Genomic DNA, 72,089 nt, shown 5'->3' on the forward strand with positions numbered 1-72,089 from the left:
CCAGGAGGGGAGGGCAGTTGGGGGTGAGCAGGCTGGCAGTGGGGGGCAGTTGGGGGTAAGCAGGCCGGCAAGGGGGGGTAGTTGGAGGCGAGCAGGCCAGCAGGTGGGGGCAGTTGGGTGCGAGCAGGTTGGCAGGGAGGGGGCAGTTGGGGGCGAGCAGGCTGGCATGCCGAGTGGTTAGGGGCGATCAAGCAGGCAGGCAGGTGAGCCGTTAGGAGCCAGCAGTCCCGGATTATGAGAGGGATGTCCAGCAGTCAGACATCCCCCGAGGGGTCCCAGATTGGAGAGGGTGCAGGCCAGGCTGAGGGACCCCCCCCACCGCACAAATTTCGTGCACCAGGTCACTAGTATATATATATGTGTGTGTGTGTGTGTGTGTGTGTGTGTGTGTGTGTGTGTGTGTGTGTATATATGCCTAATATGCTAATTGTCCCTCCAACCATTTGACTGTTCGACCAGTCGCTATGACATGCACTGATGCACTGACCACCAGGGGGCAAATGCTCTGACCAGTAGGTTAGCTTGCTGCTGGGGTCCGGCCAATCAGGCAGTCCCTCCCGAGCCCTAATTGTGCTCCGGTGGGGTCTCTCAGCCTGGCCTGCACCCTCTCACAATCCGGGACCCCTCGGAGGATGTTCGCAGGCCAGGTCGAGGGACCCCGCCAGTGCACGAATCTGTGCATAGGGCCTCTAGTAAATATATAAAGAATAAACAAAGGAATGTTGAATGAAGTAATAAAGGCTTAAAGGATTGCCAATGGAAACATAATGACAGATAAGGGTGATGAAAGAGGGTGATTTTTAGTGGGGCCATAACTGAAACATGATTGGCCATGAGTTGATAATTATTGAAGTTGGGTACATGGGGATTCATTATAGTAATGTCTCTACTTTTGTATATGATTGAAATTTCCCAAGGAAAAATAATTTTTAAGAAATCCTTTTTTATCCCAAAAAGAAAAGCCACAGACTAGGAGGAAATATTTGCAATACATATATTGGATAAATGACTTATTATCTAGAATATTTAAAGAACTCCTATAATTCAATAAGAAAAAGACAGACAGCAACCCAGTAGAAAAATGGAAAAGATATTTGAACAAGAACTTAAAAAAAAAGCGGTAGTAATTCAAATGGCCAACAAACATATGATAAAAGTCTCAGCCTCATTAGTCATTGGAGAAAAGCAAATTAAAACTACAGAGAGATATCTATGCAACCACCAGAATTGCTAACATGAAAAAAACAAATCATAGCATCAGTCTTATTAAGACTGTGGAACAAGTAGGATTCATAATACTGTTGAAGAGGGTGTAAATTGGTACAACCACTTAGAAAACTGTCAACATCTACCAAAACTGAACTTAGGCATACTCAATAACCCAGAAATTCCACCCTCAATAGAAACGTGAATACATGTGAACCAAAGTCATATATAAGAACTAGAGGCCCAGTGCATGAAATTCATGCACGGGTAGAGTCCCTAGCGGCTGCCGCTGCTGGCTGGGGCCTCCCTTTGCATCTGCCTTGGCCTGGTGCCACCCGCCCACCTGCTCCACCATCCTCCCCCACTTTCGTCGGGGCCCAGTGGAGCCAGCAGGGCCTCCACTGCTGCCAGCTACCAGTGCCGCATCGCCGATGCCTGCCATGTTCTGCACTGTCCCCTGTTGGTCAGCGCATGTCTAACTCCCGGTTGGTTGAACTCCCACCCATAGGTACAATTTGCATATTAGCCTTTATTATATAGGATATTCATAGCATCATTATTTGTAATTGTCAAAAGCTGGAAAATTGTGGTATGCTCATACAATGTAAAAGTAATGAAAATGAACAGACTTCTACTATCTACAATAGAGATGAACCTCACAAACATAATTTTAAATAAAACAATATACAAAATACTACATGTTATATGATTCTAAGAGAATCATTTTAAAATAGGCAAAACTAATCTATTATTTTAGAAGTTATCAGAGAGGTTACCTTTGGAGAGGATGGTGAAAGTAGTGACTATAAAGGAATCATGGGAGATTTCTGGGATGTGGTAATTTTGTTTCCTTATTTGGGTGATGTGTTGACTTTGTGATAAATGAATAATATGCACACTTAAGATTTATATAGTTTTATGGATATATGTTGCCCTTGTAAAAACTTCAACTAAAGGGAAAAAAAGAATGTATTTTCCCTAAATGGCTGAAAGTGATTAAAAGACTAGATGGTGAAGGTACTATTTTTTTAAATATATTTTAATAATTTTTTTTACAGAGAGGAAAGGAGAGGGATAGAGAGCCAGAAACATCAATGAGAGAGAGAGACATTGATCAGCTGCCTCCTGCACACTCCCTATTGGGTATGTGCCCGCAACCAAGGTACATGCCCTTGACCAGAATCGAACCTGGGACCCCTGAGTCTGCAGGCCAACGCTCTATCCACTGAGCCAAACCGGTTAGAGCTGAAGGTACTATTTATTTGCTCCATCTTTTTCTTGCACTGTTTTTAATTGATTAGTACCTGTTATGAGGCATTGAAATCCTTTCCCACTTCCCACCTTTGGTTTGCCCTATAGGAATAATGATATATCAGGAAACACTAGTATGCATTCAGGCTATGAAATCATTCTCAGATAAATAAGCAACATAGTTAATACCACATTCTCCTTGGCTAAAAACTCCAAGCTGTTTAAACAAACTCTAGGTCTCTGATTACCAGATTCTAAATAAAACACATATATTTCCCCTAAATGAGTCAGTTAATTTTGCCTTAGAGTTAAAGGAATATAACTGAATGAATTATTGCAGTGGTTTTTAGCCCTTAGAAAACTTTGAAAACATAAAGGGTTCTTTCTACAATTTCTGTATAACCCTGTCTGGTGCACATTATGCTATAAACTCTCTTTTGTTTTGGTCATATTACCTCTCATCCTTTCCATAGCCATGAAGTCTGCCTTCATTCGGTGACAGCAGAGAATATGCTTGGCTGAGGCCGAAGAAAACTGCTCTCATGTCTTCTGTTCCCTGCTTTGGAGATAGATATACAGGATAATAGAATGAGTTTGGAGCTGAACTCATGAGGATGTAAATGTAATACCTTACAGTTCACAGGTTTCTCTCTGAATGAAACTCCTGGTTAAATATGTATCAGTGTGATGAGTAAATGTAAATATTTATTTATGTTTCAACTTAAGCTTTTTCAACAGGTAAACTCCTGATTCATTCTCTTTCCCAAAGGTGGTGACAGGGAGTGTCCAACTAAGTGTCCAAATCTCGGCTTTCAGCACCTGCTGTTGCTACATTGCCAGTTAACTGCATGCTTTTCTGTGGGTCCTGGCAGGCGGACTGTTCATAGACTTTTGCAAATGTAGCATGCGTAGCATGCTTTTTGTTAGGTGATGAGTGTGCCAATTGAGTCATTACAGGGAAACAACAATCTAAATTAAGATAGAAGATTGGAGAAAATGGCCTTTGCTTCCAACACTTAGATTCTATTATTTTAACCAGGAAAACTGTAAGAACTACATTCTTTTTTCTCTCTCATCAAACAAAATGAGGTGTTTTAAAGCAAAACAAAGCAATATACATCAAAATTGGTCACAGTCCACCACGTTCTATGCTAACAAATCATTTGAACTCTGCTGTTTTAAAAGCTCAAGATACTGCTGTGTTTGGCGTTTTAAGAGGTGTCTCCCATACCAGCCTCTGGCAAGAAAGCCAAGAGTCAGCTTGAGGTATTTTGTTCCAGAAACCTGTTGTTTTAGCAACATGGCTCAGGAATTCAGTAAAATGAAATGGAGAACATTTAAACAATAAAAACAGAAGCAGCCCTGAAAATATCAGAATTTCACTTTTGCTGTGTCTGAAACCCTGCTTTGTCTTTGCGACAGGACTTAAGAAAGCTCCAAATAAGTTACCCCTGTGGAAACATGTCAGCAGATTCTGCTTTACCAACAAATAGTCAATGGTCTCAAAGTACTTCACCAAATGAAGAGAGCAAGGGATTTTACTAACAGTTGTGACACTGACTGTGTGACACTGTGTATGAAAGTTATTTTTCTAATATACAACTGATGGCATGGTTTATGGCAAAGCAAAGACTGTTAGGCATTAACCTTTTATAAGGGAGACAAGGAACAAGGTTTCTGTGCCTCTAAATGGGTTTTCCAAGAAACAGAAACTTTTCACTTTGTTAAAATGTTTTAAAGTGAACAATTTTGAATATCATCAAATGAATTTTCTGACTTCTTTTGCAGATAGTGCTGGTAAAATGTTCTTGTGTGTGATGACACAGAGTTATTCCTGGCAAGTCAGTGATATCCTCTCAGGAAATTATTTGCCATTGCACTCCCTGGCCACACACTACTGTTTTTTGTTTTGGTCTTTTTCCCCCTCCTTAATACTTTTACCCCTTACTATCAAACTATTGTAACAATACCTTCTTTGCCTAGCCTGCCTTTAGCAGGATCCACCCCTATTCCATCGTCTCTTTACATGGAGCTTATATTCTACAGACTAGGAAGCTAGGTCACTAAGCCATTCAAATTCTATGTAAAGTAAGAATACATTTTCTCTGAGTAAGCATCTGCATGGCTCTTCATTCATTCTTAGATGCGTATAAAAATATTAGATGTCATCAATTAATGAATGGGGAAAGAAGACATAGTATCTATACTAGTATATATACAACAGCCTATTATTCAACTGTGAGAAAGAAGGAAATCTTGCCATTTGTGACAACATGCATGGACCTTGAGGGCATTATGCTAAGTAAAATAAGTCAGACAGCAAGACAAAACTGTATGATATCACTTCTATGTGGAATCAAAAGGCAAAAATGGGGAAATGGTCGAAGTATACAAACTTCCAGTTAGAAGGGGAATAAATTTGGGGGATGTAATGCACAGCATTGTGATTGTAGTTAACAGTATTGTATTATATACTTGAAAGTTGCTAATAGAGTAGATCTTAAATGTTCTTGGCACAGAAAAAGAAATGGTAATTATGTGATGTGATGGAGGAGTTAGCTAATGCTACAGTGCTAATCATATTGCAATATATAAATGTATCAACTTACATTGTGCACCTTCAACTTACATGATGCTATATTTCAATTATATCTCAATAAAGCTTAAAAAAACAAAAATAAACAACAAATAAGAAAACACTAGTACCTGAACTTTTACATCTTTTTGGGTGCCTTTCTATTTTTAAGCTTACTTTTGTTAATTAAGTCGTGTATGCTATAAATTCAGTTAGGTATCCTCTATGTCAATACTAAGAGTATATTTTAAAAGACTGTAAGTAAGAATATTCAAGCTCCAAAGGGCCTATTATCCCATCATACACATAAACCAAAAGGACTTGACAATAACAAGTATGCAATTTAGCACCAACATAAAAGGCAACGTAATTTTTACAGCAGGTATTTCCCTATAGCTGTCTTTTCCACAAACACAATCCCAAGCAAACATATGGTAGGAAGAGCCCTGAGCAAGACAGAATGTTATCCAGAGACTACAGAGGCTCCCACCAGCTTTGATTTGCTGAGATGATCTTCTAAAAAATATTTGAATACCTTTAGGCTGAGCATTCACATTGTTGCTCCCACCGCTCCTTACTCAAACTGTTTCCCTGGGCCCTGAAGACATTTAAACTTGAAAGCTGTGTCCTAGTCACATCTTCAACTATCTTGCTTGTCCTGAGTTCTTGTAAACGGACAATCAATGGGTTTGTGCTGCCTGTCACTACTTGAGCCAATTAAGCAGAGACAGGGTTGAATCCTTTATGAGCAGTTATTCCAGTACTGCGGGCAATATGGGAGAGCAGCAGGTCATCCACAAAAATGTGCTCTGCCCTCCACCACAAGCCAGCTGCTTATATTGGGTAGGACAAAGATTACCAGGTACATGGGGAAATAGACAAAAAGGGTATGCCAAAAGGGCAGTTTACAGGTAATGAGGCTGGAGATTTGTAATGGCCTGTGGGTATGCAAAGGCTGGGGGTCTTCAAAGGGCCAGCTATGGTTTCTGGCTCTGGTTTCTGCAACAAGGTTGTTAATCTTTCCATGATAATAGGCAGCTCCCTGTTGAGAAGGATGAGCTGTGTTTCCAGAGGAGATCCCAGCTAGAGCATGCCTTGGAGCAGTGGTTCTGAACCTTTCTAATGCCTCTACCCTTTTTATACAGTTCCTCATGTTGTGGTGACCCCCCAACCATAAAATTATTTTCGTTGCTACTTCATAACTGTAATTTTGCTACTGTTATGAATCGTAATGTAAATATCTGTGTTTTCCGATGGTCTTAGGCTCTACAGCAACGGTTCTCAACCTGTGGGTCGTGACCGCTATCAGGGTCGCCTAAGACCATCGGATAACACAGATATTTACATTACTATTCATAACAGTAGCAAAATTACAGTTATGAAGTAGCAACGAAAATAATTTTATGGTTGGGGGTCACCACAACATGAGGAACTGTATTAAAGGGTTGCGGCATTAGGAAGGTTGAGAACCACTGCCCTGGAATAACAAGCAAAATGTCCCAGTAAGTTTAAGATGTGGGCCATTAATAGATTTTGCAGGGCCTTGAAAGCCAGTGTTAAGGAGACTGGTTTATCTTCTAGTCTAGTAGTCTTCAAAAAGTGGTGTGCCCAGGGATGGAGGATAATCTTTAATTGCCTTTTAAAATGTCTATACTTGTGTGTATATTTCATAGTGGACAATAGTTGTATGTATATGACCATTAACTGAAATCAGGACCTTGAGAGGATGGAGGGTGCAGAGAGAGAATGAAAAGCTCTTACACTTACTAAGTACTTAAAAACATCCAGGATGAACTGTTTAGCAGACAGCTCTATATGAACTGGAGATTTTGCCCTGGCCAGTGTTTCTCAGTGGTTAGAGACTGCACACCAAAGGACCTTGGTTTCGATTCCCAAAGGCATGTACCTGGGTTGCAAATTCGCTCCCCACCCCTGGTTGGGGCACATGCAGGAGGCAACAAGTCGATGTCTTTCATATCAATGTTTCTCTCTCTCTCTCCTTCCCTCCCTTCCATGCTCTCTGAAAAGCAATGGAAAAAATATCATCAGGTAAGGATTAACAAAACAAACAAACAAAAAGATTAAAAAAATAATAAAACTGAAGATCTGGGGAAAGGCCTTTGCCTGGACGCATAGATTTGGGACATCCATTTGAATACACGAGAGAAAATAGAAGTGGACCAATTTCGGTGGAACTCTGGGAAACAGTAACATTTACAATAACACGATTACTTTTTTTCAAAAGTAAAATTAGAACACAAGGAGCAGTGTATCCCTTTTTTTCTTTTAAATTTGTTTTTATTGATTTGAGAGAGAGAAAAACAGATGTGAGAGAGAAACATCAACCGGCTGCCTCCTGCATGACCCTCACTGGGGATTGAGCCCCAAACCCGGCACATGCCCTGACGAGAATGGAACAGGCAACCTTTCAGTGCACAGGACGATGCTGAACCAACTGAGCCACACTCGCCAGCGCAGTGTTTGCCTTTTTTAAAATTTAAAGAAGTTCCCAAAGATTAATACAAAGTAACAATCTTTACTATTTCCATTAGTGTATGAAAATAAGGCTCAGTGCACCAGGAAGAAACATTTCAGCAGCAATCCAGGATGTTCATTTTTTCTTGCTGTTTTGGGGGGCAGTCAATAAAAGTTCACCATGAAACTTGAGCCTTTTGAAGAAATGGCGATTACAGGGCTGGGCGAGGGAAACTGCAAAATGAGCCTGAAACACCTTGCATCAAAAAGCAAGGAAATGCCAATAGGATACAAGAGTTGGCTTAGAGGGACTCTCACCAAATTTGGGATGATTTGAGCACAAGAATAATGAATTTTGACACATTGAATATAAAAAAAATCTGTGAGTCCACAGTAACATTCAAATGTGAAAGAAAGAAAAGTGGAAAATGGAAAGCTTCACACACACAAAAATGCCAGCTAAACTCCTGTTTAATAACTGATCCAGGTTAATAATCATCAATGGATATTAAAACACTGGATTAAAGGTTATTTTTAAATATGTTTTTATTGATTTTAGAGAGGAAGGGAAAGGGAGTGGGAGTGAGAAACATCAATGATGAGAGAGAATCATTGATCGGCTGCCTCCTGCATGCCCCCTCCCCCCCCCCCGCCCCCGATTGGGGATCAAGCCTGCAACCCGGGCATGTGCCTCTGACCGGAACCGAACCTGGGACCCTTCAGTCCGCAGGCCGACGCTCTATCCACTGAGCCCAACTGGCTAGCTAAAGGTTATTGACAAACAGCATATTCACATGGCCTCACAGATTCTTAAGATAAAGTGAGACAAACTGACATCACGTGCCTCCTGATGTCAAGCAAATGGGAAGTACACGTAATCTAGGCAAAATCTTTAATTTACATCTAATCATGAAGAAACACTAAAACAAATCCAGAATGCAGAACATTCTGTAAGCCAACTAGTCTGTATTCTTTAAAAATGTATTAGCTAAGACAAAAAAAAATTTAACAACTTTTAAAAGAGGAAGAGAAACTGCTCTGGAGGAAAGAATGAAATGGAAGGATACTAAACTCAAGGCATAAACCTTGCCCAGTTCACAATAAAACAAAAACACATAAAGATATAAAAAATACTTTGAGAGCAATTGGGGAATATAGATTATGTATTAGATATTAGATGTTAAATTTGTTAGGTATGGTAATGGTATGCTGGTTATGTTAAAAAAAATGCCTTTGCTCTTGGGAGATAGGTAGTGATATATTTAGCTATAAAGCACCATGAAGACTGAAATTTATTTTCAAAGGGATCAGAAAAAACAACCAAAGAAATAAAAAGATAAATATATACAGAGAGGACAGAAAGCAAATGTAATAGAATGTAAATGCTTGGCGAATTAGAGAAATGAATGCTTATTTTACTGTGTTTCCCAATGTCTCTATAGTTTTGAAATTTTTCAAAGTAAAAGCAGTAAAAAGTTATAAAGTAATCTATGTGAGGCTAATTACTATAGTTGATTTTACTTAGATTTGGTAAGTACTAATAAATGATTTAAAACTTATAAAAAAAAAGCCCACCATAAAATTCCTTCCCATTAAAGCTAATCAACCTAAAAGACTGACTAACATCACCTCTGGCCAGTGTTAGCACATAATTTCTGCCTTTATTTTCCCCACGAGTCAAGAATCATATTTGCCTTATCTGTGAAACTAACAAATCAATAAAATGCCTATAAAATTCAGACACCTTATAAAAAAACAATTTAACATTGGAAAAGCTATAATCTTTTGGTTTTAAAATAATTTATTTCATAGATCTGTTTTAATTTCATGTCTCAGAGCATACATTATTTAACCAAGAGATGCTGGACAGATATTGTAAAAAGGGAGGAAACATTTAGGATAAGAAACTGCCTCAATTTCATTAGGTTTTGATCCTACTTTATAAAGTCTTGCTAGGATAAATTTCTATCATACTTTTGTGCTTACAAAAAACATTAACTTCTCAATTGCCAATGTTGTAAATAAAAATCTTTACAATTAAGTATGCATTCAATTGACACACAGGCAACCAAATAATTGTCATCAACATTAGTATAATGTGTATTTCCTGTCACTGCACTAACATTAAACTAAACTTCAAACCACAAAAACATTGTGACTAACATTAAAAAGGCAAGCTGAAGATACTCAAAGCTTATAAAGGACAAATTGCACATGGTTAAGATGGGACATCATTTGACAGGGGCTGATGTTGTGCATATGGCTGCTTTTTTTTATAAGAAGGCCACCGGCAAACAGGGCAACAGTGTCGGCCCCCAGCCAACCACATTGCAATGCAATTCTGATGAAATACATGACCACAAGGCAATCCCATTAGCAAACATCCATTTTCAAAATTCTCTAGACAAACAACACATTCAGTACAGTGCAGCATATCAGCAGGCCAAGTTAACCAATCAGGTTCCATATCTTCATTAGTGTTATACGATCCATATGACCTCCCTTTCCTTTCATGTAGGCTGGTCTGACAATAATTATTGGCACATGAACAAGCCTCAGCACCACAGTGACTTACTCTTCCTAGAGAATTGTGAATTATGCTTTGTTTATCTTCAAATACTTCCTTCTCACTGTTAAAAGTGTCTATGCTCTCGACATCTGAGTCATTTTCAATATCGTGAGAACTTTCCGACAGTTCCTCTTCAGACAGGATTCCCAGACACTTAAATTGCCACATTGGTAAGTTTTTTATATAATCAGTTGGTATCAAAGGGTGAAGCCAAAGGTCAGGGAAAGCTAATCGCTCCAAGTATAAGTCAGGGTCTTCATCCCAATCAGATTCCACAGGGAAGTTCTGAAAAGAAGCAATCGGGTGGAAGAGGTAGCTGGTGTACCAGTCCCATAGACTTGATAACCACTCTAAGTTATTGGCATTGATGTCATCATTGTTGTTGCGTCGTCTCTTCTTCTCAAAGTAATCAATTAGTAAACCATGTCCAAGGTATGTACTGAGAAACAGGGCTGGGTGTGAAGAATAAAACATCCAGTCCGCCCTTACCCATGAAGCCAGTGTGGTTGTATTAGAATATCTCAACAATTTTAAGCTATATTCATAAAAGCTATCTAAGTAAGGGAGCTGTAAAAAGCCCAACACTGGTAGCCAGGAAATAATTAATAGAGAATTATATGTTCCTAAAGTGCTTATGAGAACCACAAATCTCTTTATGGTAGCTCCTTGTGTGATAAATAAGTCCATCCAAGCCATAAGGTTAACTAGAACCAAGCTCAAAACAAACAGATCGTTTACTTCAGGTTGTAATGAGCGCAAAAATGAATCCATGGCCTGAAGGGATATAAATTCACCTGTGTGATTTCCATATCTGTAAATTCCTTCAGGAGTTCTAAGTATGTATGATGGCATATTATATATACCAATATCTGTCATATAACTCCTGTTGTTCCAATTTTCCACATTAACAAAAATAAACTCAACTCTTCCAGTAAACTTTATACTTAGTGCAGAGAAGAAAGCTGGGGGTTGGTCAAGGTTTGCAAACAGGTATATTTTTACCCAATATTGATCACTTTTATTCCATTCTTCTTTTAAATGTTCAGCATTATAAATGGTTTTGATCCGAGAAGCTGCATGAGTAGTTATCCACTTAAAAATGTGTTCTACTTCAATCTTGCGTCCACTGTATTCTTTAAGCATGACTTTCCCTTTAGAAGTACTTGTTTGTGGAACAGACATAATGAGTGTGGATCGCACCCAACCTCTTCTCTTGCAGTATCTGTAAGAGAGTAAACTGTAAGTAAACAGCTGGGCTGCTCGATAAGCTTCCTCAGTATTGTGCAAACTATCTGTCTTCTCCTGACAAAGTTCTTTAGAACTTGAAAGATACTCTCTCCCCCAAACCAAATAAACTCTACAAAATCAAAAGTATTATCAGTATCTCACAGTTTGTACAAGAGTTTGAAAAGTAAGCTCTCTTTTTGTAGTTTTTATTTGTTTTATCTCTCTTTTTAAGAAAATGTAGCTTGAAAAGTAAGGAATCAGCAAATACTTCAGCATCTATTATGAACCTACTAACTGCATTAGTGTCAATAAGATCCAAAAGATAATAGAAAAATAATTCCTGCTCACCAGGAATTTAAAATCATATTAAGGAAACAAAACAAGTATAAAACTGTATATATTCCATTACTAAATATGTAAAGAAAACGTTCAGAAAAGGGAATATCATTGGAAGTTTGAACTGGTGAAGATTTTGTGAAAGGTTTGGGAACTAAAGTAGAACCAAGTAGGAACTAAAGTAGGTCTTGAAGATTCAGATGAGCAAAGAAGAGAGAAGGAAATCGATTATCCTAATATTTGAGTCCTTGACTTGAATGCAAGCTCTCTGAGGATAGGAGCCATGCTGTACCCATTTATTAAAACACCCACCACAATGCCTGATGCACACAGGCAGTTAAAAGTAATGTGCAAAAGCTCATCTAGAAAAGAGCAAGTCCCATATTGTTTCGTAGTCTCTCATCTCTTTAAAGAAGACCATAAAGAGGAGTGTTTAACACAAAGACAGTAAGTTTTCTGTTTAAGAAGAGATTCAGTCCAACTGTGACCCCATTTTATAACAGAGTAAGCACAAAAAAATTACCTAAAATTAAATTGTTTAGATTTACACATAGGGTCATGACTCCAATCCCTTTGGAAATGGACTGATTCTTACTATAATAATTGTGACATCCCTCTCCTCTAAAAAAACTAGATTACAAATGAAAGGGAATACTAAAAAATAAAAATGGCTCTTGTATTACAGTGGTGAGGTAATAAATGAAAGTTTTTTTTTTAAAGTTGTTTTTTTCTTTTTCAAAAACCTACCCTGTGGAATTTTATGTTATATAAATTTACTTCAATAAAGTTGGGGGGCGGTTTACCATGTAGATACATTTTTTTTAGTACAAACAACTGTCAGTTGATACATTTTGTTTGTTACAGATTTGTAATGGATGGTAATGAAGTAAAGACAGCATGTTCTGTCATAAAGACAAGGTTAGTGATGACTCTGGGAAATGATCTGGGTGACTCAGAATCATAGACCATAACTCAGCTTCTTGTTGAGTTGATTCACTTCCTTAACAAGATAAGATTCCATTAAAATCAATATTGCTTTAACTGAAATGTTTTAGAATTATATATCCTAAACAATAAAATGTTTTATACCTTAATAAGGTATTTTTCTAATGCAAAATAATAATTCATTGATATTAATTCTATTTTTACCCCCCAAATTAACAAGTTAAATGCATATATGGATAACTGCCTTATTTACATCTTAAATATCTTTAAATAGCTTTATTTTTTTTAATTGCATATGGTAGTTATGATGACACATTTCTTCTCTTGGTCATTCTTTTTATCTTTGAAACCACTTCAGAGAATATTTGGCTTCTGATTTGTGTTATAAATGGAATGACAGCCTTTCTGATAGAAAACTTTAGTCCGTAAAACAGATAGTTTTAGTGTATATTATTTTTCATGCAAGAAAACAAATGTACTATGTGCTTTCTTTTCAGTTCAGAGCTAAATGATAGTTTTAAGGTTCATCATTACAAATGGAATTTAAGAGTACCCAGGAAAAAATAATTCTGCATGTTATCATTACCTTTCAAATTAAATCATGTTTCCAGACTTGAAAAAAACTCTAATACTTACTTATCTAAACACTGTTCTAAAGAAATAAAATACACAAATCAAGTATATCATTAATTTAAATTATACTGCTAAATAGAAGTAAAGCCTAATGTACATATTATTTTTAATGAATATATTTATAAAACACCAGGCTACTAATATATATTTAAACACCATTCTAAAAAAATCTTATACACAAATAAAGTATAGCATATTAATTTAAACTTTACTGCTAGAAATAAAGGCAAATGTAAATATTATTTTAAAAGAATGTTATATTACCATTTATCTGTATAAAAACTTTTATTGCAATTAAAAAAAAGCTTTTTAAAGGTCTGAATAAATTCAGTAACAACATCATGAAAATATCCTCTAGTTTTTAAAGTAAAATTTTTGGGATCTCAGAGAATTTGAAGACTAAAAATGATAGGAAAAATGATAGGCTTATGAGTTTTGGTACTTTTCTGGTGTGGCATGCTATATTAAAAAAATTTTTGGTATTGTGTTTATATAATGCTATTTTTTCAGATGAAGTCATTAGTCATCTTGGCCTTCCTCCAATCTCTCCTTCACTGCTTATTCCATGGGCCTCCATCCCTGATATTCTCACTGTACACCGCTCTGTTTACCACTTAGCTTCCTGCAATTCCAATGTCCTCCCATTTGTTCAATACCCCTAATCTCTCTAACCCCACACTCACCCCCCACAAAATATATACTCGTTTCACTTTCTACTTTCTCAATAAAAGAGAGTATAGACCTGAAAGGTATAGCTATCTGAGTTAGATCCCTTGTTGGGGGAATGAGGGTAACTATGGCCAGGCAAGCTGGATACTCAAGTACAAAAATTAAAACTTCTGCCATGGAAGGAGTCAGACACTGCCCAGAAGTGGGGGTCCTGAACAGTCTCATGGGGGCGAAAAAGGTCAAGAAAGTACTGCTGTACAATGGGACTGGCACACTAGAGGAGGCTGTCCTGAGGCCACCCAGAGAAGAAACTACACACTACAGCCGGCTGCAAGTTTGATATGCTTGCAACACAGCCCTAGCCAGTTGGCTCAGTGGATAGAGTATCAGCCTGTGGACTGAAGGGTCCCGGGTTCAATTCTGGTCAAGGGCATGTACCTCGGTTGCAGGCTCCTCCCCAGCTGGGCCCTGTGGGAACGAGCACGAGGCAACCAACCAATGTGTTTCTCTCACATCAATATTTCTCTGTCTTTCCCTCTCTCTAAAAATCAATGGAAAAATATCTGCAAGTGAAGATTAAAGAAAAAATTAAAAGAACAAATATTAGAAAGAAAGAAAGGAAGGAAGGAAGAACGAACGAACACAGACGGTGTTTTGTTGTTTTTAAAAATATGAGATCAAAATGATGACTCAATTATTCAAAATATGATTAAAACACTTGCTGAATAACTCTATTCCCTGGCCAGTTCTTCTATATCTCCATAATCCTCAAAAGAAGAAACAACTAACTCTAAGTACAACTTCCAGAGCAAGCACAGTTCTTACTCTAGGTGGAAGACTTTCCAAAGAAAAGGAAAAGTGAACATGACAATATTGAAACTGATACAAGTAGCTGTGCATCAAAATCTTCATCTTTGTGCCCTGGCTGGTGTGGCTCAGTTGGTTGGACGTAGTCCTGTGCCCTGAAAGGTTGCCAGTTCGATTCCCGGTCAAGGTGTGTACTGAAGGCAACCAATCGATGTTTCTTTCTTTCTTTCTCTCAAAAAAAATTTTTTTTGAAAATGAAAATTTATTGAATAATTAAATAAATAGGTGAATTTAGATGAATTTAAGTTATAACCTGATGGCACTAGAAATGAAAATAAAATGCATTATAAAGAACAAATAATGGAAAAATAAAACATCAATAAAACATCTCTAATACTGGAGATGATGACAAAGAGAAAAACAAAAATGCCTGCAAAGATTCTTATCTGAGAAAATGGAAAAAACAAACAATAAAAGATAGAAAAGGAAAGGTAGAGGGCACATGGTTTATTAAAGAAAAAGAGGATGAATCTGAATTTGGATACTAGGTTTAGGGAACAGAATGTATTAGGGATAATGGTAGAGCAGATGAATGTGAGTATCAAAATGAAAACCAGAGATCAGAATTATGGAAGAAGATTTAGGTCAGTACAAAAATGTCACCAAAAGCTATAAATGTGAAGTCTCTCTGAGAAAGAAAAGTGAAACAAAAAGGACTGAAGACATACAATTAAGAGTGTTCCTCACTAGAAAGAACACAGAAGAAGCAAAAAGAGAGTAAGTAAATAACTGCCAGTTTATCAAAAACTATTAATCAAGCATCTGCGTACTAAATGAGAGAACTAGCTTTCATTTTAAAGAGGCTTCTAATAGCACTGTCTTTATTTTTAAAATTTCTGGTCAGAACTCAGATTCTAAGAACTGTCTAATCAACTTACCTGGGGTCACTAGAACAGTTGAAAGTGCCTGTCCGTATTCCAAATCTTGACACCTTTTTCACCATTTTCTCCCAGTGGATTTTACCCACTAAGGGACTTCTGTCATTTGCTATGACCTATTTCCCCCAAAAGAAAAACAGAATCGTTAATAACTTAAAATGGAGTCAAACCAACCATTTATAATATAACTTCACTTAAAAAAATTCTGTTCACAGTTCTTCTTTGCTGTACCATCATATCACAACTGCAATTCTTATAAAAGGAGCCACTGTCCAACTGGAAAAGACTTCAAATATTGAATACAGTACATTCAACTCCCACGTTCTGTGGTAGTTACACAGAAGGGGAGTCAAAGCCATATTAAAAGGCTAGCCACATCCCTTTCTCACCATGTGGCCTGTTCTCTAGAATTAAGTTACATAGGTTTAAGAAAATGGCCCTTGGAGTAATTTCTCTGCTCGGAAAATTTTAATCAATAATACAAATAAAGCTTACTTCAAAATGATCATATGCTCAATGAGTTCAAATTTTACTTTTTTAAAAGTACAATTATGCAGTCAAGAGTCAAACACATGTTTTATATTAAACTATGCTTTGACTAAAATCAATACTACTACTTCTATGTCCTTTCATAAAAATCACGAAAGGTTCTAACATATAGAATTACCATAATGAATTCTACATTTTTGAACTTCTACTTCAAATATGCAAGTTGCTTTCAAACACAATTAGCATTGGGAGAAGGAAATATTTTTTTTAAAAGAAAAACAAAAACACTAAATTAACCCAAGTAAATGAACCTTCAAATTATGTAATGACTCCTTTCTCTGTCTTTCTAATAGTTAACACCTTTTTCCTTTATTCCCTAATCTTCCTGCTTTGAATGAAGGCAGAATTTCAATAAAGATACCAGTAAAAACAAAAATTAAAAAGTGTGTGTGTGTGTGTGTGTGTGTGTGTGTGTGTGTGTGTGTGTATATATATATATATATATATACACACACACACAGCCCTGGGCAGGATGGTTCAGTTAGTTGGAGCATTATCCTGTACACCAAAAAAAAAAAAAAAAAAAAAAGAAAAAGAAAAAGAAAAAAAAAAAAAGATTATGGGTTTGATTCCTCATCAGGGCTCATATCTAGGTTGTGGGTTTGATCCCTAGTTAAGGAGCGTAGAGGAGGCAACTAATCAATGTTTCTCTCTTTCTCTCTAAAAATAAAAACATATCCTCAGATAAGGATTAAAAAAACAACAAGAAACAAAAACACAAACACAAATACAAACAAAAATAACTAAATAGAAACTGAAAGGAAAGCCAAAAACATCTTCATGAAAACATCTGTTTGATTTAAGCCCAGGGTGTATATATCCCAAGTGTTATTGTTTTTTCATGAATGCTGTATTACAAGAACTATTTAATTCAAAATTACAACACAATACTCGGAGGGCCTCTAATCTTTCTGGAAGGAAGGGCTATTTTCATGTTCACAAAGCCTCCAGGAAGTGAAATCCCAGGGGAGTGTGTGAAATGAGTGCCAACAGTCAACTCCCAGGAAGAGGAGGGAGACAGTACAGCTACCTCATCTGTGGCCCCTCTGCTGGAAGTCTAACAAATTTCAAGGAGAGAGTGCATGGTAGTGACAAATGACACTTTAAGTGCCAACAGTCCAATAAACCCTGCCATATACCACTGATATTATCATCCTATGCCTACAGAGACATACATACATACGGAACATTTTGTAACATAACTTTGATGCTTAATAAGTACACATACATAGTACTTTTTAGTGACAATAAATGGTCTTATTTAGGAAGGCATGAGTTATTATTCAAATGCTGAGATGGTTGAGGTAATCAGAAAAAGGGCAATTTGAAGACATGATCTTAGTAGATGAACCTTAGTTTCTGAGGAGGTTCACATCGGTTACAAGTAAGTGCCTAGCTTTCAAATTTTTCCACAGTCCAAAGGTGCTGTATAAATTTTACTTGAAGAATAAGGGAGATCAAGCAAGACAAGCATTTCTTTTCTTTTTTTCCCTACCATTCAAGAGTCAATGTAGTAGTTCTTTTTCCCGCCAAGTAATCAAAGAAATCATAAACTTATTTTTTTCAGATTACTCAGCGTTAAGAGATCACCATAATCCCTGTTCTGCCTTCTTTTTAAAAGAACTCCCTTTCACTCCCATTTTCTAATCAACCCTGCAAATAAACATTTTCAGGTCTGTCTTTAAAATGACATTGCATTAAGAGATTAATCAAGAGGTTGCTTGAATCAATATAAGGTTTGGCCCTAAGTCTAGGGGCATCTTCCAGTGAAGATCCTGATCACTGCACAGGTATCTTTCAGACTTATAAGAGCTCCAGGGCTAGGAAAGGAAGTAGGAATGATAGGGGATTGTTCCCAGGCACTCAGGTTACAATACAGACATAGAAGTGTATGAAGAGAGGTGGGAACACCATTGTGGCAAGTACATGACAATGTTTAACCCCAGGGCCTTATTTATTCAGCAAGCTGTTCCAACACATGCTTTTGAAGAGTTTAATGATCCCTGACTGAGAGAGGCACACAAAAATGAAAAATCCCCTGGGCATTCCATGAGAACATTTTATTTGACTCTATAGTTGTTTATGCAATTAGAAATTATTTTGTCCAATGTCCTAAACCAGTGATGGCGAACCTATGACACGCGTGTCAGCACTGACACACGTAGCCATTTCTGATGATACGCGGCCGCTAAGGCAGCCGCATGCCGAGGATAAACATTTGCGAAATAATGTTTTTTCCTCAAAGTGACACACTACCCGAGTTATGCTCAGTTTTTTGGCGAAGTTTGACACACCAAGCTCAAAAGGTTGCCCATCACTGTCCTAAACAGTTATATTATTCAATTAGAGGCTTAGCATAAATGAAATTTGGTGGAGGCTGAATTAAACAGCCATTAAAAATCTTAATATTTTCACAAAATAACTCATCTGGCTGAGTCACATGGCACAACAAAACACTTTAAGCCTATTACTTCTGTGTCACACCAGTAAGAGTTCCCAACGATTGCTTATAAAAAAAAGTATGCACGCCCCAGCCGTAGGCAGCTGCCTAGGTTGCCTTGTACCTAGGTAAGTGTTACACTGCTGGGAGAACAGCAGCCGGAAGCTGGCTGGCATCCTGGGCCTGGTTCCTACCAACTCTGTTGTTAACTATACCAGGATGCCCGCATAATTAAAAAAAAAAAAAGTATGCACAATAATTCTGAAAGGCACTTACACTGCTGGTCTTATTAAGGGGGGATCATATTTCTTGGCAGTTCAGAAAGGATGTTGCAGTCTCTGTAAGGAATATTTTCAGAGACCAGAAAAAACTAGGTAAAAGTACAGCCTGAATTCTACGTCTGGGACAGACTTGGCAACAGGCTAGAAGTGAAGCCATCTTTTCACCCCCTTCCCAAGTCTCCCTAACTGGCATCCCGACGCTTACTCACCATTGTATTTCCTGAAGCTAGTTTAGTGCAGCTAGCCTAACTCACTTGGTATTGATTAAATATTTATGTTGAACCCAACAATATCAGCTTTTAATGGTTTAGTAACTCATTCTTCTTTCTCTGATTATATAGGTTCTCTAAAGTTTCCAAGTTTATTACTTTTATAATGAAAGTGCCTACCCCAATAACTTGTCATCTGGAATGTTTTCTGGACAAACACTAGCATAAATAGTTCCTTGCTATGTAATTGAACATCAATGTCTTTAACCCTAGTCTGGCATAAAGACTTCCAATCCAGTGTATTTAAAAATATACTTTTTCCAGAAAAAGACTACTGCAATTTTCCTAGGTTCCTTCATTGTGTAATAGACTTCTTTAGGATCCTTTAAGATGCCAGCACCACAATGGACCACCAACTCAGCTGGAAAAGATAATCAATTATAGACTAAGATTTTTACTGCCCCACACATTTTACTAAACCAAACTAAGCTGTTTTATGGCACAGACTATATGTTATTCACATTTGTGTTCTCAGTGCTTATCACAAGGTTTATTTATTTGTTAGATGGTTGGACGAATGGATGGAACCAGTAGTTTGCTGGTAAATGTTTAATAACCAGTTCTTCAGAAGAAAAAGGAAGCTCTGATTTGCTGATTTCCTTAGTGTAAATACTCCCAGATGGCCGACTTAGCAACATGACATCTCCAAATACAGAGTTGGGAAGAGATGTTAACAATCGCCCTTCATGACACAGTATGAGTTGGCTCCAGCACACATCACTGGATGGAACTGGGTTGGACAGTATGTGATGCCAAGTGCCCATATTTTCTGATGTCAACCTTATGTAGTCCAGTTAAACTTACACGGAAAAACTGGGCTTCAGGTTATTGCCTATTCTCCTCCACACGTACTACAGGTGCTACATTGATATAAGAAAAAGCCGCAGACTTTTGCCTACACATGTATTTTAGAGGTGGGCTTTATTACTAATCAGAACATTTGACATATGCCTTTTAATATTGTTAATCCCCATACAACAACATCTAGGCTAAATTAAATAACAACTGCACAGAATATGAGTGTTGTGCTATTATATTTTTTGCATCTCTCAGTAAATCATTTTAACAGGGAGTTTCCACTTTCAAAATTATAGACCAACCTAAATATATATACACAAATTGTATAAAGTCATTAAAAATGAGTATGAGTGATTGACAAAGACAAAACTCAGAGGCATTTAATTATTTCTTTGGTTTTCTCACAAGCTTTCTCTATGAGAAAACACAGAAGTTTTTGACCAATACAAAATAAAGAATAAAGTGGCTGGCTATATATTTCATCTTTGGAATAATGTCAAGAAAGGAATAAATAGGTTAGGATCTTCCTGGAAAAAACTATTGTCTAGGAGCAAAGGTGAACAAATTTTAAAACAGCTATTAACTCTTTTCAGCCAAGCAGGAAATATACCAGCATAATACTTCAGTCAATATTGGCCTAAAGCTTACTTCAAATAATATGTTGCTTTTCACTACTATATCAAGTCGTGATGTTAAATTTCCTTATGATGTGACAAAGCCAGTAGAGAACAAATATCACAGTCCTTCTTCGAACAAAAGTCAAAACAGAGAAATAGAAATCTTAAGATAAGGCTAAATCCATAAAACCCATAAAGTATGCAAAGTTTTCCATTTCAGAAGCCTATCCACTGTTCTATCTGCCTAAGAGTCTCCTGAAAGAAAGTAATTGTCTTCTGTTTTGTGATATTAAGACTATTGGGTGGCAGCAGAACCAAGGAATCCACAAAACTGAAAAATAGCTAATGAAGGATATAAGCCTAGGTCAGTGGTCGGCAAACTCATTAGTCAACAGAGCCAAATATCAACAGTACAACGATTGAAATTTCTTTTGAGAGCCAAATTTTTTAAACTTAAACTTCTTCTAACGCCACTTCTTCAAAATAGACTCGCCTAGGCCGTGGTATTTTGTGGAAGAGCCATACTCAAGGGGCCAAAGAGCCGCATGTGGCTCGTGAGCCGCAGTTTGCCGACCATGGGCCTAGGTTAAAAACAAAGCAGAAACTAACAGAATGTTGAAAAGAACTGTTAGTAAAAAGAGCTGTTCTTTCCACCTCATATTATAGAAAATGTTAGACAGAAAAGTTTGACATGAAAAGGAGTATCCTAATACTCTATTTTAACATAAGGATAATCCATGAGCATGAATACATCTTCAATTAAGGAGAAAAATATAAAGATCAATAACATATATTATTCAGAAAATAAACTCATGAATTATAGAGAAGATAGAAATCACATATATATGAGTGTAATATGCAAATTGACCGGATGGTGGAACGACCAGTTGCTATGATGTGCACTGACCACAAGGGAGCAGACACTCAACACAGGAGCTGCCCCCAGTCCACAGGCACCAATTGCCCGATGGGGAACAGGGAACCAGGAGTAGGTGGTGGCGGATGTGGGCGGCTCCAGGCCAAGGCGGGGGCGAGCAAGTGGAGCCCCGATCACCCCGCCAGTTGCCTCACACAGAGCGTGACCGGCAGCGGGGTCAGTGAGCTGATGGGAACGGTCAACCTCTTGGTCCCTCCCCCTCGGCCGGCAGACTCTGATTGCCCAATGGGAAACGGGGAACTGGGGGTGGGTGGTGGCAGACACAGGAGGTGGGGGGTGGGGCCGGCTACTGGCAGCGGGGAAGAACAGCCCTGATTTCAGGCCAGGCCTAGGGGCCCTACCCGTGCACAAATTTCATGCACCAGGCCTCTAGTAAGGAATATAAGATGAATTAAATATATTATAGAAAGTTCTTTTCCTTTTGTAGTGTCATTCCACATGGAGTGTTACCAAAAAAGATAATCAATCTAGACTGCCAATCAATCGATTCCAGAAAAATAATGAAACGACCAAGTGATGGAACAGCTAAGTCATATACCCATTTATTAAAGTCACATTTTCCCTAAATAAGTAAATACAGACATCCTTTCAGTAAAATAGTATATAAAGTTTAAAGTGCTAATTATCATTTATATGCCACCTAATTACATTTTTTCTCAATAAATACAAAAGGAAATTATAATTCATCTGTATGAGGGAATAATATTAGAAAACTGAGAGTTAAAAAAGAGAGAACTGGGATGTGTTTAACTATTTTTTACACAGGATACCTAAAATAAAGGCAATTTGAAGAGGACTGAATTGGCTGAGATTTATGCATCCTCACGGATTTAAAAACAAAACAAAATGACAGAACAAACTGAAGTTAAGTCAGCTTCTTCTAAAATACTGACAATTTGATTCCTGTCAGGGCAAATGCCTGGGATGTGGGCTCGATCCCCAGTGTGTGTGTGTGGGGGTAATGCAGGAGGCAGCTGATCAATAATTCTCTCTCATCATTGATGTTTCTATCTCTTGCTCCCTCTCTCAAATCAATAAAAATATATTTAAAAAATAAGTAAAAAACAAAATACCAATAATTAGAAAAGATAATTCAATTTGTTAAAAACTAATTCTTGAAAGTTATCTTTTACAAGATTAGATAAATATGATCTGAGCTGAAAGAATGACAAGTCACTGAGAGAATATTTCTCTTCTGTTTCTAGGAGATATTTGAAATTTTTAATTAATTAATTAATTTTTAAAATCCTCACCTGAGGAGTAAGGATATTTTTCCATTCATTTTTAGAGAGTGGAAAGGAGGGGGAAGGGGGCGGACACAGAGAGAGAGAGAGAAGAGAGAGAAACATCATGTGCGAGAGACACATGGATTGGTTGCCTCCCAAACATGCCCCGGGGCTGGAATTGAACTTGCAACCCAGGTATGTGCCCTTGACTAGGAATCGAATCGCTGACCCTCCGATGCACAGGCAGATGCTCTAACTACTTAGCCATGCTGGCCAGGGCTATTTTAATCTAGCTACCCATCCATCCATCCATCCATCCATCCATCCATCCATCCATCCATCCATCCATCTTTTAAAAAAGGTTTCCTTTAAGAGCTCACACCAAAGTTTCTGTGCTGATTTGGTTAGCTGGTAACTTCAGAGTGCCGAGGACAGGGTTTCAATCTCAGTCTTCTCAGTTGTACTGCCAGGGACTGTTCTTTCAACCCAAGCCAGCCATTTGACAGATGTAAGCCACTATTCCCAAGGAATACAAACCAGACAGTGCAAATCTTGATGGTCACTGGAAAAATTAAGTGTGTGTGCCCTACTGCATCATTAACACACAGAAAACCATATAAATACATTCCATTTTTCTTAGGAGTCATTTCTCAACTATTAATACCTATGAGGTTTAAAAACTATTTTCAGACAAAAATAATTTAGTGATTAGAATTTATAATGCTAACATTCACTATCATTATTTGGTCTTCACTTCATTCAAGTGTCACCTTATCAGAGAATTCCTTGCCACTCTCTGTCTCCTTGCCCTAATTTACCTAGCTTATTTTTCTTCTTAGCACTTACCACTAACTGATGTTATATTAAATATTTATTTATTTAGTGCCTACCTCTTCCAAGTGGAATTTGAGCTGCCTGAAACTAGACCACTTTCTTATACCATATCCTACATAATAAAATGGTAATATGTAAATTACCATCACTCCGCTACGCCCACGATTGGGCCAGCAGGAGGCGCAGGGGGCGGGACTCAGGGTGGCCGGGGTAGCTGATTGGGCCAGCAGGACGCTGAGCTCGCGGCGCCAGTGGTGCCGCGAGCTCAGCGTCTGTGTCATGGCTGCGCCGGAGGCTTTCGGAAGGCCTGGTGCACCGGCGGACAGCTGGCCAGCTCCCCCGCGATCAAAAGCCAAAGCGGGAGAGCTGGCCGGCTGTCTGCTCCGGCACAAGGCCTTTCGAAAGCCTCCGCCGTGCCGGAGGCTTTCGGAAGGCCTGGTGCACCGGCGGACAGCCAGCCCGCTGGTGCACCAGGTGCATGATTAAATCATGCACTGGGCCTCTAGTACAACAATAAACTCAAAATGTATTAGTTAACTAAAAAACTCTGAAACTATAAAACTCTGAGAAAAAAACTTAAGCAGTAACCTCTGTGACATCACTCTTACTAATATCTTTTTGGATATATCTCCTCGAGCAAGAAAAAGAAAAAATAAACAAATGGGGCTATATCAAACTAAAAATTTTTTGCCGGTGAAGAAAACATCAACATAATAAAAAGGCAAAAGACAACCTACTGAATGGGAGAAGATATTCACCAATGATACATCTGATAATGGGTTAATATCCAAAATATATGAAGAACTCATATAACTTAACATAAAAAAACAATCCATTTAAAAAATAGGCAGACGACTTGATTAGACATTTTTCAAAAAGGACATACAGATGGCCAACAGACATATGAAAAAAAATGCTCAATGTCACTAATTATCAGGGAAATGCAAATCAAAACCATAATAAGATCTCACATCACACCTGTCAGAATGGCTACCTTCAATAAATCAATGAACAAGAAGTGTTGGCTAGACTGTAGAGAAAAGGGAACCCATTTGCACTGTTGGTGCAATTGCAAATTGGTGCAGCCACTATGAAAAAGAGTATAGAGATTCCTCAAAAAATTAAATGTAGAACTATCATATGACCCAGCAATTTCATTTCTGGGTATTTATCCAAAGAAATCCAAAACCCTAAGTGGAAAAGATATAAGCATCCCTATGTTCACATAGCATTATTTACAATAGCCAAGATGGAAGCAACCTAAGTGCCCACTGATAGATGACTGGATAAAGATGTGGGACATATATACAATGGAATATTACTTAGCCATAAAACAGAATGAAAAATTATCATTTGCAACAACATGGATGGACCTGGAGGTTATTATGCTAAGTAAATAACTCAGAGAAAGACAAATACTATGTGATTTTGCTTATATGTGGAATCTAAAAAACAAAATAAACAAAATGGAAAAAACTCATAGATACAGAGAAAGAAATTGATGGTCGCCAAGTGGTATGGGGGGAAAAGATGAAAAGCATTAAGATGTACAAATTGCCAGTTATAAAAATAGTTATAGGTATGTAAAGTACAGCATAGGGAATATAGTCAATAATCCTAATATATAAAAAGCCAGGGGCCATCATGACTGAAACAACCAGACGGACGACCAAACAGCAGGCTGCGTGGGGCGACAAGGCTGGCAGGGGGTTTAGTGAGGGAAAACCAAATGACTGAACAGCTGGCTGCGTGGGGCGACCAGGCCGGCAGGGGGGTAGTGAGGGACGACTAAACGACTGAACAGCAGGCTGCGTGGGGTGATTAGGCTGGCAGGGGCGGCAGCTGGGGGCAACCAGGCTGGCAGGGGGCAGTTGGGGATGACCAAGCCGGCAAGGGGGGCAGTTGGGTGCAACCAGGCCAACAGGGGGGCAGTTGGGGGCGACCAGGCTGGCAGGGGGGGGGGGGCAGTGAGGGGCAACCAGGCCGGCAGAGGGGGGCAGTTGGGGGTGACCAGGCCGGCAGGGGGGCAGTGAGGGGTGACCAGGCCGGCAGAGGGGGGGCAGTTAGGGGTGACCAGGCCGGCAGGGGAGGCAGTTAGGAGCAATCAGGCAGGCAGGCAGGTGAGCAGTTAGGAGCCAGCGGTCCCAGATTGTGAGAGGGATGTCCGACTGCCGGTTTAGGCCCGATCCTGGGATCGAGCCTAAACCGGCAGTCGGACATCCCCCGAGGGGTCCCGGATTGGAGAGGGTGCAGGCTGGGCTGAGGGGACCCCTCCCCCCTGCCCCCGCTGTGCACTAATTTCATGCACCAGACCTCTAGTATTGTAATAACCATGTATGATGTCAGATGGGTAGCAGACTTATCAAGGTGATCAGTTTATAAAGTATATAAATGTCTAATCACTATGTTGTACACCTGAAAATAATATTGTATGTATGTCAACTGAATTGGAAAATAATTTTTGTTAATACTAACCTGAGGATATTTTTTCTATTGAATTTTTTTTTTTAAGAGAGAGGGAAAGACAGGGGAGAGGGGAACGGGGGAAGGGGAGAGAGGGAAGGAGAAACATCAATGTGAGAGAGACACTTTGGTTGCCTCCCTCACGCACCCCAACCAGGGATCAAACCTGCAACCCAGGTATGTGCCCTTAATCGGGAATCTAACCAGAGACCCGTAGGTGAATGGCTGACACTCTAACCCCTGAGAAACACTGGCCAGGGCAAGAAACTCATTTTTTAAAATTACTGAATTAGATTATCTGGAGGGTAATAGGTCAAACACAATAGAAAGATTGGAAGTAAAGAAAAGGTCAAGAATATCCAATGTAGCCCTAGCCAGTTTGGCTCAATGGATAGAGCATTGGCCTGCAGACTGAAGGGTCCATGCCTGGCATATGCCTGGGTTGCAGGCTCGAACCCCAGTAGGGTGTGTGCAGGAGGCAGCCAATCAGTGATTCCCTCTCATCATTGATTCTATCTCTCTCCCTCTCCATTCTTCTCTGAAATCAGTTAAAAAAAATTATTAAAAAAAAGAAAATCCAATGTAATCACCTGAAGAGTTCCCAAAACTTAACCCTTTAGCCCAATGAACTACAGTATTATTGTATCCTCTTTAGATATATATGTATTTATTTGAGACCATGTGCAACAGAAGTCTACCTATCCATAATCATAATTCAAATCAGTGACAGAATCAGATGTACAACTAAGGTTTCTGAATTCAGCTTTTTCTACCATTTTGTAGTCATGTTCCCATATTGAAAGTCATATTGAAAAATATATAAAGCAATGGCTATTTTGATTTTTATACCCTGAATCAAACTTTGCCAATCCCAGTGTGAAATGACAAGAGCACTAGACAAGAAATTAGGGGACCTGGGATTTAATCAATAATCATAATTTTAGCTGAACTCATGATGGTAATTTACTTAACATGATACTTTAAGGAACTTACATTTTTAACAATTTAAATAACCTTAGCCTTGCCCTAAGTGATATTTATGAAATTACATGTTCGATACATTGATTTTTCTAACTTACATTAAAATACATAAATAAGTGTGCCCACTCGTTTACTGTGAGTGGTATATAAACTACACTTTGGGAAACATAAAAGATATTTTTAAAGTCCTTTATAGCTCTAAAACTCCAATATGCTAATTAAATCTCACGGTTTTCATAAGAGATAGGGTTTTAAATTATAGTCTCATCAATTTCATAAGCAAAATAATGAGTACCCCCTGACTCCCGACCCCACCATTTCCTACAAGAGCTCTTCTATAGTCACAACAGTTGGCTATCTCCCTATAGAAAGATACCTTTACTCTTTTCTTTTTTTTCTTTTTTTTCTTTAGGTTTCTTCCTTTAGATACTAAAATCATTTGGGTCACTTGATTAAAAATTGGAGTTCACAAAAATTAAGAGAGATGGTACAAATCACTAAATAAAAGGAATATACCAGTATATATGAAGATCCAACAACTAAAATGGATTTGCTTCTGCTGTTTCTAAACAAAGCGGTCAACTCTCTTTCCCCAACACTTTAAGAGGACACTGGAGCCTTCCTATGAGTTATGAGAACTGAGTTATGTCTAAGAAACCTGACATAAGCACACAGAAGTGTTACTATTTTGGTAAAAATAAATTCACTTCTATCACTGTTTCTGGTACCTGAACCAGCCAGATGCCATCTTTTGTGTCTTCTACAAGCTCATAGAAGTGCATTTCACCACTGAAATTGGTACTGGAGACAGATTCAGATGCTTCTTCTTCCTTGAGTGCAGAATAGAGCTCACCTTCCATCAAGTCACCTGAAGACAGAAAAAAATAACACTAATAAAATTTCAGAAATCCCTCGTTCTCATCTTCAATGATTAATTCCATTTTACAATGTTAAAAATCATATTATACTTTCATTCCACTGTTCAGAATCTGAATATACCCATTTAAAATCCACACATTCAATAAATATGTAATAAGAATCTACTATGTATTAGGCAAATATAAAAAAAAAACACCAACAGACAAAAATCCATCTTCTCGTGGGGCTTATATTCTAAGAGGGGTCATCAGATAAGTTATTGAATGTATACCAGTCTAAAAGCCACCACAATATCATTTAGTTTTGTGTATAGCATATCCAGGCTTCAAATAATTATTTATAAAATGTTTTTAATGATGTTAGAAAGGAAGGGAGAGGGAGAGAGAAAGAAACACTAATGCGAGCAAGAAACATCAACTGGTTGCCTCCCGTATGCACTCAGACTGGGGATCAAACCCACAACCTGGGTATTGAACTGGGAATCAAACCCACCACCTTTTGGTGCATGGAATGACGCGCCCAAACAATTGAGCCACACCAGCCAAGGCCAAACAATTTTTTTTTCCTTAATCCTAAACCAAAGATATTTTTTCCATTGATTTTTTTGAGAGAGTGGAAGGGGGGAAGGGAGGAAGGGAGGGGGAGAGGGAGGGAGGGAGAGAGGGAGGGAGGGAGGGAGAGAACATCCATGTGGGAGAGACACATCAGTTGGTTGCCTCCAGCACCAGCCCTGACAGGGCTGGGTATGGAACCTACAACCCAGGGACTGCCCTTGACCAGGAGCCAAACCCTTGACCCTTGGTGCTCTGGCTGGTGCTCTAACCACTGAGTACTGGCCAGGGCCAAACGATTTTTGAACAGTATGTTTTATATACTTCTGACTTACAAGATTTAGAAATGAGTTTACAGAATTTGCCATTACTGCATGCTGAAAATAGCAACAGATCTTATATGACTTGGAAGTTAGATACAAAAGATTACCTATAAGAACAAACTCCATATTCACATACAAATTAGCAGTATAAATTTAGAGCTTACATCATCAAATAAAAAGTAAAGAAAAACACTTATGTCAAATCATTTTAACTTTTGCCTTAAATTTTAAACCTGAGAAAACAAGCACTTTATCACGATCGCAACAAAACGACTCACAACGAATAAAGTTAAACTGCAATCCCAAGACTTCTGTGCTATAAAATGTGTGTGATCTGAGTCATATTTTTGTAGGCTGTGTGTATTCTTCAAGTGATATATACACTCCTGTATACTCAAAGTGACAACTATTTTTAGGCCCAAGAAAGGCAACACTAAATAAAAATCAAAAGAAAAAAAAAGTGTTATTAAACTATTTTACCATGAAAAAGGATTTGGCTTTGGCGGTTAAGACACTTCTCATTTCTAAACCTAAAGTGTTTACTTATTAGAAATCTTCTATTTTACTCCATTCCCCCCACCCAGAAATAAAAGTCACCATAAACCAGTTAGTAAACAAGAGGCAAGAATAATACACAATTTTGTTTTCTCTGAAGAAAAATGTATCACTTTTACATAGAGGGTTCCCTCCTCTGCACAATAGTAATATGAGTTTGATAACCCTTAAGTTGCAAATATGTGAGTGCTAAAACCTCTGGAATTAATATTCTCGTCTATCATAATATATGGCTATAGGATACTAAATAAAGAAAAAAGTTTTCTTGTAAAAGACACAGCTGACAGCTATACTTGAAACAACAAAGAAAGATAACCATCAGTTTCAACTGCTATCTACAACAACCCAGAATGCCTTTCCCAAATGATAGTCCATCCCCCGCCTTTCAGGAAGAATATATCTAAACAAGGATATCCTTTGTCCAGGGGTGAAAAAAAACTAGCCATATTTCTCACCAAATCCTACCCCAAAATCAACAGTTACTGAAAATGCGTTTTTAAGATGCTATGCTCTTAGCGCTATGTCAGTTCTATTTATCAGCCCATTTAGGTTGATGCAGCAGTGCCTGTGACATAGAAGAAAAAAGTTCACATCCAAAATACAAGGATTTTAAAAAAGCCCTGAGAGAAATATAAAACAAGGTAGGTATTCACAAAAAAAATTCACTCCATTTTCACCACACTTAAAAGTATGAAAAGCTAGTACTGTACAGTGTACACTTTCTCTATGTTTAAACTCATTTTACATTTAAATCTCAGGCCTAAATGCATCTTTGATATTAAGTATTCCAATGATAGTTTCCCCTCTAGGCAACTTGCTATTGTTAATCGTGACAAATATTGCTATGCACAGACAACGTTTGGTGGCTTTTCTTATAGCCTAATGAATTTCAACGGGCAAATAATAATGCTTTCCAGTTTGTAACATCCCCCAAGTTTGAGAAAAATCGCTGAATTTGGTCAACAATACTAACAAGCTGCACTTAAAACTGGTATTTTAAAATAACCCTTAAAAGATACACCTATCCCCTATAAATAATTCCAGACCCCTTCTCAATATGGGGTTCACATCTTTTTTTGTAGAAAACCTGGACAAAGAAAAACTGGGCAGCTCTCGGAGGAGTCGGCTGAACTCTTCCAGGTAAGGCCTCATTCTGGGGTACCACCAGGTGCGAGGCAGTACAGGTCGTCCCCCCCACCCCAATCTCCCCCACCCCACCCCACCCCCCCAGCCCCGGGTGGAGGACACCTCAGGGGAGAGCCCGATACTTGCCTGACTTTTCCACCAGCTCCCGGACATCCTTCTTCTCGGGGAGCCCCGAGTAACCCAGACCCCGGCACTCCAGAATGGTCTTCAGCTTCTTGAAGCTCAGAGCCACCGGATCCACCAGCTGGGTGGCAAAGATGCCAGTCTCATACCACACAATGGCCTCAAAAAACCTGGCCAGGACGAACAGGACCAGGAAATAGAGGAGCAAGAAGAAAAGCTTCAGCCACATCTTCCCCGGCGTCGTCTCCCGCTTCAGAGCTCCGAGGGCGAGGGAGGGGCGGGCGGGGAAGGGCGTGCTCTCGCCCCCTGGGCCGGGGCACTCTCTGCGCGCGGGTCCGGCTCGCCGCCGTCACTGTCGGAACATCCCCGGCGCCGAGGCAGGTGGATCTGGGTGTCTGCAGGGTGAGGGCCAGACGATGAGGGGCCTTCCAGTCAAGAGGCGAGAAAAATAAAAGGAAAGAACTTGAAAAGCCCCATCAATTAAACACGGAAAGGAGAGGAGCGCGGGGAGATCCCGCGCTGGCAGGGGGCACTGCCCGAGGTGACGGGTCGGCCTTCCCGCACCACAACCTTAAGGGGCAGGGGGAAGCAAAACAAAAAAAAATAATAATAATTCCGACCCACAAAGGAAGCCGGGTGCAAGCTGCAGGCGGGGCCGGAGGGGCCGGTCGGGATCCCGCGGCGGGTCAGGAGGACGCGGCCCTCGGTCCGGCCAGGCCCGGGGCCCAGCGCCCAGCGCGAGGAGGAGAGGCCGCCGCAGCGCCGCGCCCGGTGCCCAGGGCCCTGGCCCCACCGGCCGACCAGGCTCCGCGAGAAGCGCGGCGGGCACGGCGGCGGCGGCGGCTCCCGGTTCGCTCCGGCCGGCGGGCGGCGCCTTTCAGGCGGGCGAGCACGGCGGCGCGGCCCGGCCCGGGAGGGGGCGTCGCGGTCTCTGCAGAGGGAAACGGGGCGCGCGGAGGGAAGGTCCTGGAGATAAAAAAGGAAAAATAGGCCCGAGATGGCTCCCCGGACGGCTGTCGAGTTGCCTCCTGGCCACGCTGTGCCCGTCGGGCTCGGATGGACGCCGTGGGTCCGGGCCGCCGTCCCTGACGCCCGGGTCACCTCACGAGGCCGCGACCGACGCCTCCGGAGCCGAGGACCCGCTGCGGCCGCAGCCCCTGTCGTGACGTAACAACAACGTCAGCGGAGGGGCGGGGCCTGGGCGGGGCCCGGAGGGAGCGCCCGCGGGCGGGCGGGCGGGCGGGCGGGGCAACGCGGCGGCCTAGCGGAGGGCGCGGAACACGTGCGAAGCCACAGCCCTGACTGCGCTCGGAACAGCTCCCAAAGGCGCCTCTCCAGTGTGTTCTCTGCACTCTTTCCTTTTGCCCTGCAGATGCTTAGTAATTGATTTCGTCTGAGATGTGGACTTTGGACTGTGTCGCTTTGTGTATGTTTTGTAAAAATGGGTCACTTAATTGTCCTCTTAAAATCGGTAAAAAATAGAAGAGCTTGTTTATGCTAGATCCTGGTGAATTGGGAAAATCTTGGCATAGTTGGTTTGAGGTGGTAGAGGGTGAAACCCAGAAAACAATGGTTTTCCATCTCTAGGTGGGGATGTAGTTTGTGCACCGCGTGTTAGAAAAGGTTTTGCCGAAGGGCAGTTAGAACCGGGTCCACTGGCCTCCTGCCTGTTACAGTCTCGCCCCTGCCCGCCTTCAGTCTGAGGGGCCTTCCAAACCAGGCATTGAAGCGCTCACTTCCCAGGACAAAGGTTGTTGAATGTTAATGTGTCCCAGTGCAAAATGTACCTGTATTTCTTTTCATTACTCTCACTGAGTGTGGGAGCAACTTAGATAAAATGAGCAGTGTGGGTGAGCATGCAGCACCGGGTTCTGTATTTATTTAACCCCAGTGGAGTATACTCTTTATGACATTTTCTGTGCCAGTTCTGAGGGAGAAGGGGGTTGCTGGCATACATAACCTAAGCAAGGCTGGCTTCTAACAGCCCCCTTGTTCATGAAGGAAAAAATCCCAAGAATTATAAGAGAAACAGTAGCCAAACGTTGTGCAAAGCTATCTTACGGCTCTAAGCAGGGGTGAAAGTTTTAGGAAGAATAGGCTTAGAGCCGTATGATAGTGATCCTCACTCTTGGAGCGAACGAGGAACGGGAAACAAAGAATGAACTGGGAGAATGTAGCCTTTAAATGGTACCCCTTTAAAATAAAGCAAACTCAGCATTTCAGTGCACAGCTAGTGAAGGAGGACTTGGAAGGGGACCCCCCTGGGGCAGGGAGAAAGAATCAGAGGAGGAGGTGAAGGAATGTAAGACCAGCCTTGGCCTCTGCTCCTGTGTCTTAATTGGCTTCAATGTGGCTTTGTTTCCATGGCTGGCAGATCAGTGTGGGAGCCTGTATTAAACAGTTCATTCTAACAAGCTTGGTTCTGAAATTTCAGAATCCTTGGGCATGTCACAGTGACCCTGTTACTGGGCAATGTTGCTGTTCAAACCTTGACATCTAGGGTGCAGCCCTTCGTATCAAAGGAATGTACTCACTAGCATGGAAAGACAGACCAAAAGGCAAATAATAAAAAAGAGGGGCAGACGGGAAAGTTGTGGTGTGAACTGAAGATGGAACCAGTCAAGCCAAAGTTTCAAATTTGAAAAATATTAGAGGCAAAAGGGATTAAAGAACTCTTGACACTTCTTGCTTGGTTCAGCTGCTTCCCACCCCCCACACACTCTTGCCTTGTCCCCTCAAGGTTTAACATTTAGGAAATAACAGCACTGATAAAAGAACCCTCAGGGTTGTGGGGTATAGGGATGTGGACATTTAGATCCTCTACTGATGGAAATGTATGTAAAACCTTTCAGAAGGGCAGTTTACAATGTGAATTAGAAGGGCCCCTGAAATTCTTGCTCTTTGGCACAGTAATCTCACTTCAAGGAAGTTATCTTGAGGAAATAATTGGACATGGACACAGAGATGTGTGTGCAGAGTTTTGTTGCTGTAAAGTTAATCATAGAAAAAAAAGAAAGAAAACAAAAACAACCCAAGTATCTAGCAATGGAGGATTAGTCAAATACAGTAATACAAATGGTGAACTATTAGGCAGCTACTAAAAAGAAAGATATATACATATGATTATGGACATGAAACTATGTCCAAAATGCAGTGTTTGAAGGGGAAGAGCAGGTTACTGAGAAGTTTGCATGATATGATTCTATTTTTGCATTTGTACAAGAAAAAGACAGATATATACACTAAAATGTTAATCATAGTCATCTTTTATTTTTAAAAAATATTTTATTGATTTTTTTCACAGAGAGAAAGTGAGAGGGATAGAGAGCTAGAAACATCGATGACAGAGAAACATCTATCAGCTGCCTCCTGCACAACCCCCACTGGGGATGTACCTGCAACCAAGGTACATGCCCTTGACTGGAATCGAACCTGGGGCCCTTCAGTCGCAGGCTGACGCTCTATCCACTGAGCCAAACCAGCCAGGGCAATCATAGTCATCTTTAGGTGATTGGATTTAGATGATTTCATTTTTTCTTTTGTGCTTTATCACTACTAGTATTTTACTATTTTTCTTATGCAATTATACATTATTTTTATAATTTTAAGATATCTTTCTAAAAATAAGACAACCCTACAACTGCTTCCTGGTCAGGAGGTTTAGCAGTAGAGATTCATTCTTTGGGATTACAAGAAAGAGGTTGGCTATCTTCTCATAAGGGTGATTTCAGTTTCCTAACTATGCCTAATTGAGAAGCCTAATTAGAATTTTGTTCAAAGACCAGGATGACAAGCCTCTCTGGTTTGGCTCAGTGGATAGAGCATCGGCCTGCAGACTGAAGGGTCCCAGTAGTAGGTGTGCAGGAGGGGCACATCCTCAGTAGTGGGTGTGCAGGAGGCAGCCGATCAATGATTCTCATCATTGATGTTTCTATCTCTCTCCTTCTCCCTTCCTCTCTGAAATCAATAAAATATATTAAAAATAATAAATAAATAAAATAGAATCTCAATATCTTAAAAACAAAGACCAAGATGACAAAAGGATGTTTGAATTTTTCATTGTTTTTCATAATCTGTTTCCTAACAACTAGGCTATTAATCTGGGTTCTTGATTTTTCATCTCAAATTCTGTTTGTTTGTGGGATGGCTTAAACGCCTTGTCATTTGGTTTTGTGGCAAGAGCATGAGAACCGTCATTCATGGGCCTGGTCCAGTGTGGACTATTACCTACAAACTGTGTCATCTTGTTATGAAGTCACAAGCCCTCTCTAAATCACATTTTTGTCATCTATAAAATGGGATAGGATGTTTACCCCATGAAGCTGTTGTAAGGATTAAATGAGGTAGTGAATGTAAAAAGTGCTTTGAAACGGGCATATTGCTTGTATTTAACTTTAAATGAAGAATTACTTTTAGAGTAAAAAAAAATTAAAGTCTTTGGCTGAGCTGAACAAAACAGAGTTATTTTATTCAGGGTCCAAAGAGCCCTCTCTTTTTATTTTATTTTTTATCAAATTTTTACAGATACATAGTTTTAAAAGCAAAATAACACTTCAAGGCTTCATCCAAATTGGGACAATTTTGAGAATAAAAAGAGCAATAATAAAATTATGCCAGACTGACAAGGATAATCTGGGACTGTCCCAGACAAACCCTACTTATAAAAAATGTAGATTCTCTTCTTATCCCTACACACTCTGATTCCTATTCCACAGAGACAATTCTTTAAGCATTTTTCTCATGTTTACCCCTGTATTTCCAATAATAAATTTCCACTGCTTTTCTATTTTATGCATCAATTATTGATTTCTTACTATGGAATATGAGGAATGATCTCTTTTATACCACCCATTCATATACCATTTTCTTCCTCTCATTCCCAATTCGATTATATTATATATTCATTTTTATATTAATATGACCATATAAATCTTGTTCATGGCTGAACCACATCATTTATATTTCCTTTCTTAAGCAATTGTTCAATTTCCCTGGCGTTAATAATTAACTCAAATTTTGCTTTATCCTATTTTCTAGGGTCCTGTCCACTTATTCATCTCTGTCTGAACTATGAAACTACTCCAATACTAATCTATGAATTCCGAATTTTATTGGAAATAAACCTCTGTCCTTGGTCCTCCTGCTCCAGGCTAGACTGGTTCCTCTCCAAACCAAATGTATAACTGTCATCCCTTCTCTTCTATGTTGGACTTGTTTTCTTGATCCCATGGTTGTACTTTGCTCTTTCACTTCCTTGTTTGCTTGGAACACATCCCATTATACAGTGGTTTAGTAAGAGAGTAAACAAAGAGATAAACTTTAGAGACCTTACATATCTAAAAACTCCTTTATTCTACCCTTATTCTCTTTTTTTTTCAAACTTAAAAATGTACAAGAATATTACCAAAATCCCCTTAATACCCTTTAGCAATTCACCAGTTTTTAACATTTTGCTGCATTTGTTTTATCATGTCTTCTCTATATTGTATATGCATATTTTTTCTTGAATCATTTGAGTTACTTGCAGTTACCTTTCATATTTGAATGGTAGTTTGGCCACATATAGAATTCTAAATTGGAGATCATTTCCTCTCAGAATTTTGAAGGCATCAATCCATTATCTTCTTTTTTTTAAAAACAAACAAACAAACAACAACTTCTTTATTGAATTTATCGGGGTGATAAAATTATATAGGTTTCAAGTGTACAAATCTATAACACATCATCTATATATTGTATGGTGCATTCACCACCCCAAGTCCAATTTCCTTCCATCAGTATTTATCCCCCTATAACTTCTTCTACCTTCCCCAGCCCCCCATTCCCTCAGGTAATCACCATAGTGCCATACTGCTATTTGTGTCTGTGAGTCGTGTGTGTGTGTGTGTGTGTGTGTGTGTGTGTGTGTGTGTGTATGTTTTGCTTAATCCCTTCACCTTTTTCACCCAGCCCAGCAGCCCCCTCCTCTCTGAGAACTGTCAGTCTGTTCCCTATGAGTCTGTTTCTATTTTGTTTGTTAGTTTATTTTGTTCATTAGATTCCACGTATAAGGGAAATCATCTGGTACTTGTTTTTCTCTGTCTGGCTTATTTCACCTAGCATAATGCTCTGCAGGTCTAACCATGGTGTTGCAAAGGATAAGATTTCCATCGTTTTTACAGTTTAGTAGTATTCCACTGTGTAAATGTAGGCCGTGGTATTTTGTGGAAGAGCCACACTCAAGGGGCCAAAGAGCCGCATGTGGCTCGCGAGCCGCGGTTTGCCGACCACGGGCCTAGGCCCTTTGCTTTCATTGAAGAGGAATCCTGCCTGGAAAGGTAAGGTATGGCTGTCAGTATCCTGGGACTGAGCGGGAGAAAGAGGCTGGGAATGTCAACTCTTAGCCATTAGACTGGAACTTAATGCCATGGTTTTCGGTGGGGTTTCTCATCTTCACATACCTATGCTGGTATTTCCAAGTCCAGAGCCTGTGTGTTCACCTCAAAGGATAAACCGCCCACCTTCTCCTGGGGTGGGAGAGGGACAAAGGCCTGACTGCACAGGATCGAAACTGTACTTTATGAAACTTTTAGTAAATCTTCCAGTTTTCAGCCCCAAACTTCCAACACTCTGGGCTTCCCAAGTGTTGTGCTTCCAATGTCTGAACTTTTCCTAGGTTTAGTGGCAGCATCTGTTTAGTGTGGCAGAGGTAGTGCCACAGACCACAGCTGTAGCCCTTCTTGCAGTTAGGTTCTGTGGCTGGATTGTGGCCAGTGGGAGGCGAGTCACCGTGATGTGTATGTGCCCTTTTGGGCCTGGCCCTTATAAACAAACAGCCATCAACCCTCTCCAGATTTGGTGGCCAGGAGGTGGACCCAGAGAATAATCCTCAGCACTGCACTATTACAGGTCCTGGGTCCCTGGGATTTGTTCTGATTTTCCACCTCCATCTTTTGGTTACAGAGCTCTCTGCTTTAAGACACAATCATTTCCACAGAGTTAAAAGAGGAAGGGTGGGACCTGCGGAAACCTCAGTACGATAGACAGGGACCATAGGAAAAGGAATCCCAACATCTGCTACTTTGCCTTCTGGTAGGGCAAGGAAATAACACCATTTTCTTTACTTTTCTCTCTTACCCCATTATCAAGAACACATTTTGGTAAAAGATGGTTAAAATGGCTAGAAGGGATTTAAAAAATGACTAGAAATCTAAGTCCTATGTAGATAAGTTGGGTGTTTATCATCTTATATCTGGTTATATCCCAGCTAAGCATAGATTTTAGGCAGGTGAAAGAGTGATTTTAAGTCTGTCTCCAGCACAGACTGGAGTGATTTTAAGTCTGTCTCCAGCATAGAAATATATTTCTCATTTCAAGGACCTAAATGTTCATTTCATTAGTAACTAATAATAAAAACACGATAGAGTAGCCCTTGACTTAGAGAAGCTCGCCCTTCAGCGGTTTCTCCTGGGAGCTCTTTGCCAGATATGCACTGTTATGAGGTGATGCCAGGGAGGGCATCCATACCACCCCGGAAGCCTACTGTCCCCTAGCTTCTCCCTTCTCTGCCCATAATTCCTCTACACTTTTTTTGGCTCATTTCCCCCCACACTTTCCACCCGTGTACAAGCCCCCTCCCTGAGAAATCTCCTTAACAATGAAACAAAACTAACTGAAAATGTATAAGATCTATTTCCTTATTACCAGAGTCAGTGATTTACATTTTGAGGACTTACTATTGGGCAGTATACAATTACACGGTTTACAGCTGATTTGAATATGGCATTTATGGTCATTAAAAGAGAAGAGTTCAGATGAAACCCGTAGGCAGGCAGCTCCCTAACTACATTGTTTGTGTAAGGAAACCAGATTTACCCAAGAGTGCCTTCTCCCGGGCTGTGCCTTGCTGTGACTGAGAACTGTCTGCCCTGTTCTTTCTATGTGGAGATGTCCCTGTTGACTGTCACCCCAGCATCTGAACCAAGTTGCTTTCCCAGTGCACGAAGGCCCTTAGCTGCAGGAATCAGCAGTGTCCAGGAAGCAGTGTTCAGGGCACGCAAGCAGGCATCTTTAAAAGGGGGAACCTCTTTTCGCCAGAGCGATCCCTGCGGAAAGTGGCTTTCCGTCGAGCTAAAAGGGACGCACCCTGGGGCAGCTCTGCTTTGAACATTGCTGTCCATATAATAAACAGCCCTTCTCTTTGACCAGCGCCTTGGCCTTCCAACACCAGGAACAGCAAGCAGTAGGACTGAGTATGAACACTTTGAAGACAAAGGTAAATAAGGGTGGAGTGATCAAATAAGTCACCTTTCCTCTTAGAGTCAACTGTCCCCTCCCCTGTCATGGGCAGCTGTGGTGACACGTGGTCTGACCGTAGAACAGCAGGGCTGGCCGCGTAATTTCCCTGCCCAGTACAAAATGCAGATACACTCCCCTTGTTTAAAAAGCAGGAAAACATTTGTCCACCATCCAGAGCTGAGGGGTCAGTGCCGACATGTACACATGAGGAACTGGTGGACATTGATATTGGGTCTCAAAAGAACTGTTGGTCCAGAAAGAAACTCACTACAGACTGATTCATTTGCCTGTCAGCATAACTATTATTGCTCGTCTCACATTCAGTTCTTATAAGTATTTCTCTAGTGACACATGATTTCGCTCATCTAGGGGAAATGATGAACAATATAGTCTGATGAACAACAGAACCAGAAACAAGGAGGCATCGATCGGACTATCGGGCCTCAGAGGGAGGATAGGGGAGGGTGGGGGGAGGGGGGAGAGATCAACCAAAGGTCTTGTGTGCATGCATATGAGCCTAACCAATGCTTAAGTTCAACAGAGGGTTGGGGCATCCAAGGGGAGGGGTGTGGGATGGGAATGGGGGGATGAGGACAAATATGTGACACCTTAATCAATAAAGAAATTAAAAAAAATAAAATAAAAAGCAGGAAAACAATGTACTGTTAAAGGTACTATATGAAGCTTTCCCTCTCTTTCCTAGTTGCTCTCTTGACCTGCCTTGGTGTTTTTGAATTTGCTGTTGAATGTAACTCCCTTGGGGAGGGGATACTCGCAGGGTAAGTGCAGGTCCTGTCGGGCAGCTGCACCCCCCTGCCTCCAGCTGCTGACCCTGCAGCAGTCTCAGCGCCTGAATACTCAGTACCTGCACTGGGGAGGGGGGCGTGTGGGCGAGAGGCCTTTCCCTGGCGAGTTTTCCCGCCTTTACTCCCCCAAACAGTCGTGGTGCCCTGGCAGAAACAACCGCTGTCACCCACACCTTGTGGAAAAGCATTCCCGGAGTGTGGGTGACACACCCCAACCTTCCTGGGCCTCAGCCCAGGGCTCCACTGGGAGCAGAGCGTCCCAGCAGAACACGGGCCTCAGAACGTGAGCCTCACAGCAGAATACAGCCTGGTTGTCACCGGGTGGAGAGGGGCAGTGGTCACAGTGGGGAGGGCAGACGTGGAGCGGGTGAGGCCTGGCAAGGCCCCAGGCGCCAGGTGATGGAGCGCCGGCTGCCAAAAGGCGGGGAGCTGACAGCAGGCAAACCGCATGGCAGCTGAAGACTCCAAGGCACATGCTTCCAATGTTCATCAGACTTCCTTTACAAAACAGAGATTTAAAGAGAAATTACTTAGAATTTCAAGGTGGCAACTGCATAGCATTAAATACCAAGTGCAGGGTCTGTCTGAATGTGGGGTCCCCTGCCACTGCTCTGTTCGCACGCTTTGAAGCCTGCCATGTGGGGTAAAAATATTGAAACCAGTGAAGGTCCAAAAAGGTCTTTGCTTTTTATCACATTTGTGGCATTTTTCATCTGGCCTCATACACAGTTTCATTTCTCTACCTTCTTCCCTGCCTAGATGCCATCTGCAAGGCTTGGCTCCTGCTCTTACCAACTATTCTCTGGCATTTTACAGCCCCTCTCTAAACGTTATCCATGAAATAGAAATAATGCAATGATCTCACAAGTTTGTTGTAAGCCCTGGCTGGTGTGGCTCAGTAGAGCATCAGCCTGCGGACTGAAGGGTCCTGGGTTCGATTCCAGGCCAGGGCACATGCCTGGGTTGTAGGCTCAGTCCCCAGTGGGGGGCATTCAGGAAGCAGCCGATCCATGATTCTCACTCATCATTGATGTTTCTAGCTTTCTCTCCCTCTCCCTTCCTCTCTGAAATGAATAAAAATATATTTAAAACAAAAAAGATTGTTGTGAGGACTTAATGAAGTAAAGCTTATAGGGCACCAAGTCTAGTAACTGGCATATATTTTGTACAAATGGACATACACATACATAGTATTTACCCACATACACGATACCCATACCTCTCTGCTAGGACACAGAGGGACAGTACCAGAGTACTTCAAGGGTACATAATAAGTAATTTTGGGTAAAAGAATACAGTTAGTAAGAACCTGTTTTTACATGTCAATCTAGCTAATGGATGCTTTCGGCAAAACGCAATGCAAATATAACTTTACAATTTAAAAGAGAAACCAGAAAAGCATTTTTCAAAATTTCAAACCTGTTATGGTAGACTGATTCAGAACATAAACTTGACTGAATTGAAAACATGGAGAAAATTAAAAAATTCTGAAAAAATACGATTTCAGAGTGAAAATAAGGCCTTGTCAAGAAAGAAGAAAAAATTGGTTAGCATGGAGAAGGGTAAGAGAGAACTTTAATAGCAATATTGCCTTCAGTTAAAAGTGTATATTTTGTTACAATAGTAGTACTAGTTTATTATAGAAAACTTAGAAAATGCATATTAGCAAAAAAACAAAAACAAATTATGCACACTCCCATTATTCTCACACAATGAGAAAGTTTGTAACAATTGATATCCTACTGTAAATATAGGTTTGATACCCTTGATAATACTGAGGCATTTTTATTTTTAACCTATGTTTGCTAATTTTACAGATGAAATGGCATCTCATTGATATTTTTATTTTTAAACATTTTATTTATTGATTTTAGAGAGGGGGAAGGACAGAGAGAGAGAGATTTGTTGTTCCGCTTATTTATGCATTGATTGGTTGACTCTTGTACATGCCCTTAGTGGGGATTGACCCCAAAACTTTGGTGTATCAGGATCACGCTCTAACCAACTGAGCTACCTGGCCAGGGCAAAATATTAGAAATGTTTTAAAGTACATATAAAAAGTACAGAAAATAATAGAGCAGATGCAGCATTTCTATGTGTTTTTCAGAAAGAAGGCCTGCTAGGGGTGAGTTAGAGGCTGTAGTAATACAATTTGCCATGCTGCTAGAAAAAGAAGTAAAATGTTTATCTTTTTTCCTTACTGTTGTGCAAGAGTTTTTTGTACAATAAGGATGTTAACCTTTTTCTATGCCACAGAGCTTTTGCTATAATATTTGTGACCAATTCATCAAAGTGACTGACAAGAGCCCTGGCCTAGTGGCAAGGTTGGTTGGAGCGTCATCCAGTACACCAAAAGGTTGCGGGTTCCAACCCCGGTGATGGAACATACCTAAGTTGAGGGTATGATCCCCCATTAGAGCATGTACTGGAGGCAACATATCAATGTTTCTCTCTCACATTTATGTTGCTCTCTCTCTAAAATCAGTAAGAACATATCCTCGGGTGAGGATTAAAAAAACATTTTTTTACAAAGTGACTGCTAAGATCAGAACAAAAATAAATTAGTTTAAATTAAAAAAAATTTAGTTGGACATGAGAAACAATTTCTTGACCATAAAGAGAATAAACTTAGGAAACAATTTGCCATTATAAAGTCTCTGACCCTCCATCTGTCTTCTGTGATTTACATTAAATCTAATTATGTAGGAGACAGGAACTAGATAAAATGGTTGTTCCTGTTTTCTCCTAGTTCTGTTTATTTTCTTAGATTATAAGAAGCACTAATTTCAGAATTAGTCGGGAGAGGCCTGGCTTACTTGGACTATTTGATTTAATTCACATTCCTCTATTCCAAGCAAAACAACTGAACCTTTGCAGGACTTTTGAGTGAGGGCTGCTAAGTCTACTATTGTTTGTTGGTTCTGCAAGTAAATGTGGATTCCATTACATAACAACTAGGACAAGTGTTCTATTTATAAAAAAACAAAACAGCATGCTTACTGCTGAGTCATTGGGACTCATTGGGACTGTACACAAACACAGATATTCAACACTGGGCAGGCATGTGGTAAGAATGCACTTCTCTAGCCCCTTGCAAAGAGGTGTGAACATTTAATGACTTTCACTGGCCAATGAAACATGACATGAAGGAACATTTTCACTTCTGGGACCAAGTTTTAAAACAAAAGGTTTATATGTAGTTTATTGTATGTCACTGACACCTCGATAAAGAGGTATAATTTTATACACAAAGTTTATATGCATATACATTTTACTAAAGTTTATATATAGTTTATAATAAACTGCACGTGTTTAAAGTGTACAATTTCATATGAGTATACACCCATGAAATCATCACTACAATCAAGATAGTGAACATATCCATCACCTCCAAAAGTTTTCACTTGTACTTTTGTAATTCCTCCCTCTCCCACCTCCCTGTCCCCTATTTCCAAGCAACCACCAATCTCCTTTCTATCACTATAGATTAGTTTTGAATTCTCTACAGTTTAGTCATACAGTATGTATTCTTTTTTGGCTGGCTAGTTTCACTTAGCATGATAATTTTAAGATTCATCCATGTTGTTATATGTAGTGATAGTTCATCCAGTTTTTACTGCTGAGTGGTATTTCATTTGATGAATATGCCAGTTTGTTTATCCATTCACCTGTTGATGGACAGCTGAGCTGTTTCCAGATTGGGTTCTACTACAAATAAAACTTCTGTAAACATTTGTATACAAGTCTTTATATGGTCAATAATTATTTTTCTTTTGAGCAAATACTTAGGAGTGGACTGAGGGGATCATACTATGTTCCTTGTGTGTTCAACTTAAGTAACTGCCAAATTGTTTTCCAAAGTGGTTGTAATATTGACAATGTCACCAGAAGTCAACAAGGGTTTCAGTTCTTCCCATCCTCATCAATACTTGCTATGGCCTTGGCTGGTATTTATCAGTGGTTGGAGCGCTGTCCCATACACCAAAAGGTTGCAGGTTCGATTCCTGGTCAGGGCACATACCTAGCCTTCAGGTTTGATCCCTGGCCCCAACACATATGGGAGGCAATTGATCAATGTTTCTCTCACATCAATATTGCTCGCTCTCTCTCCCCCTTCCTCTCTCTCTCTAAAAAGTAAAAAATCAATAAATACATATCCTTAGGTGAGGATTACAAAATAAAAAGAAAAAGCAATAAAGGACATCCATATTGGAAAGGAAGAAGTAAAACTGTCTTTATTTGAGATGACATGATAGTCTATGTAGGACATCCAATGGAATCTCCCAATTCTGTTGTAGGTTTAGAGTAAGCACGTTTAGCTAGGTTGTAAAATACAACAAGATCAACTGACAAACATCAGTTTTCTTATATACTAGCAACAAACAATTGGAAGTTGAAATAAAAATTATCATTTATAATACCATTAAAAATTGAATAGTTAGTGATAAATCTGACAAAAGATATAAAATGTATATAAGAGAAATTAAAGAAATTAATAAAAGAGAGATATACTATGTTCATGGGTCCAATGACTTAATACTATTAAGATGTCATTTCTCCCAAAATTGATCTATGCAATTTTAATCAAAATCACATCAGGAATTATTATGGTAGAAATTGACAAGCTGTTTCTAAAATTCATGGAAATGCAAAGGACCTAAAAAAAGTGAAAACATATTAAAAAAGCAGAACAAAGCTGGAGCACTAACACTAATTCTAAAATTTTTATAAAACTTCAGTAATGAAGACAATGTAGTATTGGCACAAAATCAGAAAAATATATCAGTGAAATAAAATAGAGAGTCCAGCAATAAACCCATACATATATAGGCAACTGATTTTTTCAAAGATACAAGGCAATTTAATGGAAAAAGAATAGTCTTGTCATTGCATGATGCTGGAACAACTGGATATCCATATGCAAAAATCCACCACTAAACTATACTTCAATCCATATATATGCTATATATAAAATATACTCAAAATAGATCATAGATCTAAAACTATAAACTTCTTAAAATAGAAGATAGGAATTAATCTTGGTGAATTGAGTTAAAGATTTCTTAAATATGTAACAAAAGTACAATCCGTTAAAAAAAACAACACACAAATGAATAAAATAGACTTAATCAAAATTAAGCACATATGTTCTTCCAAGGACAATGTAAAAAGAATGAAAAGTGTAGCCACAGACTGAGAGGAAATATTTTCACATCATATATCTGATAGAAGTCTTGAATCCAGAATACATAAAAACTCTCAAAACTCAATCATAAGCAAACCAACAACCCATGAAAAAGTTGGCAAAAGGTTTAAATAGAGGATTAATTAAAGAAGGTATATTTCAAAAAATAAACATATGAAAAGGTGCTCAACATAATTAGCCACTAGTAAAAGTTAAAACCACAATGAGGTGCCAGTATATACTTACTAGAATGGCTAAAATGTAAAACTTACCATTCCAAGTGTTAGCATGATGTAGAAGAATTAGAATTCTCACACTGTTAATGAAAATGTAAAATGTTATGCCCATTTTAGAAAAACCCTTTGGCAGATTTTTTTAAGTTAAATATATATCAATTGTATGACTCAGCCATTTCACTCTTAGCTATTTTGCCAAGAGAAAAGAAAGCATATATCCATATAAAGACTTGTACATGACGATGTATAGCAGCTTTATTTGTGATAGTCATGTATTCACTTATCTAAAACTCACAGCCATCCTGAGTTGTGTACTGTCATTATCCCCATTTTCCAGGGATTTGTTAAGAAATGAGTATGTGAAGCACTAAGTTGGTCACTTATGCTTGTCCACACCGAGACTAATTATAAAACCTGCTTTGAATATATATTACATATTATACATTACATACTACATATTACTTATATTATTTTATATATCTGCCTCAAAGTTCAAAGTGGGTTGGAAAGTTCAAATTGAATAATAGATATAATGTAGATAGTGTAATGTCTAGCATATTGTATGTATTCAATAATGTGATTGCTGATGATAATTATTTGAGAGTAGGGAATGATAGTTCAAAAATATATGAAAATATTTTCACATCATATATCTGATAGAAGTCTTGAATCCAGGATACATAAAAACTCTCAAATTTTGCCATGTATCTATAGAGAAATGAACATAGCTCCTTTTTTTAAGGAAATATTATCAAATTTTAATAAAATACTATTGAGTTCTGGAGACAACGAGTGAGGTTTACAGGCTTCATTCCTTTAGCAAATAGATAAATCTGTTGAAATGAGGGCCAAATTGTCTGTATCAGAGCGTCAAGCAGTGAAACCTGTAATTCCTGATGGTTCTGCAGTTGTTTGAGCAGACATGGTCACGGTGTAAAGTGAGACGACCTGTTTTTGAAGTGACATGTCCTTTTGCCCGAGGGACCCACAGTGAAACATTCTTACTTACCTTACTTTGTTGACTTGAGGTATAGAAACCACTGGGAGAAGCTGGTGATGGTTTATTAAACTAGGCAGGGCCATTAACTCTTCAAATAATTCTTCTAGCAATCAAAACATTGTGTACTGTTGTCATTTGATGCATACTAGTAAGTAATTTTTCTTTAGAGAAAAATAGAAAACATGAGCAAGCAAGATGAGAATATCATACTTATAGCCTCATAATCTCACCTATCTATAAATACCTTAGTGGAAACTTTTCCAGAACTCCTTCTATACATTTTTAAAAGAAACTAAAGTAGGATAATAGCACAATATACATTTTTTAATAAATTGCTTTCTTCACTTGGCAATGTATTTTGATTTTTAAAAAAAATTTAGTTGATGCATTTCTGCAACATCATTAATCTTCATGTCCTACCTAATAAAACAGTAATATGCAAATTGACTGCACCTTCGCCACGCCAAAGCCACGCCCACCAGCCAATCAGAGCGAGTATGAAAATAAACCCGACCAAGATGGTGGTTAATTTGCATAAATAAGCACCCTGAGCTGACCCCCTCCGTCGGATTGCAGGGAGCTGGGGTCCGCTCTGGCACCAGACCAAAAGCCTCCGCCGGAGGCTTTTGGCCTGGAGCCGGAGTGGACACCCAGCTCCCCACTTTAGATGGATGGTGGGCGTGGCGGACACCCATCTCCTCACTCTGATTGGATGGTGGGCGTGGCAAGCGGACCCCCTGCCATCGAAAGCGGGGAGATGGGTATCCGCTCTGGCTCCAGGCCAAAAGCCTCTGACTGCACATTGGCTAAGCTTCCTGTATGCCACTGGTAATATTCTTAGTAACTTGGGTAATAAGAATCCAAAAAGGTGATCTTAGTAACTTGGGTAATAAGAATCCAAAAATGAAGGTCCACTGCTTGAAGGCTAAGAAATGTCATATCCTGCCCTAGCTGGTTTGACTCAGTGGATAATGCCTCAGCCTGCAGACAGCAGGGTCTGGGTTTGATTCTGATCAAAGGCATGTACCTAGGTTGCAGGCTCCTCCCTGGCCGGGGCCCAGATCAGGGCTCATGCAGGAGGCAACCAATCAAAGTGTTTCTCTCTGTCTTTCCCTTTCTCTTCCACATTCTCTAAAAGTCAATGGAAACATACCCTCAGGTGAGGATAAAAAATAAAGAAATCCATATCCTATGAAAGACACATCTTGAAAATGCCTAAAGAAAGTTGTCATTTTTTCTTGGTGAAGGGACTGGAGTCCGTGTTGATGAAAACACCTTGGTGGCTGCGGTGACTGACAGTGGCTGCAGCAGCAGGGTGATGGGGCTGGCGCCTTCCCCTGACCAGCCCGGTTGCCTCCCACAAAGGGAGGTCAGACTGCGGCTTAGGTATGCTCCCTGTGGGGCGTGGGCCTAAGCCGTCAGTAGGACATCCCCTGAGGGCTCCCAGTATGTGAGAGGGGGCAGATTGGGCTGAGGGACCCCCAACCTCCAGTGCACGAATTTCGTGCACCGGGCCCCTAGTAGATATATAATCATCAATGTAATCAACCCCCTAATTTTGAGATTCCAAACAAGGCTTCGTTGACCATCTTTGATTCTACCACACAACTCTACATATTGTCATCACTGATAATTTCCTTAAGAGAAATTCTTTAAAAGAGAAATTGCCTTGTCAAAGGATGTGAACATGTAAAAGATGTTTTACATATTTTCCAAATTGCTCTTCAAAGAAGTTGTACTGACTCCCCCTGTCAGTGCACATACTGTTACTTTAAGGCAAGCTCCATAAAAGAAGATTGTAATAAACTCATGTATGTCCTTTTTATCTGTGAGTAGTCAAATACAATGCAAATAGAATTGCTTTATACATCTAAACTGGGATTAGGGTAATCAGGACCAGCAGGTGGATTTCTCCAGAGGTGGGAGCTTGAAATGCATAAAAATAGAAGAAGAAAGGAAAAGCCTACTCAAGGAAAGGTGAAGCAATTGGTAGTGTATTTTTGCTGACCTTGTAAAATTGCTTTTATTAATATATGTTTTACAAAAGAACAAAAGGGCTTCAGAGAGGTCCTTCCGAGGCTGGAGGGTAAAAGAACTAGGAAGGGGCTTGCCAGGCTCAGAAGCCATTGGAAGAGAGGACTTCAGGAAGTCCAGACTGAAAATCTAAGGATTAATTGTTAGCACTCATGCTTAACAGCACTTTATACTTTACAAAATACTTTTTTTTTTAGAAAGAATCTTTTTTTAAATAAATAAATATATGTATATATATTTTATTGATTTCAGAGAGAAAGGGAGAGAGAGAGAGAGAGATAGAACCATCAATGATGAGAGAGAATCATTGACTGGCTGCCTCCTGCATGCCCCACACTGAGGATCAATCCCGAAACCTGGGCATGTGCCCTGACCAGGAACTGAACCGTGACCTACTGGTTCATAGATTGACACTCAACCGCTGAGCTATGCTGGCCAGGCCTACAAAATACTTTTAATCAGTGGTCCTGGAGAAGCCAAGATGGTGGCGGAGGTGAACGGCTGATCTGCTGCCTCGCATGGCAGTTTTGGAAAAACAACTAAAAGATGGACTGGTGAGCGCGGCGACTCCTGCTCGCGTCTCCCCAGACCGGGCGGCGGCTCCTCTCAGCCAGCACCGCAGCCGGGGCCATGAGCTCGTGGGCGCCGCGGCAGCTGCTGTGGCGGCGGCCGCGGACTCAGCGCAGCGGCTCTCGGTGAAGGAAGAGACCATCTTTCTGCGAGACGGGCCCACCCGCGTCACCGACCTGGCCCAGCTCCCCACTGAGATCCTCGGGGCCCCGGAGACCACCAACACCGACTTAGAGGATTCTTAAGACTTCCTGTCTTACACTCAAGTCCTCTAGCCATTTTGAGAGAGGAGAACTAAGAAGGCAGCGAAGTCAAACAAAGGAACTTCGCGCACAGCAATTTCAAAGTTAAACAAAGGAACTTCGCCGCGCACAGAGCGTCTGCCACCCAGAACCACAGGAGAGCTGGCTGAATGGTGGATTTACAGCTAAGAGAGAAGAGGAAAGAGCGAACTCTGGAGAAGCTGAGGTGCGGAGGCGCGTGGGTCGGGGGAAGGGACTTGTGGCTTTTGTTCCAACCCTAGGGGAGATTAGCTCCCCAGACGCCTGCGGGAAGAGGCTGGACTCTCGGCCTTCCTGTCGGAGAGTGGGAGTGACTTCCTTGTGGAGGTGCGCCCAGCAATCAGTGTTTGCTGCGCTGGAGTGCGGAATGAGGGGGCTTGGAAACGTGGAAAACAGAAAAAGCAGACTTGCAGCCAGTGCGGTTCGCCTCGCCATGGCCTGGTGGCGCCCTGAGGCCCCGCCCCGCCCTGAGACCCGCCCCGCCCTGGGACCCGCCCCGCTCGTTTTGCAGGTCCGCCCCGCACGTCTTGCAGGCACACCTGGGCTCCAAGCAACGGCTTTTGCATGTGGGTGGCCTGCCCTATGGCAGCTTGACCAGATAAACTGCGGTTCTAGTCGGACTGCTCTAGGGACGCTCAGACAGGAGGAGGAAACTGCAGTTTTTGCCGTAAGTCCTGCTGAGTGGTCTCAGGTAGTAGCTGACCTACACACCATTGGAGACCCAGAAACGAGGGCATCTAGTGGTCGGTGTGAGATGACACCAGATTTCAACCACTCGCATAAAGGACACATTCCAGAGGCAGAATCAATGAGCGCCAAAGCCTTGCTGCACCAAGACCCGGCCCATAAATCTGTCTCCTACACAGCAACTCTTCCTTTATAGACACAGAGGATCTGCACGGCCAATTGGCCTGGAGGACAATTCCTCCCAGCGACACCAACAACAATCAAGACTTAACTATACAAAGGAAGACCAAGACGGAGGCATAGGGCGGAAGCCTGATGGCTGCCCACCACAACAATTTTGAGTATACGACGGGAGAGCGGAGCAGACACCATCCAGAACCACCGGAGGGCTGACTGAGCAGACGCTCTACAACTAGAATAAAAGAGAGGGGTACTCGGGATGATGCTGATGCCGGCGACCCAAAGATCACACTTTAAGAACTACGGCTCAGACGACACAGTGGCGGCCTGGAACGTGCTTGGCGCAGTTCCCCCGGCGGTCTCCGGCTGAGGGGAAGGCCCCACTCGCTGCCGAGCACGGACAGACGAGCCCCTGGGAGTCATGGGGTGGGAGACTCCGCGCTTGCTGACCTCCGAGTCCTTCAAGAATCTCAACGCCCCGGAAGCGGCCAGGTGCGCACGCTCGGTGACTGGCCACCGCTGCAGACCCAAGGGCTGACGCAGCCACCCCGGACCAGCCCGCTGCCGCGCACCGGGCACACCGGAGCTTCGCCGAGTCCGCCGCCCAACGAGTTCTGCAGCGGCTGCCCTGGAGCTCTGAGAAAATGGCCGAAGGAATTACTGAGATGGAATTGACCAACAGGAAATGGGATCAAGAAGACGAAACCCCGCTGGGTCCCGGATCCGGGTGAAGCTGCGCGCCCCTGGGTCCGGGTGAGGCTGGGAACTGGGTCAGGGTGAGTCTGGGTCCCGGGTCCGGGCGAGGCCGCGGGCCCCTGGATCCGGGTGAGTCTGGGTCCCGGGTCCGGGCGAGGCCGCGGGCCCCTGGATCCAGGTGAGCCTGAGCCCCGGGTCCGGGCGAGGCCGCGGGCCCCTGGATCCGGGTGAGCCTGAGCCCCGGGTCCGGGCGAGGCCGCGGGCCCCTGGATCCGGGTGAGCCTGGGCCCCGGGTCCGGGCGAGGCCGCGGGCCCCTGGATCCGGGTGAGCCTGAGCCCCGGGTCCGGGCGAGGCCGCGGGCCCCTGGATCCGGGTGAGCCTGGGCCCCGGGTCCGGGCGAGGCCGCGGGCCCCTGGATCTGGGTGAGCCTGGCCCCCGGGTCCGGGCGAGGCCGCGGGCCCCTGGATCCGGGTGAGCCTGGGCCCCGGGTCCGGGCGAGGCCGCGGGCCCCGGGTCCGGGTGAGGCCGCGGGCCCCTGGATCCGGGTGAGCCTGGGCCCCGGGTCCGGGTGAGGCCGCGGGCCCCTGGATCCGGGTGAGCCTGGGCCCCGGGTCCGGGTGAGGCCGCGGGCCCCTGGATCCGGGTGAGCCTGGCCCCGGGTCCGGGTGAGGCCGCGGGCCCCTGGATCCGGGTGAGCCTGGGTCCCGGGTCCGGGTGAGGCCGCGGGCCCCTGGATCCGGGTGAGCCTGGGTCCCGGGTCCGGGTGAGCCTGGGTCCCAGGTCCGGGTGAGGCCGCGGGCCCCTGGATCCGGGTGAGCCTGGGTCCTGGGTCCGGGTGAAGCCGTGCCCCCCCTGGGTCCGGCCGAGACCAAACCAGAGGGAGTCGGACCTGCATTATCACCATTTGTCCACCATCCAGAGCTGAGGGGTCAGTGCCGACATGTACTCATAAGGAACTGGTGGACATTGATATTGGGTCTCAAAAGAACTGTTGGTCCAGAAAGAAACTCACTACAGACTGATTTTTTGCCTGTCAGCATAACTATTATTGCCCGTCGCACATTCAATTCTTATAAGTACATCTCTAGTGACACATGATTTCGCTCATCTAGGGGAAATGATGAACAACATGGACTGATGAACAAGAACAGAACCAGAAACAAGGAGGCACCGATCGGACTATCGGGCCTCAGAGGGAGGATAGGGGAGGGTGGGGGGAGAAGGGAGAGATCAACCAAAGGTCTTGTGTGCATGCATAAGAGCCTAACCAATGGTTAAGTTCAACAGGGGGTTGGGGCATCCATGGGGAGGGGTGTGGGATGGGAATGGGGGGATGAGGACAAATATGTGACACCTTAATCAATAAAGAAATTAAAAAAAAAAATACTTTTAATGAAATGTAGGGAAACAGCAGGATATCTGCTGTAGTAGGACCATGGCAGTGGATGGTGCTGGGGGGCTTCTACACTAGCACTGCACTGGCCACTCCTAACTTCTTGTGACTTGAGGTATAGAAACCACTTACTTTTTTCCTCAACAGCAGTTGGCTGCTCTAGAGTGAAGGTTTGTGTTCCCCCAAAGCTCATTTGTTGAACCTGATCCCCAATGTGGTGGTATTTTGGGGGTGGGGCCTTTGGGAGGCGATTAGGTCATGAGGATGGAGCCCTCATGAATGGGATTAGTGCCCTTATATGTATAAGAGACCCCAGAGAGCTGCCTTGCCCTTTCTGTTGTGACTGCCATCTATGAACCAGGAATCTTCCCAGACACCATATTTGCCTGCACCTTAATCTTGGACTTCTCAGCCTCCAGACTGTGAGAAATAAATGTTTTTTTGTTTAAGCTACCCAGTCAATGGTATTTTTGTTATAGCAGCCCGGACAGACTGACACCTGCTATCTTTTACCTGGTAAATGCAATCCTAACTCCTAGGTGCGGGTGTGTGTGTGTGGGGGGGGGGCTGTTGCAAGATGTTATGTAACTATGACAAAGCAAACCCTGCCAGAAAAAGCATGGAGGCGCCCCTCTCTCTCTCCTTGGCCTTCCTTTAGGTGTTTCTCTTTGTTTCCTTTCTCCCAAGCTCCAAGGTCCCTTCTCTTTGCCTCTGTAGCTTGTTTTCTGAGCCCATGGAGCCCAGCTTACTCACTTCTCCCATGGCTTGCTTCTTCTTTGCTTCTTCTGCCTCTGTGACTTTCTAAATAAACTTTTGCTTGTATTTGGAAAAAGAAAAAACAAAGCATGGAACGTTAAAGAATCTGGAGGCATAGGAAATGCTGGGTGGTATGCTGCAGTGGGTCATGTCTACTTGACCCAGGGAGAATGTGCATAGTGAAGAGAAGAGAGCTAAGGAAAGTCCAGAGGAGGCCAACATCTTAGGGTAGGGAAAGGGCCAGGGAAGAAGGGTGAGAGAAGGAGAAAAGGAAGGAATGGCCAGACACCCAGGAGGAAACCAGCAGTTAAGTCAATGGCTGGAGAAGGGAAGAAACAGGAAGGACACATGCACTGTTAACCTATTTGAAGGATTTCTTGTGGGAAAGAGATTTAAGTTGTTTTCTATAACAAGTATGTGACAAGTATTTATATAACACAAGAGGTAAAGCAAACTCAGTGGTGAAGGTGCAGCTAGGAGGATCTGTTTCGATTTAACATGGAGTAACAATTGGTGTTCTTTTCTAGTCTGGATGCCTTCGCCTCCCCATCTTTGTTAATAACCTGGCCTTTGGTTATAAAGTGGGAAATAATATTATTCTATCCCTCTGGCCACAGTGACTGGTCCAGTGATGGGCATATGATGCCAGGCAAGACCATCAGAATTCTTGTCCAAACATTTTATAATTGGACCGGTCTTCTTTTCTTCCCTTTTGGTGATTGTACTTTTTGGCTATGAGCTCAGAACTGGAGGGCATGCTGCCTGTTGAGCACTGAGACTTCGTCTGCAAGACAGAACTTCAGCACACATTTTCCTAACATTAATTAGTTATGAGTTGATTAATTAATAGAGAGCATGATTTGTGTGATGCATCAAGTGCTGTTGTTATATCCTCATCCAGAACTAGCAAGCAGAGCAGGAGAATCATAGGTGGAAGCAACACCAGCTTGCAGTGTCTGAGTGACTACATGCTTTGCTTATCGAAGCAGTGGGTTGTAAAGTTGATAAGAATGTGTACAGGTTGTATTAGTGAAAAGGAAGGCAGAGATAGTAAAAGAAGGGTCATTACTCTTGAGTAAGAGCCATATGTAATGTCGAAATAAAAGGCATTAGAAAGCCTTAGATTTGTGCAAGGTTACTACTATTGATGGGAAGTGCAGGAATAAAAGAATATAGTCACTAGATGTTATGCTTCTTGGTAGGAAAAGAAAGAATCCTATAGAAAAATAACGAGGTGAGGGGGAAATCCGATTTAAATTTGAATCTATTAGATTACTCATGAAATGCCATTTTTAAGTCAAAACTGTTAAAGAACAGCAATTGTACATGGTTTTCCCTAATATATAGATTGTCTTTTGTTATGGCAAATAAGAACCAAGATACTTTGAGGTATTAAATAACTAAGTACAGTTTAATTATAAAGTTCCTGTTTAATTTCCCAGGAAGATAATTTTTAATGGCAACTAGTGGGATTTGGAAATGCTTCAAGGAGAGGTGTTTGCAATGGTGTTGAAGACTGCTTGACTTAGTAGTGGAGATAGAATAGAAAAAATATCCCAGGCCATGGGCAGTAGCATAAGTAAAAGAGTGGATAGGCCAGTGAGTACAGTATGCTACCTTTTGTGTCAGAAAGGAAAACAAAGTATATATTATTTGCTTGTGTAAATGTTTAAATTTTCTGAATTCTTACAAGAAATTAATGTCAGTGATCGACTTTTTGGAGTTGGGTATGGAATCTGGGTGGATGGGGGACAAAGTGTAGGGAAGACTTACTACTGGGACTAGAGTTTAAGATCTAACAGAGAATTTAGTGGACAGCAGGACTAGAGTGGTGTTCCGTCATGAAAACCTTGAATGCTTTATTACAGAGTTTGTGCTTTAGTTTCTGGGTAATGGAGAATCACTATAGAATTTTAAGTAGAAATAACGTTTTCATGGAAGGGGTAAGAATTTTCTCTGTAACACCTGAAGTGCAAGAAATGTTACATTCTTTTGTGTTCCAAAATGAAATCAACTTTGCTTCATCCCCCATTTACTACAATTGGCAAAAAGCCCCACCCAAAACAGTTTTTTTTTAAAAAAATGGTTGTGTTGGAGAGGAGTTCTCCCCACCCTCCCAACTCCATTAGGATCATATAACAGTTCTGGAAGCTTATGGATGTCCTAAAAAAAATTCTCTCAGCCTATCGCCTCAACTTTGCTGTTTCTTTAGTTACATACTAGTAATTTGCAGGACCCAGTGCAAAATGAAAATGCAGAGCCATTGTTCAAAAATTAAGAAATCCAAGATGGTGACAGCTGAGCATTAAGCCAAGTATGGGGTCCTTCTCTGTGGGGGGCTCTTTGTGACTGCACAGATCTTAGACTCAAAAGCTGGCCCTGCCTTGAGGGCTGGCAACCTTGCATGGGACACACTTCTTTGCCAAACATAAGCTCCAGGAGTCTCCACTGTGTTTTCTCCAAAGCTGGGTGCTTGTTGCTTAGGCCCTTGGCTTTCTCCTCATCACCACCAGCTATGATTTTGCCACCTCCAGAGCACTGCTGCCCTGCTTGCTCAGCTCCTCCTCAATTTTCTTACCATCTGAGCCTGGGTTTTCCTGAAAGCAGAACCTGAAACAAGGACTTGGGTGCAGTAGTTATTTGGGAAGTTGACCTAGAAGCAGGAGTGAGAGATACAGGGAGCCCAAGAGGCCAAGGCAATACATAGATGTATAAGTGAGCTGGCCACTGCTGATCACTCCCACCTACTGCTGGAATAGGAAGTGAGGCCAACCGGTCCTGGCCGGATGGCTCAGTTGGTTGGAGCATTGTACTGTACACCAAAAAGGTTGTGGGTTTGATTCTAGGTCAGGGCACATACATAGGTTTCAGGTTCAATCCCCTGTTAGGGCATGTATAGGAAGCAACTGATAAATGTTTCTATCTCCATTCCTCTCTCTCAAAAGATCAATAAAAAACATATCCTTGGGTAAAGATTAAAAAAAATAATCTATATATATAAAAGCCCAAGTGACCATTCTACCATTCTACCAGTAGCTATGATATGCACTGACCACCAGGGGGCAGATAACACACAGGCATGGAAACATGGAACCGACTGATGAATCTCAGAGGGAACGGGGAGGGGTTAGGCGGGAAGAGATTAACCAAAGATCTTATATGCATACTAGAGGTCCAGTGCACGAATCTTGGCCTGTGGGGATTGGCTGAAACCAGCAGTCTGACATCTCCCAAGGGGTCCTGGGTTGCAAGAGGGCGCAGGCCATGCCGCGGGACTCTAGTAGTCAAATAAAAGAAGTGAGACCAATAAGAGTAATGTGGTACACAAGTGGTGTCCCTTAGAATGCTTCCCAAACTTTACTGTGCTCACAAGTCATTTGGGGATATTGCTAAAATGCATATTGTGACTCAGTAGATCTGGGATAGCCCTTGAAATTCTGCATTTCTGCACACTCCCAGGTACTGCTGGTGCTGGTGGTCTGCAGATCACATTTTGATCCACAAAGCATTGCATCTCAACCTCAACCCTCTGCCTCTCCTTCTGTCTCTCCAAGAGCTCAGACTTGGTGTACAAGCTGTAAGCACACAAAGCACAAGGGCAGAGAAGGAGGTAGAGATCCCCTTTCCATCTATAAATTGTGTTTATTTCCTCATCAGGTTATCTGAATGATCTATTTTAAAAAGATAATTCAGATGTCAGCATGAGGCATAGAAAAGAATCATGAAGAAGTGAGAAGCAGCTATATCAAGCAAGAGTTGACAAGGATCCTTAAATATTAGAATGGAAGCAGCCACCCAACTGGAGTGACTCGGTTGAGTGTCATCCTGTGCACCAAAAGGTTGCTGGTTTGATTCCTGGTCAGGGCACATACCCAGTTAGTTGGTTTAATCCCTGGCCGGGGGCAAACAGAAGGCAACCTGTGGATGCTTCTTTCCCCTCCCCTCTCCTCTGCTACTCTTCTCTCTCTCTCTCTCTCTCTCTCTCTCTCTCTCTCTCTCTCTCTCTCTCTCCTTTCCTCCCTCCCTCTCCCTTCCTCTCTCTCTTAGCATGTTAAGTGAGGATTTAAAAAATAAAAAAAGGAAACATTTGAGATCTTGTTCCCCAGCACATTCTCTCTCTCTCTCTCTCTCTCTCTCTCTCTCTCTCTCTCTCCTTTCCTCCCTCCCTCTCCCTTCCTCTCTCTCAGCATGTTCTTAAGTGAGGATTTAAAAAATAAAAAAAGGAAACATTTGAGATCTTGTTCCCCAGCACATGTCGTCAGAGACTGGCTCAAATAAACTCATAACAATTTTCTCTAGAAAAGAAGAAAAATAATGGAAGCAGCCAGAAGAGATTTTTCAGAGGTCAACTCAGCTGGCTGAGGAGGCCAACCTGATGTTAGCAGGAGAGTGAGAAGGAAGGAATAAAGGTGACTCCTCAGAGTTTTGCGCCTGGATGTGCTTACAATGAAGAAGGTGCCATTAGCTTGTGGGGGAATATGAATTCAGTGTTATTCCTTATATCTAGGAGAAATCCTAGATCAGAACAAAATGGTAAAATAAATATAGTAATGGGTATCAAGTGAGTATGGACGTGAAGTACAAAATGTTTAGAAATAAGAATGTTAGGGCACATGTTCATCGAGTGGAAGAAATCTAAAATAATGGCGGGGGACGGTTTTGGTAGTGTAGGGTAGTGCTACGAAGAAGTTTTAGATAAAATGAAAACCTTTGCTCATAAGCAGGCATGTAACATTTTCTTCTGTAACAAACTTGTAAATCTTTCAGAAAACCTTTGAAGCTTCCAGGAAAGGCAATCCAGTCCCTGCCATATCTGCTCCGATATTAGAATCTGAGTTGCTGGAGTTACTTGTCTGGTATCTTTTATGAGCACTGCTTGTACACAAAATAGTCTTCTGTGTTCCCTTTTAATGAATGTATTTTGGAAAGTAAATTTCTTTTCTAATTGTTTAAAATTTACTAACAACTTTACAGAAAAAGATACATATAAAACAACTTGGTAGAGCTTTTGGATCTTCAGTTGTTATTAGTGTCCTACATACCGGTATATGCTCCTTGTGGTAATGGCTGTGAATCATTGGTTTCTAATTTGTTTAATGACCACTCATCCCTTTGCAATGTGCCCTAGATGTTCCCCTCATCAAAATATGGAGTCTGTTGCCTCTCTTCTTGAATCTCAGCTAGCCTTATGACTGGCTTTGTCCAAGGGATTACAGTATCTGCTCTTGCCCTCTTGCAATGTGCCACAAAGATGTGAAGAAACTTGACCTAGCCTGCTTCCTGTGAGAGACCACGTTCAGAGATAAAGGCCCACCCTTCAGCCAGCACCAAACTCCAGACATCTACAGATGAGTCTGCATGAGTGAGCAGGGACCAGATTCTGAAGGACTTTGTGAGACATGCTAAGGAAGCTGGACTCTGTGGCATGGACAGAGGGAAGTCATGGAGGCATTTGAAGCAAGGGAGGGAACTTATCAAACTTACATTTTAGAAAAATAAATCTCACAGTAGGGAGAAGAACAAATGGTTTGAGGAAAAACCTGGAGTTAGAAGATCTGTAGGCGGAAACACTATGGCAATAGCACAGGTGAGAGATGAGCTGGGACTGAACTAATATAGCAGCAACAGAACGGTTGAGATTTGGGGCATGAGGAAGTGGGAGGACCTACCTAAGGGTAACTAGGGTGGCGACAGATGTCCTGACTAAGGTAAGGAATGGGGATGGGGAGCAGGAGGAGATAGCACCACAGCAAAGAGAATGAGTTCATTTTGGGCATGTTGGATTTGAGACACTTATGGCATGTCCAGATGGAGAGGACTATTTGTCAATTGGATATGACGATGAAGGGTTCTGGAAGAGGTCCTGCTAGAAATAGGGATTTGGGAGTTCATCAGGACAAAGGTGGAGGATCCTAGAAGGTAAATAAGGTTAGTTAGAATAACAGCTGAGGTGGAAGGGGTGGGCATTGAGAAGGGAAGCCACAGAAGAAGCCTGAAGAAGAGAGGCCCAGAACAACTGTGAAAAATGTAGGCCTTAGAAGTCAGGCTGAACATTTCAAAAAGAGAGAACCTACAGAGAGGTAGGTGAGGTAAGAGCTGCAAAATAACTCTGGATCTGGAAATTAGATAATTGGCGAGCTTTCCATAGCAGTTTCAAACGAGTGATAGGAGTGGGAGCCAGATCGCAGAGAGTTGAAGAAATAGATGGAGGTAATTAGAGTTCCCTTTCAAAAAATTTAGCTGCAGATAAAAAGAAAGATGATGGTATCAAGGTTAAAGTCAGTTTTTGTTTGTTTGTTTCTTAAAATAACAAATATTTGAGTTTGTTTACAGGCTATGGAGAGCAAGAGATTGAACAAGCATTGGAGTGAAGCAATAATTGATGGGATGGGACCCTGGAGTTGGGAGTAGGAGATGGGCTTATGTGCAGTGATAGAGGGATTGGGTAGGAAGTGAGCCATTTTGTCCTTTGAGATTGGAAGGCTAGAACCCCAATAGAAAATGAAAATCGCCCTAGCCGGTTTGGCTCAGTGGATAGAGCATTGGCCTGCGAACTGAAAGGCCCCAGGTTCAATTCCAGTCAAGGGCACATGCCCAGGTTATGGGCTCGATCCCCAGTGGGGGACTTGCAGAAGGCAGCCGATCCATGATTCTCTCTCATCATGGATGTTTCTATCTCTCTTTCCCTCTTCCTTCCTCTCTGAAATCAATAAAAAAATATATTTTTTTTAAAAAGAAAGAAAATGAAAATCATTCATTTTGGAGGACACCACCCTGCTTTCTGGTGTGGTTTGCCCCAGTTTTCAGCAACCTGGTGTAGGTAGAATGTTGGATTTGCTTACTGTTGATCACAGAGACGGTGTCTAGTTTTTCAATATTTTAAATAATGGCAAAAGCCATTTTTTATTAGTTCCTTTTTTTTTAAATTAAAAAAAGTATAACATTACTGATACATTTAAATGCCTGACATACTTTCTCTCCCTTTCTCCTTTGAGGTAACCACTGTCCTGAACTGGCAATATGTCATTCCCATACAGCTAACGTTAGATTATCCATAATTTATATAAACATTGTTTTGTATGTTGAAAGACTTTTTTTTCAAATTATAAAAGCAAGTTTATTTAGAAAGGTAGTGAGGTGGTAGAAATGAGCCAGCTGGGCTGCATAGTCTCAGGAAAGAAGTTATAGAGGCAGAAGAAGGGCCCTTGGAGCTTTGGAGAGGGAAGGGAAAGGTAATGCACCGGGGCGGGGGGGGGGGGGGGGGAGGGGGGAGAAGAGGAGAAAGGGAAAGGTGCAGGCGTGCTCCCCAGAGGGAGACCGCCTAAATAATTCTAATAAATTGGTATTTTACTTTTCATTCTGAAATTTGCTGCTGCTTCTTTTTATTTTTTTAATCCTCATCTGAGGATATGTTTTTATTGATTTTCAGAGAGAGAGAGAGAGAGAGAGAGAGAGAGAGAGAGAGAGAAAGAGAGAAGCATTGATGTGAGAGAGAAATGTTTGTTGTTTGCCTCTCATAGCACCCTGCCCAGGGATGGAACCTGTAACCTGGGCATGTGCCCTAACTGGAATGGTACTAGAGACATTTTGGTGCATGGGATGATGCTCAACCAACTGAGCCGCACCGGTCAGGGCCAGATTGTTGGAGTTTAAATCACAGCTAGTTAACTTAAAGTCTATGTAATCTTGATGAAATTACCTAAACTCTTTTACTTTCTTCAATTCTTCTCCCTTTTTTCCTTCCTTCCTTCCTTCCTTCCTTCCTTCCTTCCTTCCTTCCTTCCTTCCTTCCTTCCTTCCTCCCTTCCTTCCTTTCTTTCCTTTCTTTTTGCTTCAGTTTCTTCATCTGTAAAGTGGGGTGATTAGTAGTACCTACCTGTTGGATTTTATGGGAATAATGTGTATTAATACATATAAAGTGCTCAGAGCTAGAGTTCCAGTCAAGATGGCAAAGCAGGCAAACAATGCACTACCTCCTCTAGTGACTGTTAAATTAGCCAACCAATCAGCCTGAGGGAATCCCTCCCATTTGTGACAACAGCAATCAAGGCTCAACTACAACAGAAGGGCAGACACTATCCACAGGGAAACCCCAGAGCACTCAGCTCAGTTGATCAGGGAGACTAGGCCTCACAGGACACCTACTATATAAGGCCACTCTACCAAGACTGGGAGCTGTAGCAGCTCTACTTAATACATAGAAACAAAGATGGGGAAGCAGCCCAAATGAGAAGACAAAGAAACAAGTCTCAAATGAAAGAACAGAACAAAACTCCAGGAAAAAACCTAAATGAAATGGAGAGAAGCAATCTACCAGATTCAGAGTTCAAAACGTGGGTTATAAATATGCTCAATGAACTTAGGGGAAGAGTAGATAAATTCAGTGAAAATTTAAACAAAAAGATAGGAAACATAAAAATGGAATTTGTGTTACAAATTTGAAGGGGTTTGTTCCCCTATTTGCATCAAAGCCCAAACAAATGCAAACCAAAGTAAAAGTTTATTTAAGGAAATTGTGCCATTCTTGGAGGCACAGGTGAATTAGTGGTCTAATTCCTGGCTCCCCCAATTCCTGGCCGGCATGGAACAGATTTTAAGCAGGGGGAGGAGATTTATTCATGGCGATTAAGGAAGTTGGGGTCATAGGGTCTTCTGATTTGTTGGAGCTAGGGTAGGGAGTAGTTGATCATTATATCAGGTTTCAATATCAGCTATGGCTCCAGTCTGTCTGGGTACATGAGGGTGTGGTGGGTAGCATCATTCCACTTTCCTGGGCCTGGGGCTGAAACACAACTGAGATTAAGATGTTATCTTTAGTTTGACTAAAACTTGGTTCCCTTGATCAACAGACTTGAGGCTTAAGTCAGTTTGACACTGACCAGAACCTGATGTTCTAAGGGCTCTAAGGTAGAAGGGAAAAAAAGAAAGAGAGTCATGGTGCCATTAGACTGAATCAAGAAGACAGAAAGGAGAAAGGGTCATGTTAAAGAAATAGAGTTTCTGTGTAGTTAAATTAGAAAACATAAAAACAAGAACCAGCCAGAAATGAAGAATACAATAATTGAAATGAAGAATGCATTCGAGGGAATCAACAGTAGATTAGATGAATTAGAGGATCTAATTAGCGATTTGGAATACAAGTAGCAGAAAACACCTAATCAGAACAGTAAAAAGAATAAAGAATTCCGTCAGGACACATACAAGATGCAACCAATGAATGCATAAATCTCAATCAATCTCTCTCTCTCTCTCTCTCTCTCACTCTCTCTCTCTCTCTCTCTCTCCTCTCTTCCTCTGTCTCTCCCCCCCCCCCCGCTCAAATCAGTAAAAAAATAAGAATAAAGAATTCAAAACAATGAGGATAGTTTAAGGGGCTTCTGGGACAACATCAAGCATAACAACATTCTTATCATAGGGGCACCAGAGGAGAAGAGGGAAAGAAATTGAAAACCTACTTGAAGAAATAATGACTGAAAACTTCCCTAACCTGGTAAAGGAAATAGACATACAAGCCCAGGAAGCTCATAGAGTTCCAAACAAGATGCAAAGTACAGCATAGGGAATATGGTCAATAATATTGCAAAAACTCTGTATGGTACTAGACTTATTGGGGTGATCACTTTGTGAGTTACATAAATATCTAATCACTGTGTTGTACATCTGAAACTAATATAATATTGTATGCCAATTGTAATTGAAAAATTAAAAGAATTTTTAAATAGAAACCATGAGGAAAGAAATCCATATGGAGCATAGAATACTACAGACATACACATATATGCACACTCATATGTACATACACTTATTATAGTAAAATGCTATAAAGATATATCAGCTTTAGGTGACTGTTCATGTTTCAGTGTATTTTTGTACTGTTATTTAGAAATCTAAGTTTGATAAAAGATCATGCAGAAACCCACCATTTAGTTCAGCAAAGACACATTCTTCTGCTCCTGCACCCTTCAATCTCAAGAATTTGCAGTACTGTTTACCACCACTTGGTAGCATTGTACAGCATATGTAGGACTAACTCAAACTTCATATTAATCTCTGAAGGTCTAAAATTGCAAAACAAATATCATAAGGTGACAGCTTTGTGATGGACACTCACTCATGAAAAGGTTATATGATAAGTAAAACTAGAGTATTTGGTTAAGAAACACATTAAATACTGACAGTTTTATCTAAGAGAAATCCACAAAAGGGAGAGATCCAGGAGGGCTCTCATGAAGTGTGGAGGATTCGAGGGAAAATGAGGTAAGCTGGCCTGTGAGGCGTAGGGTTAGACTTCAGGGGATTGAGAGAAGAACATTGGATTCACAGAGGAATGGGACAGAAGCAAAAACAGTATGAGCAGAGAAAATGAGACCGATTGTGATCAGAACTGAAGGTTCATGCTGGGAAGTAGTTCTGAGGCCAAATGGGTGAGTAGTGAGCAGGACAAGGGAGGTTATTGGATTTAATAAGGGGGCAGTGCGCGGAGATCCCTAGAAGTGCTATTTCAGGAGACCTGTGGTCAATGGGACAGAACTACTCATTATTTATAATATACTGTTTGATTTTTGTGTGAAAAAAGTTCTTCATAGTTTTTCATGAAAAATAATGCTAATATCCTAAAGATCCCTATTCTTATCCTTTTTTGGGGGCATAAAAGGGGTAAATTAGAACAAGATACGGGATCTTTAGCCCTGATAGATGAAATAGCTTGAATACATGCATTTATTTTTTTTTATTTCAATAATTTAAACCTAAAAACTTAAGTTTGTTTTTAAAATCCCAATGTTTTAAAGGAGAGGAAAAATATTTTCTGGCTGACTGATTTGGGAACAAGAACAACATATTTTAATTATTGTGCCATTAAAACATACACTTTGAAAATACCATACTATTAAACAATGATTGGGTTACCAAAGAGATCAAAGAAGAAATAAAAAGCATCATGGCATCCTGACCGGTTTGGCTCAGTGGATAGAGTGTCGGCCCAGGTTCAATTCCGGTCAAGGGCATGTGCCTTGGTTGCGGGCACATCCCCAGTGGGGAGTGTGCAGGAGGCAGCTGATCGATGTTTCTAAGTCTTTATCCCTCTCCCTCTCTTTCTCCCTTCGTCTCTGTAAAAAATCAATAAAATATATTTAAAAAAAAAGCATCATGGCAACAAACGACAATGAAAACACAACAATCCAAAATCTATGGGACACAGTAAAAGTAGTCTTGAGAGGGAATTTCATAGCTCTACAGGCCTACCTCAAAAAACAAGAAAAAATGGTAATAAATTATCTAACCCTACAACTCAGAGAATTAGAAAGAGAGCAACAAGAAAAGCAATACATAAGATCAACAAAACCAAGAGCTGGTTCTTTGAAAGGATAAACAAGATTGATGAACCTCTAGCCAGGCTTACCAAGAAGCAAAGAGAGAGGACTCAAATAAAATCAGAAATGAAAGAGGTAAAGTAACAACCGATCCCACAGAAATACAAACAATTATGAAAAAATACTATGAACAACTCTATTCCAACAAAATGGACAACCTAGACAAAATGGACATATTCTTAGAAAAATACAAGCTCCCAAAGCTCAATCAGGAAGAATAAAAAAACCTGAATAAGCCCATAACTACTGATGAAATTGAAGCAGTGATCAAGAATCTTCCAGCAAACAAAAGCCCTGGTCTGGACGGCTTTACAGGGGGAGTTCTACCAAGCAATTAGGGAGAATTAAAACCTATCGTCCTCAGACTATTCCAAAAAATTCAAGAGGAAGCAACACTTTCAAGCTCTTTCTATGAAGCCAGCATTACCCTAATTCCAAAACCAGATAAAGACACCACAAAAAAGAGAAATACAGGCCAATATCCTTGATGAACATAGATGCTAAAATCCTCAACAAAATTTTAGCAAATCGGATTCAGCATTACATTAGAAAGATCATACACCATGACCAAGTGGGATTTATTCCAGAGATGCAAGGATGGTACAATATCCTCAAATCAATAAATGTGATACATCACATAAACAAATTGAGAGACAAAAAATCACATAATCATATCAATTAATGCAGAAAAAGCATTTGATAAAATCCAACATCTTTTCTTAATAAAAACTCTCAGCAAAGTGGGAATAGAGGGATCATACTTCAACATAATAAAAGCCTTATATGATAAGCCTACAGCCAACATCATACTCAATGGGCAAAAACTAAACTCATTTCCCCTGAGAACGGGAACAAGACAGGCATGCCCACTTTCACCACTCCTGTTCGATATAGTACTGGAAATGCTAGCCATGGTGATCAGACAAGAAGAAGAAACCCAAATTGTAAAAGAAGAAGTAAAACTGTCATTATTCACAGATGACCTGATATTACACATAGAAAACCCCAAAGACTCCATCAAAAAACTATTAGACTTAATAAATGAATTCGGCAATGTAGCAGGATACAAGATTAACACAGAGAAAACTGTGGCTTTTTTACACACCAATAATAAACTCACAGAAAGAGAAACCAAAAAAACAAAACGAAACAAAAAACAACCCCATTTACTATTGCACCAAAAAACTTAAGATACCTAGGAATAAACTTAACTAGGGAGATAAAAGACCTGTACTAGGAGAACAACAGGACATTGAAAAAAGAGATAGAGGAAGACATAAACAAATGGAAGAATATACCGTGTGCATGGATTGGCAGAATCAACATCATTAAAATGCCCTTACTACCCAAAGCAATCTATAGATTTAATGCAATCCCCATTAAGATACCAAGTGCATATTTCATAGACCTATAATGAACTCTCCAAAAATTCATATGGAATAAAATAAGGCCCCAAATAGGCTCCCACCACCGCCGCTATGCTAAGGAGCAGCAAGCCCGGCTTCTAGCTGAGCGGTGCTCCCCCTGTGGGAGCGCACTGACCTCCAGAGGGCAGCCCCTGTGTTGAGCGTCTGCCCCCTGGTAGTCAGTGTGTGTCATAGCAACCAGTTGTTCCGCTGTTCGGTTGATTTGCATATTAGTGTTTTATTATATAGGATTTTTAAAATTTTGGTAAAATATACATAACATGAAATTTACCATTTTAACCTTTTTAAAAAATATATATTTTTATTGACTTCAGAGAGAAAGGAAGAGGGAGAGAGAAAGCTGGAAACATCAATGATGAGAGAGAATCATTGATTGGCTGCCTCCTGCATGCCCCATACTGGGATCAAGCCACAACCCAGGCATGTGCCCTGATCGGGAATCGAACTGTGACCTCCTGGTTCATAGGTTGACGCTCAACCACTGAGCCATGCCAGCTGGGCTTTAACCATTTAATCAGTGGGATTAAATACATTAACAATGTTGTGCAACCATCTCCACTATCCATTTCCAGAACTTTTTCATCGTCCCAAACATAAAACCTGTACCTCTTGAACAGTAACTCACCATTTCCCCCTTATCTATAGTATTTCCAAATTTTACCCTTGTATAGTTTTTTTTAGTGGTTGCTCTAGGTCAGTGATGGGCAACCTTTTGAGCTTGGTGTGTCAAACTTCGCCAAAAAACTAAGCATAACTCGGGTACTGTGTCACTTTGAGGAAAAAACTAACTCCAAGACTCTAGTCGCAAATGTTTCATCCTCAGGAGCAGCAAATGTTTCATCCTCGGCATGCGGCCACATCTTACCTTATAATAGAGAAACATGCAAATTGACCGCACCTCCGCTATGCCCACGATTGGGCCGGCAGGAGGCTGGGGGCGGGACTCCGGGTGGCATATCTGCCCTTGAGAAGTTCAAGATGGCGGTGCCAAGTGGCCGGACCCATGCTGCCGCTCCCGGGGGTGCCTGGGGCGATCGGCACCCCGGGGGGGCGTGGCCGGGCCCATGCCACCGCTCTCGGGGGGTGCCTGGGGCGATCGGCCACCTAGGGGGGCATGTCCGGGCCCCTCCCGCCCCTCCCGCCCCTCCCGGGGGTCCCGGGGTTGATCGTCCACCTGGGAGGGTGTGGCCCTGCCCCTCCCGCCCCTCCCGGGGGTCCCGGGGTCAATCGGCCACCCGGAGGGCGTGTCCGGGCCCCTCCCGCCCCTCCCGGGGGTCCCGGGGTCAATCGGCCACCCGGAGGGCGTGTCCGGGCCCCTCCCGCCCCTCCCGGGGGTCCCGGGGTTGATCTCCACCTGGGAGGGCGTGGTCCTGCCCCTCCCGCCCCTCCCGGGGGTCCCAGGGGCCGAGGCTTTCCGGGCCTTGGGCACCAGCGGGGAGCCTGCACCGATCGCAGGAAACCACTGGGGGTCGGCTCCTCTGATCGGTAGCAGGGATGCTGGGTGCGGCGAGCCCAAGGCCAGGAAAGCCTGGGGCGGAGGCTTTCCCGGCCTTGGGCACCAGTGGGCAGCCTGCACGGATCGCAGGAAACCACTGGGGGTCGGCTCCTGCGATCCTTAGCAAGGATGTTGGGTGCCACCGAGCCCAAGGCCACCGCCCGGGGCCAAGCCCCGACCCTGAAAAAGGCAGAAGGCGGTGGCCACAGCCAAGGCCTGGGTCCCTGGTGCCGGCAGAAAACTGGTGCAGGCAGCCTGGTGAATGAAGGTCTATTGCACGAATCTTCGTGCAAACGGGCTACTAGTGTCATCAGAAATGGCTACGCGTGTCAGTGCTGACACGCGTGTCATAGGTTCGCCATCACTGCTCTAGGTATTACATTATGTATACTTGTCGCAATCAACTCATGTCACCATTTTACGAGTTCAAGTTAAATCTTACCTTCATTTACATCTTTGTTCTCTCTGTTTATAATATAATATAAAAGAGGCTCTATAGAAAGTAACCTCACAGTGTGATTTGATCATAAATTCCTAACTGGGCAGGTCATGGTGGGTAGTCATGCCCCAGGTATACTAGTGTAACTTCTTTAGTAAAAGGCCTATCTTTGCCCTAAGCAGCCTGTCCATTGTTTCTGCACATCTAGGTTAACACACCTTTGAAATGCTTCTTTTCAGAGCCCTCTTACTAAAGCCTGACCACCTTCAAGAGAGAACATAATCTTAAACTTTCTGAAATCAGATCCCTGCCTTGATTTCTCCCACTTTCCTGTAATCTTCCTTATACTCCCTCTTTAATTTCAAATGCACAAAAGAAGCTGACAACTGTCATATTCTTGGTAGCACTTATCTCAGTCTGTTGAGATCTTGCCTCCATGTGTATCCTCTGTTTGATTCAAATAAAGTTTCATAAAAATTCTTACAGGTATGGACATTCTTAATGTCAACATACTCTACATACAACATTGTTATAGTTCTTGCTTTCACTGTTAATTTAGAAAATTCAAGAGGAAAAGGAAACTGTATCATATACACTAACATTGTTTTGTTATTATGTTATTTCTTTTTTCTTGATGTTACAAGTTTCCTTCTTTTATTTTTTTCTTTCTGTTAGAAAACATTGTCTCTGGTAGGTCTGCTTGTGAGAAATTCTCTTAGTTTTCCTTCATCTGGGGATATCTTGACTTCATTTTCATTATTAAAGGATATTTTCCCTTTTCCTATGGGAGCCACCAGCTTGAGAGAAGTGTGGCCACAGATATCCGTGTGCTCTGAACAGAGGGAATCATCTGGCAAAAAATGTCACTTTCACACCAACTTGTGCAAAAACAATAGACAGCGCTATGCTGGACGTGAATTTGCAGGTCATCAAACCAGTGTTGAGTCTTGGGGTACTGGCAGAGCTATGGCTCCAATTCCTAGAGTTTGAGGTGGGGGGAAATCATCATTCTGGCCAGGATGCTTTTGGACATATGCGTGTGGGGGCTGCACATTTGCACGACCAAAACCTGGCGCCATTGGCAATGCAGAGTGAACACAACACAGCAGCGATAGGCCATCTGCTCTGCACTGGCTGCCTCCGCCTTACGGGCGCTGGTCATGTCTAAAGGTCATCATATTGAGGAAGTTCCTGAACTTCTCTTGGTAGCTGAAGATAAAGTTGAAGGCTACGAGAAGACCAAAAGGCTGTTTTGTTTCTTGAGAAACTTAAGGCCTGGAATGGTATCAAAAAGGTCTATGCCTCTCAGCGAATGAGAGCTGGCAAAGCAAAATGAGAAGCCGTCCCGTGCAGAGACCTTGCATTATCTACACCGCGGACAACGGTCTCATCAAAACCTGAGAAACATCCCTCCGGGAGCATTTGAGATTTTGCTCCCATGCGTATTTCATCAGTCTGGCTAAAATTAACTCTTTTTAATTTTTTTAAAATAAAAAATGTGTTTTCAAATAAACATGAAAATTATCAACAGGTTTTTATGTTTCTTATATTGATGACGTTTTTATAGAAAATAGGAAGCCGAGAAAGGAGAAAATAATGCTGAGATTTAGTGATGGAATTACTCTGCTTAATGTAAGCAAACAGAACATTTTGAACCTTGCTCCCAGGGGCATGTGAGCCATTTCTGTGTTTGGACTGAAAGGGCTTTTCTGCCAGTTAGGTGATCTGTTTGGCACCTGGTGGAAAGCTGCCTCCCTCAAGAGTAATTACAGCCTTCCCATGCACAAGATGCTCAGTATGGACCTGAGCAGAATCTTGAAAACCCTAGAGATCCAAAGAGCCCTCCGAGCACCACGCAAGAAGATTCGCCGCAGAGTCCTGAAGAAGAAACCACTGAAAAACCGGAGTCACATTGCAGCTGAACCCATATGCAAAGACCATGAGCCAAACATCATTCTCCATAGGCCAAGAACCACAAGCTCCAGATGGATAAAGCAGCAGTTCTAGACGCCAAATCAGAAGAGAAGGGGGTTCCAGGCAACAAGCCTGTGGTAGGGAAGAAAGGAAAGAAGGCTGTTGGTGTTACGAAGCAAAAGAAACCTTTGGTGGGAAAAAAGGCTACAGCTACCAAGAAGTGAGCCCACAGAAAAGAAACTCCCCACAGAAGAAAAGAAGCCTGTAACATAAAGTTAAATTTGGTCAAATCACTTTGGATAGTCCTAGCCGGTTTGGCTCAGTGGATAGAACATCGGACTGGGGACTGAAGGGTCCCAGGTTTGATTCCGGACAAGGGCACATGCCTGGATTTCGGGCCCCATCCCCAGTAGGGGGTGTGCAGAAGGCAGCCAATCAATTATTCTGTCTCGTCATTGATGTTTCTATCTTTCTCTCCCTCTCCCTTCCTCTCTGAAATCAATAAAAAAATATATTTTAAAAAATCACTTTGGACAACTAATTTTGAATAAAAACCTAATCAAAGACAGTGAAAAAATTATTTTCACTGGACATAGGATACTTGGTTGACAATTCTTTCCTTTTAGTACTTGAAAAATGTTGTGCCACTTCCTTCTGACCCTCGTGGTTCAGATGAGAAATCTGCTGTAATTCATATTGGTGTTCTGCTTTAAGGTATCATTTCTCTTTGGCTGCTTCCAAGGTATTTTCTTTATCATTAGTTTTCAGAAGTCTAATTGTCATATGTCTTGGAGTGGATTTCTTTGAGTTTATTTTATTTGAGATTTGCTTAACTTCTTGAATTTGTAGGTTTATTATTATTATTATTATTTTACCAAGTTAGGGAAGTTTTCAGCTATTTTTCTTTGAATACATTTTCATACTTTTTTTCATTCTGTGACTGAAGTGATATGATTATTATCTTTAAAAAATCCTATCGTCCTTAGGACTCTGTTCCTTTTATTTCAGACTATTTTTTCTCTGTTATTCAGGTTGGATAAATTCTACTGATCTGTTCCACAAGTTCATTGACTTTATCTCTGTTATTTTTACTCTATTATTGAGCTCATACAGCAAGATTGTATCTTGTGTATTTTTCAGTTCTTTAATTTCCATTTAGTTCTTTTTGATAATCTCTATTTCTTTGCTGAATTATTTACCTTCAATTTATTTCAAGAGAATTTGTAAATGATTGCTGAAGTTTTTTTTTATGATAATTGTTTTAACATAATTACCAGATAATTCCAACATTTGCTTCATCTTATTGTTGGCATCCATCGAGTATCTTTTCTCATTCATGCTGTGATTTTCCTGGTTCTTGAATGAGTGATTTTTTTTTTTATTATATCCTGGACATTTTGGATAGTATATTATAAGGCTCTGGATACTATTTAATCTTTATTTTCTTTTAGCAGACAGTCCCCTGTTGAGATTTAACACATGGGCTGTTGGGTGTGTATTTTAGATTTTCTCTGGTCCATTCCAAAACCACTTTGGCAAAAGTGGAGCACTGCATCACACTGCCTCGTTGCAAATGGGCGAGGGGGACGTTCAGCTCTCCCCTTGTTCCACTGACACCCTCCCAGGGAAAGTGGAGCATCATCAGCTCCCATTGTCTTGTTGCCTCTGAGTGGGGGTGTGAACTCAGCTCCATGCTCAATCTGCTGATCCCACCTGCTGGGGGAATGGGAGCACCACCTGCTTTTGTCAGGCAAGAGATGGAAGGTCAGTTCCCCATCCCTCCAGCTCTTCCCAAACCATTCTGCAGAAGAACTGGAGTGCCGCCTCTCCCATCCGTGGATTAGAAGGATTGAGTGGAAAAATCACTCCCTTGCAGTTCTGCTGATATCATGCTAGGGAGAGGATGTAGGTTTTTTTCTTCTTCTTCTGTGTTTGGCTGGAGTAAGACAGATATTGCTAATAAGGTTTTCTATTATAAGGTCACCCTTTTTTCCCATGGTTTAGCCAGGAAAAACAGGCTTTTCTTGGGGCTTTTATTATTTTCTTGGGTTTGAGGGTTTTCCAGTCTGAGCTATGACAGAAAATAAAGAAACCCAGGAACTTACCACTGTGTCATTGCTCAAGTGCCAAGATCCCTATGTAGCCCAACCTCTTTCTAGCTTTGAAAATAGTCCCATGCTTAAGGAGACATATGATGAGACAGGTGACTATTACTGGTAAGTTAAAAGAAATACAAACAATAGAAGCAGACCCACAAATGACTCAGAGGTTATATTTAGCAGATAAAAAAAATTCCCATGCGATGTCCAGGGTTTTTAGGAATGAGCTGGAGAAATGGAATTAGTTCATGTTAGTGGAACTGGAAGTCTCCTCAGAAAGCCATTTTTTAAACACTTGCTTAATTTACTACCCAGAGTCTCCCCCAGGTTGTCAAAAGTCATGAATTTTGTATTTTAACAATTTACAACCTAGACTTTGCCCTGAACAGATGCATAGTAAATTATGTAAACAGACAAATCAAATGCATACCTAATAAAAAGAAATAACATGATAAATTTCTATAGGGATTCATGATTTACAGAGCACTTTCTTTTAAAAAAATATATTTTATTGATTTTTTACAGAGAGGAAGGGAGAGGGATAGTGAGTTAGAAACATCAATGAGGATGAGAGAGAAACATTGATCAGCTGCCTCCTGCACCCCCCCCCCACCACCAGCCACTGGGTATGTGCCCAC

General features: G+C 41.4%; 1 protein-coding gene and 1 pseudogene across 3 annotated transcripts; one reads left to right on the plus strand and one right to left on the minus strand.

The window, feature by feature from the left end:
• Positions 1-8,174: 8,174 nt before the first annotated feature.
• RNF103 (ring finger protein 103) lies at positions 8,175-31,752 on the minus strand. Of its 2 annotated transcripts, XM_079791843.1 has the most exons (5): positions 31,228-31,752; positions 30,607-31,028; positions 27,755-27,894; positions 15,632-15,747; positions 8,175-11,298 (listed from the first exon to the last, which is right to left on the minus strand). In XM_079791843.1, exons 2-5 carry the CDS (start codon positions 30,830-30,832, stop codon positions 9,726-9,728), a joined length of 2,055 nt encoding a protein of 684 aa, XP_079647969.1. In that variant the 5' UTR covers positions 30,833-31,028; positions 31,228-31,752; the 3' UTR covers positions 8,175-9,725. The 2 variants fall into 2 exon arrangements, with proteins under 2 accessions (XP_079647969.1, XP_079647968.1); XM_079791842.1 differs by having other exon boundaries at positions 30,607-31,752.
• Positions 31,753-68,221: 36,469 nt separating this feature from the next.
• LOC307111670 (large ribosomal subunit protein uL4-like) lies at positions 68,222-69,625 on the plus strand (annotated as a pseudogene). Its single transcript has 2 exons — positions 68,222-68,846; positions 69,049-69,625. The product of its transcript is annotated as a large ribosomal subunit protein uL4-like (transcript).
• Positions 69,626-72,089: the final 2,464 nt, after the last annotated feature.

This window comes from Cnephaeus nilssonii (assembly GCF_951640355.1).
Source record: "Cnephaeus nilssonii genome assembly, chromosome: 15".
Taxonomy (NCBI): Eukaryota; Metazoa; Chordata; class Mammalia; order Chiroptera; family Vespertilionidae; genus Cnephaeus; species Cnephaeus nilssonii.

What these genes read in the sequence shown, in the direction of transcription:
- RNF103 (XM_079791843.1), bottom strand. Translation starts at nt 30,832, where the DNA reads ATGTGGCTGAAGCTTTTCTTCTTGCTCCTCTATTTCCTGGTCCTGTTC. An exon ending in GGAGCTGGTGGAAAAGTCAG is followed by an intron (nt 27,895 to 30,606) that starts GCAAGTATCGGG and finishes TTCTGTCTTCAG; the next exon opens with GTGACTTGATGGAAGGTGAG. An exon ending in ATGGCATCTGGCTGGTTCAG is followed by an intron (nt 15,748 to 27,754) that starts GTACCAGAAACA and finishes TGGGGGAAATAG; the next exon opens with GTCATAGCAAATGACAGAAG.